The sequence below is a fragment of the Hyla sarda genome, chromosome 6 (genome assembly GCF_029499605.1).
Source record: "Hyla sarda isolate aHylSar1 chromosome 6, aHylSar1.hap1, whole genome shotgun sequence".
Taxonomy (NCBI): Eukaryota; Metazoa; Chordata; class Amphibia; order Anura; family Hylidae; genus Hyla; species Hyla sarda.
In genome coordinates, this window is record NC_079194.1 from 273,676,129 (window position 1) to 273,748,217 (window position 72,089).

Here is a 72,089-nt window from a genome sequence, read left to right on the forward strand (position 1 = left end):
TGAACCAGGGACGCCAGCACCGAACGGAGAGACTCCATTCGTGATGGGAAGCAGAAGATGCAGGCTGAGATACTAAAGAACCAAAAAAAAAAAAAACGCCCTTCTTGGGGACCACAAAGAGGTTGGAATAAACCTCAAAAACGTTCCCCTGAAGGAACCGGGACAATGAATGTGCATGGTCCAGGCATCCCAGAAGAGTAAGAGGCGACCAACCACTCGAGAAAGGTCGGCGGGTGGGGGCGACCCATCAGATAGAGGAAGCCCTACAGGGGCCTAATGGGGCCGCAAAACAGCCTGAACGGATAGCCGGCCTCAGGGAGGGACAGGTCCAGAAGGAGGGAGCCCTCTTCCCGTGAAGGCGCCTGGCTGGACCCTTTGTTGGTACCCTTTGGTGGCACCAAAGGTCCGCAGAACCCGAAGGAGGACTTACGACGGAAAGCGGTTCTGTGAGCCTTATCCAGAGGTAATAAAGAACTCTTTTCCGCCCGACGCCTCACTTCCTGAAGGCAGCGTCCACATTCCAGGCTTTAAGCCACATGGAGGGACTGTGGCTACCAGGTTGCTTGTGGCAAAGGCAGCACAGTGGCTGCGCATGGAAGCAGAACACAGAAAATCTCCAGCTGCGGAGCATCGGGAGCTATATTAAATAAATCCTCCAGAGGGATCTTGGAGACTACCCTGGCGGAGATGGGAGACAATACTGAAAGGTCCCTTGACCCCCAGGCCGAAGCAAAAGCAGGAAGATCCTGCTGTCTCAAAGGCAAAGTTTGCCAAAGTCTCCACCATCATGTCGGCTGGATCCTGAAAGGCAGCCGCATCAGCCAACGGCCAGGTAGGCGCCTTAGAGAGGCGGGAGACCGGCACATCCACAGTTGGAGAGGAGGTCCACCGAGCAATGAGGTCCTTAGCGAAGGGATACCGCGCTTGAACCTTCTATGTTTACTGAAACTTCTTGTCAGGGTGCCTCCAGGCGGATACCAGCAGGGCGTAATATTCAGCGTGAGAGCTGGGTGCCGGGTGCCGGTCGGGCATGAAAAAAAAGGAGACTTCTGAAACGACATCCGAAGTTCCTGGGTCCTTTAGATGGAAGGTGCCTCTTATGGCCGAAACCAATGAGTGCACCATGTCCGACATATCCGTGTGGTCCTCTGAATCAGTGGCCGAATCGGAAACTTCATCCAGGTGAATGGGAACGTGTGAGGTGGCCCTGGAAGAGGGGGGGGGGGGGGAAATGACCAGGTACGCGGGTCTGGAGAGCCAGAGCGGCGACCATGGGAGCTTCCTCTAGGGGAGCGACGCTTACTACAGGGCGGAGTAACGGGTCGATGCCTGTGTGGGGAGCGCCCGAGCCTGCCAGAAGACTCGGAGGATGAGTCAGATGAAAAAATACCCCAACGACGCTGCGAGAGCATCAGTAAAGAGGGAGAGTGTGACCCTCCGGAGGGCCTCTCCAATGCAGTCACCACATGAGGGGAGACCTGAGCCAAGTCGGATATAGACTGGGGGAGGGAGAGAACCCAGACTGGAGGGGCGGCCGAACCCATCGGGTCTGGTAGACAACTGGGGTAGAATAGCAGGGGGGTCTGGGGGAGCAGTGGAGCAGGCAGAACAAGTGGTTCAGCAGAACCAGTAATGAGTGGCTAACACTCCAGTTAACGGTTTAGAGGGAGCAAATGGGTTCAGCAGAACCAGGCATTTTGGAATTACAGCTTTTACAGACAAAATGATGAACTAATGCTCCAGTTGTCTGTGCAGCCCAAATCTGTGACCCCAGGGCAGCTGCTGTGAGGAGAATTCCGTTCTAGTGTAGATAGAGAAGGGAGAAATGCCGGCCAATAGCAAAAGAGGGGCGGGCCAGAAGCAGGGGCACTGCTGATTGTGGCCCCTGCCTCTCATAAATGCGCGCACAGCTCTGATTGGAGGCTAATTCGCGCCTCTTAGAAGCCCCGACAGAGGGGGCGGAGCTATAGTGCCCTCAGCTTCTGACAAGAAGGTCAGTAATGGTGCCCATGCCCGCTCCTCTCCCCGAGCGCACATGTAATTCGCATATGCGCTTGCGGGGAAGTGAGCGAGCGAGACGCCGGCTGCTGCCGAAAGTGAAAGTAAGCCGGCGCTTCATGCGCCCGCATAGTAAAAACGCAGCGGCTGTCATCCGCTTAAAGAAACACACACACCACACACACATCGTTCAGGAAAGTGAAAAGTATGAATAAAGCTGTGCCCCATCCAAAAAAGTGGGCAAAAAGTGAGGGTCTCCAGAGGTTGCAAGGCTGTACCTAAGGGAGAAAGGGAATATACTCACCTCAGTCAGAAGAACTTACCTAATGAAGTCTTCTATGAGGTCTTCAGTCAGCTTTCTGTCACCTGCATCACGCCGAGCTGTGCGAGCGAGGCGAGCAGGGAAATAGGGGGACCCATGAGGTACAACCCCAGGCGCTGACAGTTGGCGAGAGGGGGTTGACAGCCCATATATGCAATGTCTGTGCCCCCTCAATCGCAATGGGGAGACAGTGAGCCGCAGTTCCTGAATCCCCACCTGAAAACATGAAAGAAAAAGGAATAAAAAACTAACACATCCCTAACTAGGAAAATAATAAAACATAAGAGAACTCCAGACCATGTCCACCTCCTTCAGACACTAAGCTAAAACTGACTACCTCAGGTGCCTGTGGGCGGGAATACCTTGCCGGGAGGAGCAGACTTCTCTTGTTGCCATAGTGTCGAGCCTCCTAGTGACAGCAGCATACACCCATGGTCTGTGTCCCCCAATGGAGCCGATAGAGAAATTACATTTACACTAAAATGCTGGTGTAACACCCATTTGTGTGTGTAGTGCTGTGCATGTGCACTACAGGGCTCAGAAGGGAAGGAGAGACATTGGACTTTGGCTGCAATGGAGAATAGAGGACAAAACCTAAACAAATCACCCAACTGTACAAAGATTCTGGCAATATGAACAATGGGGGACATGTATCAAAGATTTTACCCCTGTTTTGTGTGTATTTTTTTGCGCAAAATTTTGCGCAAGCCTTTTTTTTGCGCAATTTTTTTGCGCACGTTTTGGTAGAGCATGTCCTCCAGATGTGGCTGAATCAGGGTACCTTGGAGTGACATCTATAATACACATGGATTTATTAACTGCGTACTTTTTTTTTACACCAAAAATTTTGCCGCAAGAGCTGTTTTTTTGCGCAAATATAAGCCATCTTGGACTTAACGTAGCAAGATGCTCTAAATCATTGATTCTATTTTCCAAAGAGTGGATTTAGGAGATGACTATATTTACCCGCAATTTATGAAGCTCATTGCACTTGATTGATAAATTTAACGCTTCTGCACATAATTTAGAATTCCGGAAAAGGGGTAAAATGCTTCTACCATACACAAATAATGATACATGTCCCCCATTGTCCACATTTTTAATTGCCTTGAGGGGCAGTTTTATCCCACAATTTCTACCTCTTCTAAATTACACTATAATTTAGAGGTTTCTTGCTACCACAATTCATCAGTACATAATACGGCACATGGCAATTTTGTCTTATGGCAATATGAATTTGGTCTGCTAACAGGCTAAAGTCAACTGAAAGAGTACAACAATCTTCTGTATTTCATTTGTTTTTTTAACCCCTTAAAGTGTAGCTCCCACCATCCATTTTTTCTTTCTTTCTGTCCCTGCCTATTGCCCATCTCTCCCTAACCCCCTCCCTCCCTTTACATTTTTTTTTTTACTATATTAAAATCCCTTTTTGTCTGCCTGGTAGTGTGCTCACTACCAGACAGCCTTCCCCAGCAGGCACCACGTCACTGATGCCTGCTGGAGCCGGCACTTCCGCCCTTAGCTCACTATACAGGGTGCCTCCAGCTGTTTCACCACTACAACTCCCAGCTTGCCCTAACATCTACTGGCTGTCAGGGCATTCTGGGAGTTGTAGTGGTGAAAAAGCTGGAGGCACCCTGTGGTGAAAACAATAAGCAGTGCTACTTCGGGAGCAGCAGCAGCGGCGGCGGCGGCGCTCTCCCGAACCCCGCTCCCCACCCCCATACCTCTAGTGCTGAGAGGCGGCACTCCCCCGAACCCCGCTTCCCCCACCCCATTCCTCCAGTGAGGAAGACTTACCAGAGGATCAATGAGCTGCCTCCGGACAGGGTAACGGCCTCCGGACAGGGTAACGGGGGCGGGCGGGCGGGGCCGCGCGCGAGGCCAGTGGAGCTGGCCAATGCGCGCAGCCCCAGCTATCAGCGTGCTCGCTCTCGCCTGTCTGATTGACAGGCGCGAGCGAGCACCGCAGTGACTGGATTTCGACTCATTTGCCAGGCTGAAATGAGTCGAAATCCAGTAGTGACGTCACTGCAGAATGCATTCGGCCACTAGGAGGGCGACCCCTAGTGGCCGAATTTAAAAGTGATTTTAAACTTGTTTAAAATCACTTTTTTTAATTAAAGTATATTAGAGATATGTTGTAGTACTTAAGTACTACAACATATCAATTTTTAGATTTCATGACAGTGCCCATTTAAGGACGAAGCGTTTTTCAGTTTTTTGCACTTGTTTTTTCCTTCTTACCTTTTAAAAATCATAACGCTTTCAATTTTGCAGCAAAAAAATCCATGAGGGCTTATTTTTAGCGCCACCAATTCTACTTTGTAATGACATCAGTCATTTTACCCACAAATCTATGGCAAAAAGAAAAAAATCACTGTGCGACAAAATTTAAGAAAACACACCATTTTGTTAATTTAGGGGGCTTCCGTTTCTACACCGTAAATTTTTCGGTAAAAATTACACTCTTTATTCTGTAGGTCCATACAATTAAAATGATACCCTACTTGTATAGGTTTGATTTTGTCGTACTTCTGGAAAAAATCATAACTACATGCACGAAAATTTATACATTTAAAATTGTCCTCTTCTGACCCCTTTAACTTTATTTTTCTGTGTACGGGGTGGTATGAGGGCTCATTTTTTGCGCCGTGATCTGAAGTTTTAATCAATACCATTTTTGTTTTGATCGGACTTTTTGATCACTTTTTATGGTATAAAAAAGTGACCAAAAATACGCTATTTTGACTTTGGAATTTTTTGGCGCGTAAGCCATTGACCGTGCGGTTTAATTTACAATATATTTTTATAGTTCGGACATTTACACACGTGGCGATATCATATATGTTTCTTTTTATTATGTATATATATTTTTTTATATGTAATTTGGGAAAAGGGTGGTGATTTAAACTTTTAAACTCTTGGGGTATTGTTCACACTGAGGAATTGGAGAGGAATTTCCACAAGTAATCTGCTCGCTTTTTCCTCTCCAAATCATTCAGCAGTGAAATCCCCATAGAGTTGTACAGAATTTCTGCCCCTCAGTTCACACTGAGGAATTTCCTCAAGCGGAATTTTGACGAGGAAGTCTGTTCCGCTTGAAGAAAGAACATGTTCTTTATTTCAGGTGGAATCAGCGTCGTTCTCCCATAGAGATCAATGTTATATATTTTTTTCAGTCAGAAGCATTTCCACGCGGAATTGGCGCGAAATTGGCGCAGAATTTCCGCATGAAAAAAAATAAAAAAGGTTATGAATAGAAATACTTTATACTCCTCCTCCGCATGAAACCTGCAATTCCGCACGATTTCCGTGCAAAATCTCTGAGTATTTGTGGAAAAGTAACAATATTTTGAGGCAGAAAATTTCTGCTTGATTTCCGCTCCCAATTCCTCAGTGTGAACATACCCTTAAGGACTCAGGGCGTACCTGTACGGCCTGAGCCCGGTCCCGGTGTTTAAAACGGGGTCACGCTGTGACCTCGCATCACACCGGGTCGGTCCTGGCTGCTATTCATTGCCGGGACCCTGGGCTAACAGCGCGCGGCACCGATCGTTGTGCCACGTGCAATTAACCCTTCAGACGCAGCGGTCAAAGTTGACCGCCACGTTTGAAAGTGAAAGTAAACGCTTCCCGGCAGCTCAGTTGGGCTGATCGGGACATCGCGATAAAATCGCGATGTTCTGATCAGTTGGGACGCAAGCGGAGGTCCCCTTACCTGTCTCTGCTGCGTCCGATCAGGGTTTGATTGCTCCAAGCCTGAGCAATCGAGCCCCTATCTCACTGATCCGTGCAAAGCTATGGCTTTGCAGGGATCAGCATAATAGATCAGTGTGTGCAGTGTTATAGTTCCCTATGGGAGCTATAGCACTGCAAAAAAAAAAGTGAAAAAAAAAAAAGTTAACAAAAAGGTCATTTAACCCCTTCCCTAAAAAAAAGTTTGAATCACCCCCCTTTTCCCATAAAAAATAAAATAAAAAATAAAAAACCTGTGTAAATAAAAATAAACATATGTGGTATCGCCGCATACGGAAAGGTCCAAAATAAAAAAATATATCGTTAATTAATTCGCACGGTCAATGGCGTACGCGCAAAAAAAATTCCAAAGTCCAAAATAGCGTATTTCTGGTCACTTTTTATATCATGAAAAAATTTATAAAAAGCGATCAAAAAGTAAGATCAATACAAAAAGGGTACCGATAAAAACTTCAGAACACGACGCAAAAAATGAGTCCTGATACCGGCCCGTATGCGGAAAAATAAAAAAAGTTATAGGGGTTAGAAGATGAGAATTTTTAACATATAAATTTTCCTGCATGTAGTTATGATTTTTTCCCGAAGTACGACAATATCCAACCTATATAAGTAAGTAAGGTATCATTTTAACCATATGGACCTACAGAATAAAGATTAGGTGTTATTTTTACCGAAAAATGCACTGTGTAGAAATGGAGGCCCCAAAAAAAAGTTACAAAATGAAATTTTATCTTCAATTTTGTCGCACAATAAATTTTTTTTCCGTTTCGCCGTGGATTTTTGAGTAAAATGACTAATGTCACTGCAAAGTCGAATTGGTGGCGCAAAAAATAAGCCATCCTTAAAGGAGTAGTCCAATGGTGAAAAATTCTATACAGTTAGCAACAGTTTATAAAGTTATATAACTTTGTAATATACTCACATAACCCATCTGGAACGGAAAGTACCTTTTTCAGTGATTTCTCTCTAGACAGGAAGCGCTGCATAATCCAGCATCTCGGCCTACCCTTCTTCTACAGCCTGTGGTCAGCTAGTCATTCCTTTCCTCATAGTTTTCAATATGTGAGTGTTCACCAATCACAGCACTCACACACTGAACCAATCACAGCACTCACACACTGAACCAATCACAGCACTCACACACTGAACCAATCACAGCACTCACACACTGAACCAATCACAGCACTCCTGCTTGAGCCTGGTCACGTGGGTGCCGTGCTGTAAGCCAGGAGAAGTGTGAGGGGGAGAATGACACAGCTGACACAGCTCCTCCCCCCCAACTCTGTCTACACAGGACCTCACTTATGATGGGGAGGTTTCAAGTTTGCATGGGGGGGAGGGGAGGGAGGACGTGTGTGAAGGAGACATAACGGGCTGGGAATGGATAGACTGCAGGGGAATAAATATACTGGGGATGATTTTTATATGTGAGGGGGGGGGGGGGGGGACTCCTGAATGACACATGCTGGGAGTTGTAGTCCCTGTTGTGTGTGTTTATGCTAGTGTTTCCAAACCAGTCTGCCTCCAGCTGTTGCAAAACTACAACTCCCAGCATGCCCTGACAGACTTTGGGCATGCTGGGAGTTGTAGATTTGCAACAGCTGGAGGCACACTGGTTGGGAAACACTGTTCTAGCCCATTCAGCATACACATCATGTTACCCCAGTGTTTCCCAACCAGGGTGCCTCCAGATGTTGCAAAACTACTACTACCAGCATTCCTTGGTTGGGAAACACTGGCATACACACACATAACAGGGACTACAACTCCCAGCATGTCATTCAGAAGTCCCCCCTTACACATAGAAATCACCCCAGTATGATATTTATTCCCTGTAGTCTATACACCACCAGCCCGTGCAGTGTAATATGTCTCCTCACATATAGAAATCATCCCCAGCCCCTGCAGTGTAATATGTCTCCTCACATATAGAAATCATCCCCAGCCCGTGCAGTGTAATATGTCTCCTCACATATAGAAATCATCCCCAGCCCGTGCAGTGTAATATGTCTCCTCACATATAGAAATCATCCCCAGCCCGTGCAGTGTAATATGTCTCCTCACATATAGAAATCATCACCAGCCCGTGCAGGGTAATATGTCTCCTCACATATAGAAATCATCCCCAGCCCGTGCAGTGTAATATGTCTCCTCACATATAGAAATCATCCCCAGCCCGTGCAGTGTAATATGTCTCCTCACATATAGAAATCATCCCCAGTCCCTGCAGTGTAATATGTCTCCTCACATATAGATATCATCCCCAGCCCGTGCAGTGTAATATGTCTCCTCACATATAGAAATCATCCCCAGCCCGTGCAGTGTAATATGTCTCCTCACATATAGAAATCATCCCCAGCCCGTGCAGTGTAATATGTCTCCTCACATATAGAAATCACCCCCAGCCCGTGCAGTGCAGTGTCTCCTCACATATAGAAATCATCCCCAGCCCCTGCAGTGTAATATGTCTCCTCACATATAGAAATCATCCCCAGCCCGTTCAGTGTAATATGTCTCCTCACATATAGAAATCATCCCCAGCCCCTGCAGTGCAGTATATCTCCTCACATATAGAAATCATCCCCAGCCCGTGCAGTGTAATATGTCTCCTCACATATAGAAATCATCCCCAGCCCCTGCAGTGTAATATGTCTCCTCACATATAGAAATCATCCCCAGCCCCTGCAGTGCAGTGTAATATGTCTCCTCACATATAGAAATCATCCCCAGCCCCTGCAGTGTAATATGTCTCCTCACATATAGAAATCATCCCCAGCCCTTGCAGTGCAGTATGTCTCCTCACATATAGAAATCATCCCCAGCCCGTGCAGTGCAGTGTCTCCTCACATATAGAAATCATCCCCAGCCCATGCAGTGTAATATGTCTCCTCACATATAGAAATCATCCCCAGCCCCTGCAGTGTAGTATGTCTCCTCACATATAGAAATCATCCCCAGCCCCTGCAGTGCAGTGTAATATGTCTCCTCACATATAGAAATCATCCCCAGCCCCTGCAGTGTAATATGTCTCCTCACATATAGAAATCATCCCCAGCCCCGTGCAGTGTAATATGTCTCCTCACATATAGAAATCATCCCCAGCCCGTGCAGTGTAATATGTCTCCTCACATATAGATATCATCCCCAGCCCCTGCAGTGTAATATGTCTCCTCACATATAGAAATCATCCCCAGCCCGTGCAGTGTAATATGTCTCCTCACATATAGATATCATCCCCAGCCCCTGCAGTGCAGTATATCTCCTCACATATAGAAATCATCCCCAGCCCCTGCAGTGTAATATGTCTCCTCACATATAGAAATCATCCCCAGCCCCTGCAGTGCAGTATGTCTCCTCACATATAGATATCATCCCCAGCCCCTGCAGTGTAATATGTCTCCTCACATATAGAAATCATCCCCAGCCCGTGCAGTGTAATATGTCTCCTCACATATAGAAATCATCCCCAGCCCGTGCAGTGTAATATGTCTCCTCACATATAGAAATCATCCCCAGCCCGTGCAGTGTAATATGTCTCCTCACATATAGAAATCATCCCCAGCCCCTGCAGTGCAGTATATCTCCTCACATATAGAAATCATCCCCAGCCCGTGCAGTGTAATATGTCTCCTCACATATAGAAATCATCCCCAGCCCGTGTAGTGTAATATGTCTCCTCACATATAGAAATCATCCCCAGCCCGTGCAGTGTAATATGTCTCCTCACATATAGAAATCATCCCCAGCCCCTGCAGTGTAATATGTCTCCTCACATATAGAAATCATCCCCAGCCCGTGCAGTGTAATATGTCTCCTCACATATAGAAATCATCCCCAGCCCCTGCAGTGTAATATGTCTCCTCACATATAGAAATCATCCCCAGCCCCTGCAGTGTAATAGGTCTCCTCACGTATAGAAATCATCCCCAGCCCGTGCAGTGTAATATGTCTCCTCACATAGAAATCATCCCCAGCCCTTGCAGTGCAGTATGTCTCCTCACATATAGAAATCATCCCCAGCCCGTGCAGTGCAGTGTCTCCTCACATATAGAAATCATCCCCAGCCCCTGCAGTGTAATATGTCTCCTCACATATAGAAATCATCCCCAGCCCCTGCAGTGTAGTATGTCTCCTCACATATAGAAATCATCCCCAGCCCCTGCAGTGTAATATGTCTCCTCACATATAGAAATCATCACCAGCCCGTGCAGTGCAGTGTAATATGTCTCCTCACATATAGAAATCATCCCCAGCCCCTGCAGTGTAATGTCTCCTCACATATAGAAATCATCCCCAGCCCGTGCAGTGCAGTGTCTCCTCACATATAGAAATCATCCCCAGCCCCTGCAGTGTAATATGTCTCCTCACATATAGAAATCATCCCCAGCCCGTGCAGTGTAATATGTCTCCTCACATAAAGAAATCATCCCCAGCCCCTGCAGTGCAGTATGTCTCCTCACATATAGAAATCATCCCCAGCCCCTGCAGTGTAATGTCTCCTCACATATAGAAATCATCCCCAGCCCCTGCAGTGCAGTATGTCTCCTCACATATAGAAATCATCCCCAGCCCTTGCAGTGCAGTGTCTCCTCACATATAGAAATCATCCCCAGCCCGTGCAGTGCAGTGTCTCCTCACATATAGAAATCATCCCCAGCCCCTGCAGTGTAATATGTCTCCTCACATATAGAAATCATCCCCAGCCCCTGCAGTGTAGCATGTCTCCTCACATATAGAAATCATCCCCAGCCCCTGCAGTGCAGTTTAATATGTCTCCTCACATATAGAAATCATCCCCAGCCCGTGCAGTGTAATATGTCTCCTCACATATAGAAATCATCCCCAGCCCGTGCAGTGTAATATGTCTCCTCACATATAGAAATCATCCCCAGCCCGTGTAGTGCAGTGTCTCCTCACATATAGAAATCATCCCCAGCCCGTGCAGTGTAATATGTCTCCTCACATATAGAAATCATCCCCAGCCCCTGCAGTGTAGTATGTCTCCTCACATATAGAAATCATCCCCAGCCCCTGCAGTGCAGTGTAATATGTCTCCTCACATATAGAAATCATCCCCAGCCCCTGCAGTGTAATATGTCTCCTCACATATAGAAATCATCCCCAGCCCGTGCAGTGTAATATGTCTCCTCACATATAGAAATCATCCCCAGCCCCTGCAGTGTAATATGTCTCCTCACATATAGAAATCATCCCTAGCCCCTGCAATGTAATATGTCTCCTCACATATAGAAATCATCCCCCCCCCGCTCAGTGCTTTCCCCATACAAACTTGAAACCTCCCCATGATAAATTAGGTCCTGTGTAAACAGAGCGGGAGGGGAGGAGTGCTGTGATTGGTTCAATATGTGAGTGCTGTGATTGGTGAGCAATAAGAAGGGCAGAGATTTAGCACAGTAGGGGTGGTATGGGCAGACATTGGGGGTGTACATTATGTTAGACTTGAGAGGAAGTAATTTTTTTCAGAGTGAAGAGGATGATGGGAGCTCAGGCTCCATAACCAAGAAGTGCTGCTGTTTTCACAGTGGCATAGCATACAAACGGGATGGGACAGACATATAATGAAAAGTGCGGTGGCATCATGGAGTCAAGGTCTAACCTGTGGCAGGTACTTATTTTCAGATTTTTCACTATTGGATATCTCCTTTAAGGGGTTAATAAGGAAGGGGTTAATGGGAGTTTTAAAATTTTATTTTTTTTAACACTTTTAGTCCCCTTAGGGGACTTTTGCGAGGACTCATTTGATTCCTCATACAGATGATTGGGTTACATAGAATTAGGGATCGACCGATTATCGGTTTGGCCGATAATCACGATTTTGGGCATTATCGGTATCGGCAATTACCTCGCCGATAATCCGATAATGTTCTTGGTTTTAAAGCTTCTTTATGAACAGTAAGTTGGAAATGCTACACATGTAAAAAAAAAAAAAAAAAAAAAAACATATTGTGTATTGATTTAGCCATAAACCTTCTCTACAGACACACATACATATCTGCTAATATTCATGCAAGGCCAAGTAGATATTGCACTTGCTAAGTTGAACTCACAAATTCTTCATGACAACAATGGAGCCAGGCGGAATCTGAAGTCGATCATGGCATGAATCTGTCAAGAATGCCGCCCAAGCCATTCTACGCTGAGATCTAATAATTTGAAGAAATCAAAAACAGTTTTTACATCCCTAATGTACATTAGAAAAAATCTTTCAGTGTTCTAGTCGATATCCTCTTTTAAATGTACCTCCAGTTGTATCGTCAATAACTATGCAATAGGAGACATAGCTTCCCATTCCTTCTCCAGGCTGAGACACAGTGCTATGCAGAGTCTCGCGCTGGTGATAGGTGCTGTGGAGGAGTACCAGGAATGAACAAGTCACCAACCCAACCTCCTTGTGCCCCCCAAATATCCTCCCCCATGTGCTGTGCATTTGGTCCCCTGCTACTTTTGAGACAAACTCATCTCAGAAGGTACTGCTTTCTTAACCAATCACTGGCTGGTGCAGCAGTGTCCCCCCTCAGTCAGTGATTGGCAGTCTATGCTAAAACATGTGCATTTCAGAAGTAGTAAGGAAGAGGCTAGTGATGGCTCTGGGTGACATCACTACAGGAGCAGGGGAACATAGGTGAGAATGCCTGGTTTTTATTTTTATAATGGCCCCAGCATAATAAACATTTTTTTTTTTTATGTGCCTGGCATACTCCTTTAAGTGCGTTTTTAATAAATGTTCTTGTTTCCGTTGATTATCTCCCACGTCTTTTAATCAGTTGAACAAAAAATGCACAGGGTGAACACAGCCTAAAGAGGTTTTTGGGGTGATATCTCTCCAAAGCCTATTTACAGGCTATGTATCCCCTTATCATATTGGTGGGGAGCCCACACCTGACACTCCAGCCGGTCTGCAGTGCTGCCCGCAATACAAATGACCAATAGAATAGGAATCAGACAGCTCTGTAAATCATGTAGAGACCATGCTAGTGTTACTGCAGCTCGTGGGAGCCAAGCTGTAGCCCAAGCACAGCCACTACATAACCTAGCCTGGTCCTGGTTACTGTGTATTGTGGAGCTGTGGAACTAGCAAGCAATGCCTAACAAATACCCCTGCACGGAAATTGAGTTTTGATATATTACTACAGTCACGCATGGACATTGTTATCGTAGATTTGCTCGGATCACTATCTGGGCCAGGGGACTGCTGGAGTTGGTAAATGTACATCCCCGATAGTCTAAACAGACTGTTTTGTGTGAGTCAGTTGTCCTTCTCTTGCATAGGTTGTGAAGAATCAACACGTGTGAACAACATCCATCACGTCACATGTACCGCACAGCTTAAATAATAACAAAAGCATGTTTCCTCCAACTCCTTTTTTAATAAACTTAAGAACACATTTATCCTCCCCCCACCCCCATCCCATCCAGGACATCTAGGCCCAATTTAAAAACCAAAATAAAAGAACAAAACCAAATAAGTAATAAATGAAAACGGAACTTGAATTGGTTTGTCCAGAGGCTACGAGTCATAATCTTCCTCCTCATTACAGCCAGCAGGCAGCGATGGAGCTGGCAAAGAGGGCAGAGCAGCAGGTGCCAAGGGCATGACTGGTACAGATTGAAAATGTAGGAAGGATGGAGCTGGAGGAGTACTGCAAAAGAAACCGAAATCATAAAAAAGGTAAGAACGAACAAAATGTGTCATTTATACAGGAACTGACAAAAAGATCTTTGGGCATCTAACCAATGATTACTATTACACTGGCGTTTTGAATATTTAAAGTCTGAAAAAGGGTAATAAATTATAGTTTAGAAATATCTATCTACGGGCACACACACACACACCAAAAAGAAACATCTTGGTATATAGGATTGTGGACATTGACAACACATGTAGATACTTTGGCATATGCAACATTTTAATAAAGCAATCCCACTTTATTCCTTAATATGAAACATATGTAGACCGTTTTCAAACCTTTGATAGTTCTACATCTTATTCCTGTTTGTTATTAAAAAGAAAAAACCATAATGAGAAACATTTTGAGCTTTAAGTGGATCTTTCATCAGAAAAACAGGGGTTTTAGTTTTAATAAGCCCATAGCTAGATGGGGCTTCTCGTCAAGATTTTGGGCATACCTCTGTTAGAAAATAATATTTTAATATCTATGTTCCCTGTATTTTTATATATCTATATAATGTCTAACTAAAGATGGCGTTGGCTGGTTTTTATAGTTTCATTTAAGATTTATCTCAGTTCCGGCCAGCGCCCAGTAATGCTTAAAACTATACAACTGGCCTTGCGTAGAAGAGTAATGAGCTTTCGCTATATTTGGAAATACCTGTAAAAGGGGCACTGTGATTGGCAATAAAGCTACTTATGCACCACGAGCCATCAGTGTTTCCATATAAGAAGCCCCAACCTGACCTTGTGTATGACTTTTTTTTTTATTTTATTTTATTTAGTTTTTTCATTTTCATTTCCAGCAAAAGTACATTTCAAAACATAAATTATAACAAACATAATCTTAACCCTCCAAACTTCACACAACTTAACTGCTCTAAAACTGGTGCTGCCCTCAGCTAAACTAATAGAATCTCCATTATATTCAAACATTTCTGCGTACTCCCTCAAGAGGGCAACCCCTTCCTAATTCCACCCTTTCCACCCCCTAATCCATTCCGCCCCCCCTACCTTCTCTCTCCTCTCCCCTCACTTACCCTAAGCCGGGGTTCTCATGAATGATGCATAATCTCCCCCTTCTTGAAATAGTTCCTCAAAATTCGTAGCTTCCTTCCGATAAAAATCGGGTCTCAGCATTTTACTTAAAAAGGACCTAAGTTGTACGTTTCTCCAATATCCCAGTAATACTGGGCCTTGTATCTCCTGTTCTCCTAGCCACTCCTCCTGTACGCTACTCCTCCTAAGAAGACCAACTCTAAATTTACCCCCTTCAATCCACTGTTTAAATAAGGAGTCTCCCAAGCTTTGAGGGAACTTCGGGTTACCAACAATGGGGGGGGGTCATCATTGAATTATTCGGTAGCAGCTCTCTTCGTACTATTGCCTCATTGCAAACTGCCAGTGTGGCTCCTACCATAGGATGTTGTCTTACTTCATTCTGATCTATGTCTCGGCACCGGGTAAACATTGCAAAGGGATTAATGTTAAATCTTGTTCTATGGCGACCCATAGTTTAGTTTGCGTATGTTTGCACCAATCTACAATACGGGCCAAATGTACTGCAATATAATACCCTTTAAGATCTGGCAGTCCTACCCCTCCTCTTTCTTTGGGGCAGCATAATAATATCTTTCTTTTTAATCTCGGCTTTACCCTGCCCCAGATAAATTTCTGCTGGATACTCGCCAATGTTCAAAAAATAAAAAATAAATATATAAAAAAAAAAAAAAAAAACACAAAAAAAAAACACTGTGGTAACTTCAATGGTACACACACAGCATACGCTGCTACTTTGTGTTTCGTACCCCTGACCTAAATGCCCTCCATGTCTTTATTTGTTCTGATTGTGCATAAAAACGATTCCATGACTAGTGTAAAGATAAGGGGAGACAGGGGACATCCCTGCCTAGTCCCATTTCGGATCTCTAGATCTCCTGGAGAGAATTCCATTCACTCTAACCTTCGCTGATGGCATCTGATATAATCTGAGGATTCAGCTCAAAGTTATTTTTTTAGCCCCACATAGCTTAATGTCTCCTCCATATACGTCCAGTTAACCTGGTCAAATGCCTTTTCAGCATCAGTCGCCAACAGCATTAAATGGAATATTCTTTGACCGGGCTAAATGGACCAGATTAAGGGTTCTTATAGTGTTCTCTCGCTTCTCTTTTCTCAATAAACCCCACTTGATCATAGTGTATAATTCTGCCTAAACATCTTGAAAGCCTACAAGCCAATATCTTTGAAAATAGTTTTATGTCAATGCTTAGCAAAGAGATTGGTCTATAACTAGAACACTGTGCTGCGTCTTTACCTCCCTTCAATATCAAAGCTATTGTTCTAGTTGTGTCCTTTGGTAATGCCATCCCTGAAGCCACAGAGTTGAATGTTTTAACCCCTTAAGGACCATGGGTTTTCACTTTCGTTTTTTCCTCATCACCTTTTAAAAATCATAACCCTTTCAATTTTGCACCTAAAAATCCATATGATGGCTTACTTTTTGCGCCACCAATTCTACTTTGCAGTGACAGTCATTTTACCCAAAAATCTACAGCGAGACGGAAAAAAAAAAAAATCATTGTGCGACGAAATTGAAGAAAAAACGCCATTTTGTAACTTTTGGGGGCTTCTGTTTCTACATAGTAAATTTTTCGGTAAAAATAACACCTTATCTTTATTCTGTAGGTCCATACGGTTAAAATTATACCCTACTTATATAGGTTTGATTTTGTCGTACTTCTGGAAAAAAAATCATAACTACATGCAGAAAACTTTATGCGTTTAAAATTGTCCTCTTCTGACCCCTATAACTTATTTTTCCATATATGGGGCGGTATGAGGGCTCGTTTTTTGCGCCGTGATCTGAAGTTTTGAGCGGTTCCATTTTTGTATTGATCGGACTTTTTGATCGCTTTTTATACATTTTTTTTATGATATAAAAAGCGACCAAAAATACGTTATTTTGGACTTTGGAATTTTTTTGCGCGTACGCCATTGACCGTGCGGTTTAATTAATGATATATTTTTATAGTTCGGACATTTACGCACGCAGCGATACCACATATGTTTATATTTATTTTTATTTACATGGTGTTTTTTTTTATGGGAAAAGGGGGTTAATTTGAACTTTTATTAAGGAAAGGGTTAAATCACATTTATTAACTTTTTTTTTTTTTTACACTTTTTTTTGCAGTGTTATAGGTCCCATAGGGACCTATAACACTGCACACACTGGGGGACATGTATCAAAGATTTTACCCCTGTTTTGTGTGTATTTTTTTGTGCAAAATTTTGCGCAAGCCCTTTTTTTTGCACAATTTTTTTGCACACGTTTTGGTAGAGCATGTCCTCCAGATGTGGCTGAATCAGGGTACCTTGGAGTGACATCTATAGTACACATGGATTTATTAACTGCGTACTTTTTTTTTTTTTTACACCAAAAATTTTGCCGCAAGAGCTGTTTTTTTTGCGCAAATATAAGCCATCTTGGACTTAACGTAGCAAGATGCTCTAAATCATTGATTCTATTTTCCAAAGAGTGGATTTAGGAGATTACTATATTTACCCGCAATTTATGAAGCTTATTGCTCTTGATTGATAAATTTAGCGCTTCTGCACATAATTTAGAATTCGGGAAAAGGGGTAAAATGCTTCTACCATACACAAATAATGATACATGTCCCCCACTGATCTTATACCCAGTTCACTGCAAAGCCATAGCTTTGCAGTGATCAGGGTTATCGGCGGTTGATTGCTCAAGCCTGAATCTGAGGCTGGGAGCAATCAATCGCCGAGGGGACACGCCGGAGGCAGGTAAGATGACCTCCGCTCGTGTCCCAGCTGATCGGGACACCGCATTTTCACTGCGGTGGTCCCGATCAGCCCCGCTGAGCAGCCGGGAAGGTTTTACTTTCGGTTTAGACGCGGCGTTCAACTTTGAACGCCGCGTCTAAAGGGTTAATAGCGCGCGGCACCGCGATTGCTGCCGCGCTCTATTAGCCCTGGGTCCCGGCATCAGATACATGCCGGGACCGACCAGATATGACGCGGGGTCACCGCGTGACCCCGCGTTATATCGCGGGAGCCGGCCAAGGACATAAATATACGTCCTTGGTCGTTAAGGGGTTAATAAAAAAAGGGATTCAATATCTCCTTCAAGCATTTATAATAGCCTAAGGGTAGCCCATCAGGACCTGGTGATTTCCCTTCCTGCATTGAATTTATAGCCCGTTTTAATTCCTCTTCTATAATAGGCTTCTCTAGCTCCTCAATTTCCTCTTTATCCAATTTCGGTAGACCTGAGCTTGCTATATAGGACCTCACTCTTGCCTGAAATTCCGCCCCTCTAGTCATGGAGTTGTATGCATCTATGTTATACAACGCCTCTTAATAGCTTCTAAAAGTCTCAGCTATCTCCATTGGCCGATGTGTTATATTATGCGTTTTAGTCTGTATTTTTTCACGCTCTTGATTTTTGTGTCTTTGCCGCTATAGCAAACGCCTTGCCTATTTTATTACTATGCTGGTATATTTGACTCTTGCAATTTGTTAGATTCTTTTTTGCTTCATCTAAGGCCTCTTTCACACTATGAAATAGTTCCGTTTAGGAACTTCCGTCACTATATCGGCGAAACCCGGCCGTTACAAAACCCCTGACTGCATGCAGTAATTTTTCCGCCACGATGTCCCGTCACTGTATAACGCCCGTAATGAATTACGGGCATATACGGGCGCAAACGGGCAGTTACAAAACCCCATAGGCTGCAATGCAATTTAGTCACAGCCGTCAGGGGTTTTGTAACGGCCGGGTTTCGCCGATATAGTGACTGAACTGGTGACGGAAGTTCCTAAACGGAACTATTTCATAATGTGAAAGAGGCCTAAGAGTACATGTTTAATTTCTTCTCTTTACCTTAATTTTCAGCAACACATCTAATCTACATTTATACTCTGTCTCCAGTACTCTTAGGCTGCTTTCACACTATAAAATTCATCAATTTTAAAGATCCGTTTGATGTTCCTTTATGAAAACCCTGAAAATCGACCATTAAACGTCCGTTAGAAAATCCCATTATAGCCTATGGGATTTTTACATTATCCGTTTTAATCCGTTATTAATGACTGATGTCATTTTGTGACGGGAGAATGAACGGAAGAAATAGTGCATGCAGTATTTCTCCTGTTTCTATCTTCCGTCACAAAATAACATCAATTATTAATAACGGACTATAACGGATTAAAACGGATAATGTAAAAATCCCATAGGCTATAATGGGATTTTCTAACGGACGTTTAATGGTCGATTTTCAGGGTTTTCATAAAGGAACATCAAACGGATCTTTAAAACGGATGAATTTTACAGTGTGAAAGCAGCCTTCGTTCTTGCAATAACCTATTCAGTTTTTGAGTTTTTCTCTTTTTTTAATCGGGCCCCATGTTTAACTAATATCCCTCTTACAACAGACTTATGTGCTTTCCACATTACTCCTGGGGTTACCTCTACTGTATCATTTTTAAAGTACTCTTTGACCTGCTCCTTTAGCTCTGCTAATGTTATTTCATCTTGCAATAATAGAGGGTTTAATTTCCAATTCCACTGTCTTATAGGGATATCAGGCATCTTTATTACTATCTTTATTACTGCATGATCGGAGAAAAATATACTGTCAATTGATGCCGCCTGTAGCAACTCCACATCTCTGTTTTATTAAAAAATAATCAATTCTAGAGAATGAATCATGCGCGGATGAATAGCAAGAATAGTCTCTTTCTTTCGGATGTAGGATGCGCCAGGCATCCACCAATCGGCAGTCGTGTATCATCTTTTTACATTTCCGAATTGCCGCTGTACTCCTATGTGAAATCCCTCGTGAAGTATCCACCTGTGGTTTAAGTGCAAAATTGAAGTCCCCTCCCAAGATTAAAATCCCTTCAGCAAATTCCTCTAGCTTATCAAGTATTTAACGCAGTGCTATCCCCCGTTTGATATTCGGCAGAAATATTGAAGCTAGAGTTCTCTTTTGTGAAGCAATAGTGCCTTTTACAAATATATGTCTTCCCTCATCTCTACTACTATCTCCATATACCCACTGGATGTTTTGTGATATTAAAATTCTCGTACCTTTTCCTTTAGGATTATCTGTATAGCTAAGTGAATGACTTCTGTTGACCTGTATTGCTGCATGTAAGAGGCATCCGCCTGTATCGATACACGTGTATTAAATCTGTCTACTAATCAACACGGGGAGAAAAAGATCATAACCTCTTATTTTAATATTATTCTCCATCAGCAAGATAGAAGCCTTTCAGTTAATATACAACTGAGGCACAAGTGCCAGGGGGCGTTACTCGACACAGCAATAGCCAAGGCAAGTCCAGCCTATGTCATCGTTTTAACCTCCACACAAGCAGCTTGCATTCGCTTACCCTGTTTGACTGACATCTAATCGATAAAGAGCATTTGATTTGGACTTGCCCCGCGCTTTCCATGGGCACTTAAGCCTCATTTGCCTATTATAAAAAAAAAGCATCTCTCTCAATGATAGAGAGGACTATTGGCATAAAAAGATATGTCTGGAATCATACTGACTAGCTCTTTCCAGCCATGGACTCATTTACATTCCTGTTTTCTTGCCGACAGGTCCACTTTAAAAAGGGACTATAATACCAGCAGGACATCTGGCTGCAGAATCTCGGACAATGCTTGGAATATAATGTCACTGAAAAAAAACTGCTGCATCAAAGAAAATATAGGACAATAATGGTATTGGGTTAGGTGGTGGTGGTAAGTGATATAAATGGGTGACAACTAGCTGGATATTACCTCTCCAGATAACACCCATTCCAGTGTGTCACAGCAGCCAAACATCGGGAGCATTTCCATAAGGGCTTTTAATGCATGCCACATGAATTACAGTTTTTTTCGCCGTATAAGACGCACTTTTTCTTCCCCAAAACTGGGGGGGAAAAGTTGGTGCGTCTTATATGGCGAATACACACCTATCGTGGCGGTCCCTGTGGCCATCAACGGCCGGGACCCGCAGCTAATACAGGACGTCACCGATCGCGGTGATGCCCTGTATTAACCCTTCCGATGCGGCGATCAAAGCTGACCGCCGCGTCTGAAGGGAAAGTGACACTAACCCGGCTGCTCAGTCGGGCTGTTCGGGACCGCCGCAGTGAAATCGCCGCGTCCCAAACAGTTTACAGGACACCGGGAGGGACCTTACCTGCCTCCTCGGTGTCTGCTCCGTGCTAGGGATCCCCTACATGGCCGGCGCTCTCCTTTGACGTCATCACGTCGTCGCGCACGCCGTCCCGTCAACCAACAGGAGCGGCGTGTGTAGCGACATGATGACGGCGACGGAGAGCGTGGATCCCGGGGAAGAAGACGTCCGGAGCGTCGGGGACAGCGATGGAGCGACATCCAGGGCAGCGGTGATGGGTGAGTATTACCTCCTATACCAGTGGTCTTCAACCTGCGGATCTCCAGATGTTGCAAAACTACAACTCTCAGCATGCCCGTACAGCCAACGGCTGTCCGGGCATGCTGGGAGTTGTAGTTTTGCAACATCTGGAGGTCCGCAGGTTGAAGATCACTGTTGGGTTCAGAATCTTTTTTCTAGATTTTGCACCTTTAAAATTGGGTGCGTCATATGCCGGTGCCTCCTATAGGGCGAAAAATACGGTACCTTTGAAATGAGGCTTGTGACTGAATATTTGCAGCTGGGGCAGGACACATTTCTTCTTCGCCTTCTGTCTCCGTGCCTTCAGAATCCTCCTGTTAGGTCACATCAAAACAAATATATTAACTTTGAGATATTCTTGCAGCGTTTTAACACTTCAGGCCTTTTTATTAGTGTTTTCCATTTTCCTTTTCATTATAATTTAGACATTGCAGACAGTTGTCACTGCAAGATTCATTTCAAGGGAACTAAAAGACTATCTGCTCAACAGCATATGATTAAAGCTCCTGGGCAATTTCCGAGATGAAACAGAGGACGAATTTCTTAAAAACCAATAGACTTTGCAATGGACTTCCATAAAAACACCCCCTGATCATGCAAGTCTTATCCTGCCTCCGTAACAATGTGTCAGGTATCAATGAAAAGGTCTACAAACATGAACCCAGTTGCTGAGTTGCCCATCGCAACCAGATTGCTTCTTTCAATTTTGAAAAGGCCTCTGACAAATGAAAGAAGCGATCTGATTGGTTACTATGGGCAACTCAGCAACTCTTCCTCTGGACAGGATTTGATAAATCTCCGCCCATAGGATTCTTAATGCTGTTAAAAAACAGCTCAAGCAAGATGGCAGTCCCCATAGTAATAATAAACAAAAAAATAAAAATAAATACACATACAATTAGAAAATAAAAACTGATCTAATCTAAAAACAAAAATGTTGTATGGCACAATTTGCAATAAAACTAAATCACAACACACAAAAAAACTAAAACTGACAGATTTGTTATATAGAGCATGCTTTGATAGATATAAAATACATCTATACAAAAGTGTTACAAATAAACCCCCAACTAAATGCCATTAATAATTATTTGAAATACACATGATTTTTCACAAGTGATTTTAAAAGCCACAACTAGAGATGAGTGAACTTACAGTAAATTCGATTCGTCACAAACTTCTCGGCTCGGCAGTTGATGACTTATCCTGCGTAAATTAGTTCAGCCTTCAGGTGCTCCGGTGGGCTGGAAAAGGTGGATACATTCCTAGGAAAGAGTCTCCTAGGACTGTATCCACCTTTTCCAGCCCACTGGAGCACCTGAAAGCTGAACTAATTTATGCAGGAAAATTCATCAACTGCCGAGCCGAGAAGTTCGTGACGAGTCGAATTTACTGTACGTTCGCTCTTCTCTAGCCACAACAAAAATAAAAATTCTCTGAAGAAGCTCAAATGCAAAACCTTTAAAAAAAGTCAAATTTGTTACCTCTTGCTCAGAATCTGTTTCGGATTGCTTTTTGTCCTTTCCTTTCATTGCAGTGCCTCCATTTTTTCGACTGTTGCCCGGTTTTCGACCCCTTCGAGAATTTTAAAAGAGTACATAAAATCAAGTTTAGTTACAAGATAATACAATTGCAAAACACAGATTATGCTGTAGCTAAGGAATCCTGCAAAGTCATTATTGGTCGGGGTCATCATTAGAATGAGCAGGAGTAACATGCGTGGAGGTGCGCCTCACTCCCCAGTCCAGTCTTTATTTTAAGGCTATAAGGCTGAGAGCTGAGTGAAGCACACAACCACATGCTTCTTCTACTCGTTCTAATGATCAGTGGGGGTCATGGCCTGAGACCATGACCAATCAAAACTTTTAACAGGTCACAAGTTTTCAATAGATGACAGGTACACATAATGATAAGAAAGCCCATGTGCCTGGGGTAGAATAAGAAATAAAAAGACCCAAATACATACAGTCATGAAACATTGAAATGACCTACCAAAAAGAATGATAATGAAGGCCGCAGTGGTCTTCAACCTGCGGACCTCCAGAGGTTTCAAAACTACAACACCCATGCTGGGAGTTGTAGTTTTGAAACATCTGGAGGTCCGTAGGCTGAAGACCACTGATGAAGGTATTGACAGGCGGTGATGATGAGGGGATGATGACGGGGGTCTGGATGATTACATGGGGGGGGGGGGATGATGCATTTCCCACCCAGAGGCTTATAGTCAAGTCAATAACTTTTGCTGGGTTTTTGGGGTGAAATTAGGGGCCTCGGTTTATATTCGGGTCGGCTTATACTCGAGTATATACGGTATTTCTGAACGGTTAGGGTCCCTCATATCACTATTAGGAGGTGACCGATGAGATGGCTCCCATGAGGATCACACCAGAAGATTGGGCAGGGTTTCACTTCACAGCAAAAGATGCTTACCACAAGGCCACCATCCCGAACTTGCCTATTGATAACCAAACAGAACATGGAACAGTAGCTAAACACTATACGGTTCCAGTCTGTAGCAGTCCAAGTTTCTTGTTCACAACACCACTGCAAACGAAAGTGACTGTGGCTGGTTGTCAACAGCAGGGGACATAATGGACAGCAAGACACCAAATTTCCTTCTGATCAGCCCATGGAAATGGTTTGGGCAAAGAAAGGGGTGCGTAACGGATGTGCCACCTGTGTCTGGATGGTGGTCAAAGGAACTGAAGGAGCTGCTCTTGCTTGTTGAGAGATCAGACAATATTCTCTACTTGTGTTGAAACAATCCTGCTTTTCTCAGTCCAATGATTGTAAGCGCTCAAAATCTTGTTTTTACAATTAGGGTACATTCATATGGGAGGATTTTCAGTTACTTTTCTGCAATGGATTTTCTGCAGCAGATTTGTTGACTTCAATAGGGTCTGCTGCAGAAAACCGGCTATTGCTAACCTCCCCCCCCCCCCCCCACCCCACCCCGTAGCTGAAAACTCACAGTGAATGTACCCTAAAGCTATGTTCACACAGTGCAATGTCTGCACGGACACATTCCACTTACAGCGGAGCGCAGAACATGCTGGCGCTTAGAAATGCGCAAGGACAGCAATGCCTTTCATTGCGAAATCTGCAGAGAGAATATGTTTATTCTTTTTGCAGATGCCGGAATCGGAATGTCCGCAGCAGAGACATCTGGTGTGGAAATTCTGTTGTGTGAACAGTGCAGCAGAATCCCATTGAAATTAACAGGACTCTGCTGCAGCAGAATGTCTGTGCGGAATTATTCTGTGGAATTCTGCTTTGTGATCATCGCCTTACAAATCAATTTACATGTCCTTGTCTTTGCTGAAGCAGATTTTGCTAGCTATTGACTGTCAATGGGCAGCAAATCTGCAGCAAAAAAAGAAGGATATGTAAACTGACTCTTAGTATCTAATCTAGTCTTATTTTTGCCTTTATTTGTACAGGGATGCAGAATATGTTGCCACTATATAACTAATTATTATTATATGGCACAATGGGAGGAATTTATCATTGTCTGCTTAGGTGCAGACTAAATAGTCACAATATTTTCATGCAAGCCTCCGTTTTGTGACATTTTGAACTTTACACCTCGCTCACCAAGTGGTCAGGCCTATGCAATATCGAATTTTTCCAAATTTACACTAGGTAGTGAAAAATGAAAGCCAAAATCTACGCAAGCTCAGCGATAGTGTAGATTTCAGAAATGCTGTGCATGTCCGGCGTCACTGCCTGATTTATTAAGAGGGGAGATGAAAAAAGTGCGCTTTGACATCAAGACCGGCATAGGGCAGAAGCATAAGCCCCTTTACGCCCTCTTGTGGCAAGACCCAGTGTCCACACATGTAAATATTTACATATCTGTACTGTATGCAGTTTTGCAGCAATGTGACCTTTCCATCTGGATTTTTTTTTTGCGTTCTGAAAAACAAATCATTGACAAAAATAAGGATTTTTTTTTACCTCCGAGACACCCGCTCCCCCTCTGTGTGATTGTCTTCATTTTCTCCCTGCATATCTGGGACAGTGGCAACAAGGTCCTTTAAGAAGTCGAATTGCTGCTCAAGTTCTATACATTGTTTCCTGTGAAGGGTGAATAGGGTTACGGTTATTCAATCACAATCAGCCATAGGGACTTAACTTTTGAACAAACCCTTTACAAACAGATTAGCTTTCTTTCTTTCAATGACATACCCTTCAAATGGCATAGGGAATTCTAAGTACAGTTAAAGGGGTATTCCAGGAAAAAAATACATTTTTTTAATCTATCAACTGGCTCCAAAAAGTTACACAGATTTGTAAATTACTTCTATAAAAAAAATCTTTACCCTTTCAATAATGATCAGCTGCTGAAGTTGAGTTGTTGTTTTCTGTCTGGCAACAGTGCTCTCTGCTGACATCTCTGCTTGTCTCGGGAACTGCACAGAGTAGAAGAGGTTTGCTATGGGGATTTGTTTCTAAACTGGGCGGTTCCAAAGACAGGTGTCCTCAGAGAGCACTGGAGTCAGTTGATATATTTAAAAAAAAAGGGTTTTCCTGGATAACCCCTTTAACAATTTATCCATAAAAGTTTTACAGTAACTTACTAGTTCTTAAAGGGGTATTACAGTAACAACATTTTTTTTTTACATATAAACTGTCAAGAAAGTTAAACAGATTTGTAAATTGTAAAAAAATCTTTATCCTTCCAGTACTTATCAGCTGCTGAAGTTAAGTTGTTCTTTTCTGTCTGACCACAGTGCTCTCTGCTGACACCTGTCTGTCTGTCTGTCTCAAACTCTCCAGAGCAGGAGAGGTTTGCTATGGGGATTTGCTCCTACTCTGGACAGTTGCTGAGACAGACAGAGGTGTCAGCAGAGATCACTGTGGTCAGACAGACAATAACAACTCAATTTCAGCAGCTGATAAATACTGGAAGGATTAAGATTTTTTTAATAGAAGTAATTTACAAATCTGTAACTTTCTGAAGCCAGCTCATACGGAAAAAAAAAAAAATTGATGTTTTCACTGGAATACCCCTTTAAAGGGAACCTCAGATTGAATTACCCTCCTGTACATCATCCATGTTGTAAAGTGATGCCAATGGACCAATCATAGATAATAATAATAATAATAATAATAATAATAATAAATATATAAAAGTTAGGAGTAGCCGTATTAGTCCAGTGATGCAAAAAGCTTATGACTTGATAAAGTCAGGAATCCCGAAAGCTTGTCTCTACATAATCTTGTTAGTCCGATAAAAAAAGGTATTACAAGATACTGCAACTACAGATAATTTTGCGCATATAATATAAAATCCACTTTTACATGTGCGCACAACGCATTACTAATATGCTTAGCTCTTTCCAGGCATGGAGGAGTAGATGTGGCCAGCGTGACTGGAAGTGACCACTTCTAAACCTATATGACTAAAAAGAGCTTCTGCCCCCTTCTAGAATTAACACTGGTACAGTAACAAAAGGGAAAGATATTCCATTGATTTTATGGTGGCCAGTGGTTTCCTGCAGGAACCATGAAGAGGATAGAAGCAGACTACAAGAGCCATACCAAAACTATAGGAAGAGAACTCACAGGTGTGAAGTAGTCATGGTCTTTGCACTTCGAGATTGGGTCACCTGACAAGCTTTCTTCAGCAGAGACTCAAGGAACAGCTCAAGTGCACGAGCTGTCAGAATGTCAAGGAATTTAACCATTTAGTAACAGGGTAAGGGGGTTATTGATAGCTATGATCTTTATGTAAGAAATGTTTTTAATTTGTTTTGTTTCTGTTCTACAGCCCTGTCCAATGTCCTATTAGTAAAAGCTGGTAGAGAAGCTATTCTCTGACAGATTGGTTATAAAAGAAATAGCCGATAAGATGATTATTTTAACACATGAAAGTTAATATTCATCTTACAAGTTGGCTGAGAGAGGAAATGTTGATAAAAAAACATCACAAATCACACAACAGCTTCACGGACAGACCATACTGAAAACAGGACAATAGAGTGTAGAACAGAACATAAAATAGGTTTAGTTTTTTCTTTGTAACATATTGAGCAAAAGGCAAGAATAGTAAAACACATTAAAACGTGTTCATAGACTAACTTTTTTTTAGGATATACATATCAAATAGCTGTGGGATAAAAAGCAAAACACAAATTCAAGGTGGTATACCCATGTGGAATAAACCTATAAGGGGAGATATATCAAAACTTGTGCAGAGGAAAAGTGGTGCAGCTGCCCATAGCAACCAATCAGATCGCTTGTTTCATTTTTCAAGAGGCCTGTTGAATAGTTAAGTAGCAATCTTTGCAGATGATACTAAACTCTGTAAAGTGGTAAACACAATAGAGGACAGTGCACTGTTACAAATGGATCTGGATAGGTTGGAGGTTTGGGCTGAGAAGTGGCAGATGAGGTTCAACACTGATAAATGTAAAGTTATGCACATGGGGAGGAAAAATCCGGGCTGAGATTATGTATTAAATGGGAGCACACTTGGGACGACTTAGTTAACAGTACATTTAGCTGTAGTGACCAGTGTCGGGCAGCTGCTGCCAAGGCAAATAAAATCATGGGGTACATCAATAGGGGCATAGATGCCCACGATAAGGAAATAATTCTACCACTGTACAAATCACTAGTCAGACCACACATAGAATACTGTGTACAGTACTGGCCACCAGTGTACAAGATAGGTATAGTGGAGCTGGAGAGGGTTCAAAGGGCAACCAGAGTAATACGGGGGATGGGAGGACTACAGTACCCAGAAAGATTATCAGAATTAGGGTTATTTAGTTTAGAAAAAAGAAGGCTTAGGGGCGACCTAATAGCTATGTATAAATATATCAGGGGGCAGTACAGAGATCTCTCCCATGATCTATTTATACCCAGGACTGTATCTATAACAAGGGGGCATCCTCTACGTCTAGAGGAAAGAAGGTTTCTACACCAGCACAGACGGAGGTTCTTTACTGTAAGAGCAGTGAGACTGTGGAATTCTCTGCCTGAGGAGGTGGTCATGGTGAACTCTGTAAAAGAATTTAGAAGGGGTCTGGATGCATTTTTTGAGAGTAATAACATTGCTGGTTATGTATACTAGATTTATTTGGACAGAATGTTGATCCAGGGATTTATTCTGATGCCATATTTGGAGTCAGGAAGGAATTTTTACCTCTTTTTTTTTACCTTTTTGCCTTCCTCTGGATCAACTCAGTAGGGACTCATTAGGGTTATAGGTTGAAATTGATGGACTCTGGTCTTTTTTCAACCTTATGAACTATGTTCTGATTGCTATGGGCAACTGCACCACTCTTCCTCTATGCTGGTTTTGATAAATCTCCCCATAGTGTACATATGGTGAAATCTATGGCCCTTTTGTGGAAACCACCAACATTCAACCCTAAATGGCATTTTTCCTATGGTATGTGGGGTTTAAAATCTACTTATGTTGTGGAATATCTACATAAAAAAAAAAAAAAAAAAAAAAAAAAAATTTAAACTCATAGGGTTAAGAGGACAAATAAACTGGTACAAACCAGTGTGTGGGAACAAAATTAAAATGGTATTCCTGGCAAAAACATTTTATCCCCTATCCAAAGAATAGGGGACAAGATGTCTGATCGCAGGGGGCCCGCCGCTGGGACCCCCCGCATTCTATGCAGGAGCTGCGTCTCCAGTTTTGGAAACCTCCAGGTTTCCAGGACTGGGGACGTGACATCACACCACACCCCCTCCATTCATGTCTATGGGAGGGGGCATGATGGCCGTCACGCCCCCTTCCATAGACATGAATGGAGAGGGCGTGGCATGGAATCACGTCCCCAGTCCCGGAGGTTTCCGAAACTGGAGACGCAGCAGGGAGATTTTGGGGGTCCCAATGGCGGGCCCCCCGCAATCAGACATCTTATTGCCTATCCAAAGGATAAATAAAATGTTTTTGCCTGGAATACTCCTTTAACCTGGGAAAACATGTATTCACCAGATCCACAGAATTAGAAAAACCGAGCTGATTTCTTCGAAAAACAGCACCATGCTTGTCCTCAGGTTGTTTGCAGTATTGCAGCCCAAATTCATAGCGCACACAACCAAAGGTTAGGTTCACACTGCGGAATATCCGGGCAAAAAATTTCTGCCCAAAGATTCCGAGTGCAGCCAGCGCCGACTGAATCTGTTGGCACTAGGACCATGCGGACATTGCAGTCTCCAATAGACTGCAATATGTTCCACGTATATTTCCACCTTAACCCCTTAAGGACTCAGCCCATTTTGGCCTTAAGGACTCAGACAATTTAATTTTTACGTTTTCATTTTTTCCTCCTCGCCTTCTAAAAATCATAACTCTTTTATATTTTCATCCACAGACTAGTATGAGGGCTTGTTTTTTGCGCGACCAGTTGTCCTTTGTAATGACATAACTCATTATATCATAAAATGTATGGCGCAACCAAAAAACACTATTTTTGTGGGGAAATTAAAACGAAAAACGCAATTTTGCTAATTTTGGAAGGTTTTGTTTTCACGCCGTACAATTTATGGTAAAAGTGACATGTGTTCTTTATTCTGAGGGTCAATACGATTAAAATGATACCCATTATTATATACTTTTATATTATTGTTGCGCTTAAAAAAAATCACAAACTTTTTAACCAAATTAGTACGTTTATAATCCCTTTATTTTGATGACCTCTAACTTTTTTATTTTTCCGTATAAGTGGCGGTATGAGGGCTTATTTTTTGCGCCATGATCTGTACTTTTTTTTTTTATACCACATTTGCATATAAAAAACTTTTAATACATTTTTTATAAAAAAAAATTTTAATAAAATGTATTAAAAAAGTAGGAATTTTGGACTTTTTTTTATTTTTTTTCGTTCACGCCGTTCACCGTACGGGATCATTAACATTTTATTTTAATAGTTCGGACATTTACGCACGCGGCGATACCAAATATGTCTATAAAAAATGTTTTGTACGCTTTTTGGGGGTAAAATAGGAAAAACGGACGTTTTACTTTTTTATTGGGGGAGGGGATTTTTCACTTTTTTTTTACTTTTACTTTTACATTTTTTTACATTTTTTTTTACACTTGAATAGTCCCCATAGGGGACTATTCATAGCAATACCATGATTGCTAATACTGATCTGTTCTATGTATAGGACATAGAACAGATCAGTATTATCGGTCATCTCCTGCTCTGGTCTGCTCGATCACAGACCAGAGCAGGAGACGCCGGGAGCCGCACGGAGGAAGGTGAGGGGACCTCCGTGCGGCGTTATGAATGATCGGATCCCCGCAGCAGCGCTGCGGGCGATCCGATCGTTCATTTAAATCGCGAACCGCCGCAGATGCCGGGATCTGTATTGATCCCGGCACCTGAGGGGTTAATGGCGGACGCCCGCGAGATCGCGGGCGTCGGCCATTGCCGGCGGGTCCCTGGCTGCGATCAGCAGCCGGGATCAGCCGCGCATGACACGGGCATCGCTCCGATGCCCGCGGTTATTCTTAGGACGTAAATGTACGTCCTGGTGCGTTAAGTACCAGGGGTTAAAGGGGTACTCCGGTGAAATTTATTATTTTTTTTTATCAACTGGTGCCAGAAAGTTAAACAGATTTGTAAATGACTTCTATTAAAAAATCTTAATCCTTCCTGTACTTATTAGCTGTTGAATACTCTGTGTTGCCACTGTCTTGCCTCTTGAAAACGAAGTGGAGACGGCGAAACATGTAGAGGCGGCAATATAGTGTTTTTAAAGTTGTGTTTGAGAGGGAATTTTAGGTTGCTGCAGAACTTTTTATTGTGGAGGTCTTTAGATCCTACTTGTACTGAAATTATCCCTCTCAGCACATTAATTTTAAATTATGTTTTTTCTGGGATTACTTTTTACTCATTGAATACAATAAAAGTTATATTTTATAAAGGGGAATAATAAGAGGTGTTTTGCACCCTGGGCTACGGCCCTAGGGTTTGGATAATAGTAGAATACTACAGCGGAAATTCTTTTCTTTTTGAAACACAGAGCTCTCTGCTGACATCTCTGTCCATAACAGCATATGTTTGCTCTGGGGATTTCCTTTTACGCTGGCAGTTCCTAAAATGGACAGAGATGTCAGCAGAGAGCACTGTGCTCATGATGTCAGCAGAGAGCTCTGTGTTTCAAACGGAAAATAATTTCCACTGTAGTATTCAGCAGCTAATAAGTACAGGAAGGATTAAGATTTTTTAATAGAAGTAATTTACAAATCTGTTTAACTTTCTGGCACCAGTTGATTTAAAAAAAATAAAATAAAATAGGTTTTCACCGGAGTACCCCTTTAAGGGTACGTTCACAAGCGCGGATTGTCGCAGCGTATTTAGCTGCGCATCCGCTGGTGAAGGCCCTGCTGTATGCTGGCTTTATATGTGCCTGCTAGTAGCGGCAATACGCCGCTACGAGCAGACACAGTGCAGCGATGTGCGCGGCATACTCTCACATCGCGGCCGCTCTCCCTGCTCTGAGCTAGGCAGAGAGCTCTCGCGATGTGCGAGTATACTGCGACTCACAAATCGCAGTGTGCCTGCTGGTAGCGGCGGATTGCCACCACGAGCAGACACTAGTAAAGCCAGCATAGAGCGGGCCTTCACCAGCGGATTTGCAGCGTAAAATACACTGTAAATCCGCGCGTGTGAACGTACCCAAAAAATGAGCCAGGCCATTCTACAGGCAGAAATTTTCAAGCAGTTTTTCCGTTCACAAATTCCGACGTGTGAATTTGTGAACGGAAACCCATGCACCTGCAATTTCAAAGCGGAATTGCAGGCGGAAATTCCGTAGTGTGGACCTAGCCTAAAGGACAGGTGTGGTGCTGTTTTTACAAGAAATTAGCTGTTTTCTTCTATTCCTGGATAACACTTTTTACCTTAACGAAATAAACATGCAGAGTACACGTTTATTAAGCAGCATAGAGACAGAGGGGTCTGTGAACTACTCATGACATTGAAGGTTGGCTATTAAAAATAATAAATAATCTGTTAGCCAGTAAAAGGTTAACACACAGATACTTCAGTAGAGACTTATTAAAACATGTGCAGAGGAAGAGTGGTGCAGTTACCATTAGCAACCAATTAGAATGCTTCTTTAATTTTTAACTAGGTCTCTGAAAATTAAAATAAAACAATCTGAATAGTTACTATGGGCAACTAATCCGCTCTTCCCCTTAAAGTTTATGCGCGTGTCAATTGAACTATTATTTTACTTAACAAAATCCCTTTTGTACTTTTCGAAAGCCATTACACATGTAAGAATAAATCCAAGTACACGGCTCAAAAGAAATAAAGGGAACACAAACAACACAATGTAACTCCAAGTCAATGACACTTCTGTGAAATCCCACTGTCCACTCAGGAAGCAACACTGATTGACAATCAATTTCACATGCTGTTGTGCAAATGGAACAGACAACAGGTGGAAATTATAGGCAATTAGCAAGACACCCCCAATAAAGGAGTGGTTCTACAGGTGGTGATGTTTTGGTCACTTTTGAATGCTGGCGGTGCTTTCACTCTAGTGGTAGCATGAGACGGAGTCTACAACCCACACAAGTGGCTCAGATAGTGCAGCTCATCCAGGATGGCGCATCAATGCGAGCTGTGGCAAGAAGGTTTGCTGTGTCTGTCAGCGTAGTGTCAAGAGTATGGAGGCGCTACCAGGAGACAGGCCAGTACATCAGGAGATGTGGAGGAGGCCATAGGAGGGCAGCAACCCAGCAGCAGGATTGCTACCTCTGCCTTTGTGCAAGGAGGAGCAGGTGGAGCACTGCCAGAGCCCTGCAAAATGACCACAAGCCGGCCATAAATGTGCATTTATCCACTCAAACAGTCAGAAACAGACACCATGAGGGACCGCGTCTACAGGTGGGGGTTTTGCTTACAGCCCAACAACCTTTGGCATTTGCCAGAGAACACCAAGATTGGCAAATTCGCCACTGGCACCCTGTGCTCTTCACAGATGAAAGCAGGTTCACACTGAGCACATGTGACAGACGTGATAGAGTCTGAAGAAGCCGTGAAAACGTTCTTCTGCCTGCAACATCCTCTAGCAGGACCGGTTTGGCGGTGGGTTAGTAATGGTGTGGGGTGGAATTTCTTTTGGGGGGCCGTACAGCCCTCCATGTGCTTGTCAGTGGTAGCCTGACTGCCATTAGGTACAGAGATGAGATCCTCAGACCCCTTGTTAGACCATATGCTGGTGCGGTTGGCCCTGAGTTCCTCCTAATACAAGACAATGCTAGACCTCATGTGGCTGGAGTGTGTCAGCAGTTCCTGCAAGAGAAAGGCATTGATGCTATGGACTGGCCCGCCCGTTCCCCAGACCTGAATCCGATTGACCACATCTGGGACATCATGTCTCGCTCCATCCACCACTGACTGTGCAGGAGTTGGCAGATGCTTTAGTCCTGGTCTTAGAGGAGCATGCCCAGGCATTGTAGGGAGGTCATACGGGCACATGGAGGCCACACACACTACTGAGCCTCATTTTCACTTGTTTTAAGGACATTACATCAAAGTTGGATCAGCCTGTAGTATGGTTTTCCACTTTGATTTTGAGTGTGACTCCATATCCAGACCGCCAAGGGTTGGTAATTTTGATTTCCAATGATAATTTTGTGTGATTTTGTTGTCAGCACATTCAACTATGTAAAGACGAAAGTATTTCATACGATTAGTTCATTCATTCAGATCTAGTATGTGCTATCTTAGAGTTCCCTTTATTTTTTTGAGCAGTGTATGAATACTCATATATACACACACACTCAAAGGATACAGATTATGACAGGAACAGCTGCAGCAACTTTGCCTATTTCTTCATCGGTCTGCATAATCTTCTTGATCCTTGCCTGTATTTAAAAATAAATGAAAATTAGTTCAGATCTTAATATAAGTCATCTCATGTAGCTTTACAAGATAAGCTGAGTGTATACATGACTACTTCTGGCCATTATAAAACTTTAATTTGGCATTAATCATCATTTTTTTCCACTTTGAAGGTTCTGTCTCAAACGGTCAGTTTTCCTCGAGTTATGGTAGGGTCACACGTAACGGATCCGCAGCGTAATTTATGCTGCGCATCCGCCAGTGACCCGACCCATAGTGTGCCTCCAGCTGTTGTCACCCCCCCCCCCCCCTGCCCTGCCCTCAGGCCTGCTAGCAATCCGCCACTCCGAGCAGCCACACAGGGGTCTGAGTCGCTGCGAGCATGTGCAGTGTACGCAGACATCGCATATGCTCCGCAATGTCTACATACACTGCAGTACACTTGGTGGCTCCTTGGAGCGGCAGATTGCTGCTGCGAGTAGACCAGAGGGCAGGGCGGGGGGGGGTCGCAACAGCTGGAGGCACACTATGGGTCTGGTCACCGGCAGATCGGGCGATCGTGTTACGTGTGACCCTAACCTTAGGTTGCATTCACACCACGTTTGCTACGGTTTTCAGTCCAGCCACAAAACCGGATACGGGTCAAAAAATAAGATGACCAGAGTCACTATCTGACTCCAGTCGACGCATTTAAATTAATGAGATTCAGCGCCAGTCTGGCTGGGATACAGAAGCGCCTTGTTTTGAAATTTTCCAGCCAGGTCTCGCAAACGTGGTGTGAATGCACCCTTAGTGGGTAGAGACTGGCTACTATGATGTGTCCCATATACTGCACAAAGAAAAGACGAGATCCTGCTCTCCCATTTACATGAACACAGTAGCAGCAACCACAATATTACCCAGAGATGTGAATATAGGCCAGATTAGATAGGATTTCAATTAATTTAAACGCCCAAAAAACTGGCAAAACATTTTATGACAATCTCAAAAGTAAATGGGATTTTTGCTCAAGAAATCTTCTGTATGGATTTCAATCCATAGTAAACATGACAACGTAAACGCTTCATACACAGGCGGTGCTATCTGCAGCCAACACCTGCAGCGAATGAACATCAGCCATTACATTGATGCCCTCATGCAAGTTGGGCATTTAGATTTTGTGTGTGCCTGGGTGTAGTACAAAACTATTAAAAAGTAAGACTGATCTACCCCAAGCCCCCGCAGCTGCTGGACCAATGCTTGTGATCATCGCTACTTCCTGGTGATACTTTTTCCCAGGTGGAAAAGCCTTCCCAGCCAACCACTGACTGCGATGGTACACGGATGTGGCCAGTGATTGACAGCAGTTCCTGTGAGAACCATGGATCACCAGGAACAAGGAAGTATAGGGGAGGGGGGACAAGGAGCGTCAGGTGCTAAGGATAAGCCTAGTTCACATTACCGTTGTGCTCCATCCCCATGGCTTTTTTTTCTTTTGCCCTGAACGGACCCAAAACAGGTCAGAGCACAACTGACACCATTAGGTCCCAATGGATCCCATTGACTTAAATGGATTCCATTGGGGAACCAATATTAAACCAGAGAAAAGAAGAAGAAAAAAAATGGGACTAGCTGTCATTTATTGAGAGAGTACCTGTCATGATCTTGTTAAATTTTATAATCCTCCCAGTTCACTGCCCCATCATGAATGATAAACCACCTCCTGCATTTTAAGTGTTCTACCTTGATATTGCTCTGTATTTTCTGCTCATTTTCAGTCAGATTCACAGACTGGGAAGGGGTGTTCTCCAGCAGATATGACAACCATCTGAAGCCATAGAGGGGTGAAATTCCTCCCTCACTCTGCTACACAGCCCAGAGCAGTTCAGTGTGTGAGATGAGTTATGATTGGCTAAGGCTGCACCCCCCCCCCCCACCCCACACTGCATTTCCTGATTTTGGACTTTTGCCAGCAGGAGTCCAAAGTATGTGCAAGAGATGGCGGGAAATGTGCTCTGGACAAGTAGAGAAACCTAGTGGCAGCTTTTTTCCCCTTTTTTTTACAAAAAGATAAAAGAAAGTTTTTTTTTTTGACCATAAGTAGTGCAATAGCAAAAAATTTTTGAAATGACAGTGAAACACAACGTTAGTGTTAAAGAGCCCTAAGAGAGTATAGCTTATTTTTACACCCCCCCCCCCCCCCTGCCAAACAAATGTTTTTGTTTTTATCAAACCCCCCCCCCCCAAAATTCAGTACAGGATGTAGGAAGAAATATAGTTACATAAAAGATACAGAACTGTCACTGCGTCTGTTCGTTCTTTAAATTCTCTTCGAATAAAGGGGGCGGTAGGCCAAATAAGTGTGGGAAACTCTGGTTTAGCCTACCAATATTGGATTGGCTACAGTCCGTCCCCCAGAAACCCACCGTTCAGCTAACTGGAGGGGCCGCATTTCTTTTCTATATTTTTTAAGTGCTGTAGAAATATTAGCAGCGGCGATGCAGGGAAGTGCCCTGTTCAGACAATGCTGCAGTATAGTGCACTGCTGCCATGGCAATGCATGTACGATTGCTGACTAACATTAAAGAGGCCGCAGTCCCTTCAAACAGCTGATCAGCAGAGGTGCCAGGAGTCTGAATGATGAAGGAAACAATGCCTCCTTGCCTTAGGGCCCATGCACACTACAGAATTTCCAAGCAGAAATCCACTTGGAAATTCCAATGAAGCGGTGTCCTATTGATGTCAATGCAGTTCCGCTGCACAGTGCACACTATGGAATTTCAGTGGCAGAGCTTCCTGCCTGTGGAATTCTGCCGCCGAAAGAATAAAATAGTTCAATCTTTCGGTGGAATACTGAGCAGATTGCATTGCCTGCTATTGGGACCAGGAATGCCTGTGTGGTCCTGGTCACCTTCGGGACCTCCGCCTCATCTACAGAGCCATACGTGGAACAATGGTACTTTGTAATAATGTCTTTCATTTTACCATAAAATATTACGCAGTTCATTTTATGGTAAAACTAACATGTAACCTTTATTCTGTGTATCGGTACGATTACAACAATACCCAAGTTAATTGCTTTGATTGTTTGTTTGTTTTTTACCCAACCAACTAATTTTCAGGGCCGTGAGTTGTAGTTTTTATTAGTATTTAAAGGACAACTGTAGTGGTCAAAAATCCCTGCCCAAATGTTCCCCAAACAAAAGTTATACAATTCAGTCAATTAGTCCTATTTACCTATATGCAGCCGTTTCTGAGATATTAGAGTTGCCAGCATAGCCCAGTAGTCCTGCGTCCGTCCCCTATTCATTACATTGCAGCCGCCATCTTGGGGACGGAGATCTCTTCCTCCCAGCAGTGTTTGTGCTCCCCCTAGCCTCTGTCAGCTCCTCCCTGCTTATGCATATGCATGAGCGGGTGCTTTCTGAGGCAGCCATAGGCTCATCCTCAGAAACGCCCCTATCTGTAAGATTGAAGCAGGGGGAGAATGAGGACGTCCACAGCTCCTCCCCCCTCCCCTGCTCTGTCTACATAGGACCTCACTTATCACCGGGAGGATTCAAGTTTTCATGGGGGAAAACACAGAGCAAACCACAGAGCAGGGAGGGGAGGACGTGTGTGTGAAGGAGACATATTACACTGCACGGGCTGGTGGTGTATACAGGGAATAAATATCATACTGGAGATGATTCTGTGTGTGAGGGGGGGGGGGAGGGGGACTACTGAATGACATGCTGGGAGTTGTAGTCCCTGTTATGTGTGTGTGTATGCCAGTGTTTCCCAACCAGGGAATGCTGGGAGTAGTAGTTTTGCAACATCTGAAGGCACCCTGGTTGGGAAACACTGGTGTATGAACTACAACTCCCAGGAGATTACAGAGATACAATAGAGGTGTTGGTGAACTACAACCCCCAGGAAACTATAGAGATACAATAGAGGTGTTGGTGAACTACAACTCCCAGCCAGGAGACTACAGAGATACAATATAGGTGTTGGTGAACTACAACTCCCAGGAGACTACAGAGATACAATAGAGGTGTTGGTGAACTACAACCCCCAGGAGACTACAGAGATACAATAGAGGTGTTGGTGAACTACAACACCCAGGAGACTACAGAGGTACAATATAGGTGTTGGTGAACTACAACTCCCAGGAGACTACAGAGATACAATATAGATGTTGGTGAACTACAACACCCAGGAGACTACAGAGGTACAATATAGGTGTTGGTGAACTACAACTCCCAGGAAACTACAGAGATACAATAGAGGTGTTGGTGAACTACAACTCCCAGGAGACTACAGAGATACAATAGAGGTGTTGGTGAACTACAACTCCCAGGAGTCTCCTGATACAGTAGAGGTGTTGGTGAACTACAACTCCTTTATACACTCAAACAGCAGAAAGCTGACAGGGCATGCTGGGATTTGTAGTCTTGCAACAGCTGGAGGCACCACTGGAATTCCCAGCATGCCCGAACAGCATATAAAATAACTGGGCATGCTTGGAGTTGTAGTTGTGAAAAAGATGGAGGGACCCCTATCAGGACAGTTTTATAGACAAACAATTATGTTTTTTTACCATTTTTCCTTTCACTCTCCACTCTCCAGTGTCCACACTACAGTGAGCACGGAGGCAGCTGCTTCATCACTGGACAGGAGCAGCATGGGGAGGGGGAGATGAGCAGAAGGGGAGGGAGATGGGGGCGTTACAATATAATAATTTGCTCGGGGGATAGAACAAGGGGAGGGCAGCAGCTTACAGGAAGTAAGCACAAGGCATGATGGGAGATGTAGTTTTATTTTCACTTCTCCTCCGTAATTCGTGTGCTGATAACGGGAGAAAGACTGGGCCAATTTTGATGGGGGAGACATCGTTGGAAAGGTCTTTCAAAGACCTATTAAATGAGGTAAAAAAAAGTTTTTTTGCCCAGCACTGCAGATGTCCTTTAACCCCTTAAGGACACATGACGTACTGGAACGTCATGTGTCCACTCCCGATCTATAACGCGGGGCCACGGCGTGGCCCCGCGTCATAGCGGTTCGGGCCCGGCCTCTAACAACGGCCGGGACCCGTGGCTAATAGCGCGCGGCATTGATCGCTGTGCCGCGCGCTATTAACCCTTTAGACGCGGCGTTCAAAGTTGAACGCCGCGTCTAAAGTGAAACCGAAAGCATGCCGGCTAGCTCAGTGGGCTGTTCGGGATAGCCGCGGTGAAATCGCGGCATCCCGAACAGCTGACAGGACAGCGGGAGGGCCCCTACCTGCCTCCTCGCTGTCCGATCGCCGAATGACTGCTCAGTGCCTGAGATCCAGGCATGAGCAGTCATGCGGCAGAATCATCGATCACTGGTTTCTTATGAGAAACCAGTGATCAATGTAAAAGATCAGTGTGTGCAGTGTTATAGGTCCCTATGGGACCTATAACACTGCAAAAAAAAAGTGCAAAAAAAAAGTGAATAAACATCATTTAACCCCTTCCCTATTAAAAGTTTGAATCACCCCCCTTTTCCCATAAAAGAAAAAACACAGTGTAAATAAAAATAAAAATAAACATAAATGGTATCGCCGCGTGCGGAAATGTCCGAATTATAAAAATATATCGTTAATTAAACCGCACGGTCAATGGCGTGCGCGCAAAAAAATTCCAAAGTCCAAAATAGTGCATTTTTGGTCACTTTCTATATCATGAAAAAATGAATAAAAAGCGATCAATAAGTCCTATCAATGCAAAAATGATACCGTTAAAAACTTCAGATCACGGCGCAAAAAATGAGCCCTCATACCGCCCCATACACGGAAAAATAAAAAAGTTATAGGGGTCAGAAGATGACAATTTTAAACGTATAAATTTTTCTGCATGAAGTTATGATTTTTTCCAGAAGTGCGACAAATTCAAACCTCTATAAGTAGGGTATCATTTTAATCATATGGACCTACAGAATAAAGGTAAGGTGTCATTTTTACCGAAAAATGTACTACGTAGAAACGGAAGCCCCCAAAAGTTACAAAATGGCGGGTTTTTTTTCAATTTTGTCTCACAATGATTTTTTTTCCCGTTTCACCGTAGATTTTTGGGCACAATGACTGACGTCATTACAAAGTAGAATTGGTGGTGCAAAAAATAAGCCATTATATGGATTTTTAGGTGCAAAATTGAAAGAGTTATGATTTTTTAAAGGCAAGGAGCAAAAAACGAAAATGCAAAAACGGAAAAACCCCCGGTCCTTAAGGGGTTAATATTGGTTGGAGCAGGACTTCTCATTTTGGAAGCAGACAGAAGAGAGGAGCAGTGGGGGACCACAAAGAGGAACAATAGGTGCTGTGTGGGAGGGGTGTTAAGGGGGTACTCCGGTGGAAATTCTATTTTTTTTTTTTTTTAAATCAACTGGTGCCAGAAAGTTAAAACGGATTTGCAAATTCCTTCTATAACAAAATCTTTACCCTTCCAGTACATTTTAACAGAGGAAATTCTTTTCTTTTTGAATTAATTTTTTTGTCTTGTCCACAGCTCTCTGCTGACACCTGATGCCCATATCAGGAACTGTCCAGACCAGGAGAAAATCCCCATAGCAGACCTATGCTGCTCTGGACAGTTCCTGACACGGACAGAGGTGTCAGCAGAGAGCACTGTGGACAAGTAAAAAAAAAAAAAAAAAATCAAAAAGAAAATAATTTCCTCTGTAGCCTAAAGCTGCTTTAAAAGTAATGGAAGGATTAAGATTTTTTAATAGAAGTAATTTAGAAATCTGTTTAACTTTCTGGCACCAGTTGTTGAAAAAAAAAATTAAAAAAAGTTTTCCACCAGAGTACCCCTTTAAAGGGTAGCTCCCACCATCCTTTTCTTTTTTTTTTTTCTTTCTGTCCCTGCCTATTGCCCATCTAATTTAAATTTTTTTTTTTTTTTTTTTTTTTTTTTTACTATATTAAAAATGCTTTTTTTGTCTGCCTGGTAGTGTGATCACTACCAGGCAAACTTCCCTAGCAGACGTGACGTCACTGATGCCTGCTGGGGGGTACGACTTCCGCCCTTAGTTCAACTATACAGGGTGCCTCCAGCTGTTTCACCACTACAACTCCCAGCTTGCCCTGACATCTATTGGCTGTCAAGGCATGCTGGGAGTTGTAGTGGGGAAACAACTGGAGGCACCCTGTGGTGAAAAGTCTCAGCCGCAGCTGCCACACATCCCGCTCCCCCAGACCCCGCCGCGCAACACCCCCCACCCTCCTCCCTCTGCCCGAAAAAGACATTCCCCTCCCCGAAACTCCATCACCCCCAGACCCGGCTGCGCAACATCCCCCACCCCCTCCCTCCGCCCGAAAAAGACATTCCGCTCCCCCAAACTCCGCAACTCCATCACCCCCAGACCCCGCCGCACAACACCCCCTGCCCGAAAAAGACTAGTGCAGGGCAGTCCGCATAAAGTTCACCTTACTCCGGGAGCCGGCGCGCGAGTCCAGGGAGCCTGCACGCATCCTCTTTGTTCAATTCGCTCGCTCCCTGCTGTCTGATTGACAGGCAGGGAGCGAACGCAGCCTGACTGAATTCGGACGGATGCCCGACCGGCATCGGTCCGAATTCATCTGTGACGTCACAGCAGGCTGCATCCCGACACTAGGAGGGAGACCCCTAGTGGCCGGATTTCAAAATAAAAATAAAGTGTCTTAATAGAAAAAAAAAAAAAAAAAGAATTAAAGTATATTAGAAATATGTTGTAGTACATCATTAAAAAAAAGTTAATGACAGTGCCCATTTAAGCAGCTCTGCGGTCACTTTCCACTGGTATAGCTAATTTAAAGGGGTACTCTGCTGCAAGCCACCCGAAGCCTAGCACAACCGGTGTTCTGAACAAAAATGTTCATAACGCTGGGGTGCCTGGCCAGAGTGCAAAGTGGGAGGGGAGGGGGGGGGGTCTAAATGGTCACCCCCCTTCGATAGGGGATAAGATGTCTAGGGGTGGAGAACCCCTTTAACAGGGCTTAAAATCACTGGGTTCAGCACTGCTGTGCACCACAGTATGTGTCGGCAAACTGATTTTTGAATGGTGTAGACTGAAACCTGTGACAGAAAACATGAACAGTGTGAACCTGGCCTCGCTAAGGGTTTGTTCACACTATTTTTTTCTTTCATTTTAACATATACATTTTATACACCTATATGTTAACAGAAGCTAAAATCAGATGATGCTGTATCCCTTACAACAGATCCCGCTTCCCATTGTCTTACATAAGGCCGGGTTCACACTGTGCTTTTGTTTCCGTTTCACTGTTTTTGTTACAGTGCATTTAATTTTGCTGTACACACAAATGTAGTCAGCTGAGCTATTGTGTATGCCCCCCCCCCCCCCACTAGAGATGAGCGAAGTTACAGGGATTCAATTCGTCACAAACTTCTCGGCTCGGCGGTTGCTGACTTTATCCTGCTAAAATGAGTTCAGCTTTCAGGTGCTCCGATGGCTGGAAAAGGTGGATACAGTCCTAGGAGAGTCTACAGCCACTGGAGCACCTGAAAGCTGAACTCATTTATGCAGGATAAAGTCAGCAACTGCCGAGTCGAAAGGTTCGTGACGAATGTATACACATTACTGTGTTTTTATTTTATTTTATTTTTTTTTACTATCAAAGTGGAAATAGATTTTGTTGTACAGTATTAGTTTTTAGCATACCTCAATGTATACTTTTTTTCCCTATAAAACGGGTCTCACTCAAAAAGCGGCTGGAGGAAGAGCCACAACATGTATTCCACAAATACTAACTACAACGCCCAGCATGCCCTGATACACACTATGGCTCTGGAGTGGACCCAAACCTATAACTCATGTTGTACCATAACCAATATTTTACATCAAACATTTGCGAAAGGTTTGGCATCCCTTTACTCACAAGTGGCAGTCTGAGGGTATGTTCACACTATGTAATTCCCCAGGAATTCCGTGAGCGGAATGCCGCGATCGGAATTCAGCGCTGTGAACATTACCATCAATGTTAATGGGTCTTCCGCAAGACCCATTCATACTGCGGAATTTCAGCGGCGGACAATTCCGCCGCTGAAATTGTTCAGCGCAAAGAAAGAACATGTTCATTCTTTGTGCAGAAGTCCGAACACTGCATAGCCGTAAATGGTGACGGCGCAGTGCCGCGCGGGCCTACCGCCGCCGGCGGCTGCCAGAATGGAATCTCTGCTCGCGGAATTCTGCGAGCGGAGATTCCATTCACACTCCGAAGAGTGAACATACCCTGAGATGGTGCAGAGAGCAAACTCTGACACGTCTGGTAACAGCACGCATATTTGTTACCAGATGCCCTTGCCCTGTTAAACGCCCAAGAGTAACTTATGGCCCGGGGTGTTCTGGGGTTATCAGTGTCGGTGTCCCCGACCTTTAAGTCCGTCCCTGGCGCGGGCCGCATTGACACTAAACTTTACTGGTCAAGCAAAATATAATCTCATGAACCTAAATTGTCCCGCATGCCGCGAGTTTAAAGGGGTACTCCGCTGGAATTTTTATTTTTTTTATTTATTTATTTATTTTTTTAAATCAACAGGTGCCAGAAAGTTGAACAGATTTGCAATCTATTTCTATAAAAAAAATCCTTCCAGTACTTAGCTGCTGTATAATACACAGGAAGTTATTTTGTTTTTGAATGTCCTTTCTGTCTGACCACAGTGCTCTCTGCTGACACCTCTGTTCATGTTAGGAATAGAGATGAGCAAACACAGTAAATTCGATTCGTCACAAACTTCTCAGCTCGGCGGTTGCTGACATTTCCTGCATAAATTAGTTCAGCTTTCCGGTGCTCCGGTGGGCTGGAAAAGGTGGATACAGTCCTAAGAAAGAGTCACCTAGCACTCTATCCACCTTTTCCAGCCCACGGGAGCACCTGAAAGCTGAACTAATTAATGCAGGAAAAGTCAGCAACCGCCGAGCCGAGAAGTTTGTGACGAATCGAATTTACTGTAAGTTCGCTCATCTCTAGTTAGGAACTGTCCAGAGCAGGAGAGGTGGGATTAGCTCCTACTCTGGACAGTTCCTGACATGGACAAAGGTGTCAGCAGAGAGCACTGTGGTCAGACAGAAAGGACATTCAAAAAGAAAATAACTTCCTGTGTATTATACAGCAGCTGATAAGTACTGGAAGGATTGGGATTTTTTATATAGAAGTAATTTATAAATCTGTTTTACTTTCTGGCACCAGTGGATTTAAAAGAAAATGTTTCCAGTGGAGACCCCATTAAGACCCTTGCTAAAAAGATATATGTTAACTCACCCTTAGGGCCCATTCACACAGCAGAATTTCCAGTGTAGCAGCCTCCCATTGTTTTCAATAGAATTCTGTGGCACCATGCCCACTGCGAAATTTCCACGGTGGAAAATTTAAATTTCAAAATAAACTCATTCTTTTGGTAGAAGCCGGTGGGTATTGCATTTCCGTCAATGGAGCATGTCTGTGCGGTCCTGGCATGTGTGGAATGTCTGCCCCCAATTTTTCCATGTGGATATTCTGCTGTATGAATGGGCCCTTAGGCTACTCTATGTTCACACAGCGTAAAATGTGCGGAATGTTTCCCGGAAAACACAGGCAGACATTACGTACATTTGCATGTTTCGTCATCTCCATAGAATGTATTGCATTTCCAAGCGGAATCTGCAGAAACATTGAACAAGTTCATTGTTTCTATGGATGCTGGAATACCTATTTTAGCAGAAATTCTGCAGTGTGCGCAGTGCAAGAGAATCCCATTGAAATCAATAGGACTCTGCTGCAGCAGAATATTTCAGCTGAATTCCGCTATGTGAACATAGCCCTAAAGTATGTTCACAAGTGCCGTTTTTCCTTCAAATTATTTTTCGCTTCTCAAGGGTAAGCCTGGGTCCACACTGCAGAATTTCTGCCGAAGATCGAGCCTGCGGCGCTAGGACCGAGCAGACTGCATTGCTGCCTCCATAGACTGCAATGCATTTCTGGGTGGATCTTTTAGAAGATCTGCTCAGAAATGCATTGCCATCTATGGGGATGGCAATGTAGTCCGTGCGGTCCTAGTGCTCGATTTCCAGCAGAAATTCTGCCCAGAAATTCCACACAGTGTGAACCTAGCCTAAGAGGTATAGGGCAGCAAATGCATACCTTTAGGTCAGTGTTTCCCAGTCAGGGTGCCTCCAGCTGTTGCAAAACTACAACTCCCATTCACAGCTTTAGGCAATCCTGCATGTTTGCATTCAAAATAACCTACGCCATTCTCTACCTTTTATATATAAAAAAATAAATAAAAAAAGCCCAATACATGAAGCAGTGTTTCCCAACCAGGGTGCCTCCAGCTGTTGCAAAACTACAACTCCCATTCACAGCGTTAGGGAATCCTGCATGTTTGCATTCAAAATAACCTACGCCATTCTCTACCTTTTTATATAGTGTCCATAATACGAAGCAGTGTTTCTCAACCAGGGTGCCTCCAGCTGTTGCAAAACTACAACTCCCAGCATGCCCGGACAGCCTCCGGCTGTCCGGGCATGCTGAGAGTTGTAGTTTTGCAACAGCTGGAGGCACCCTGGTTGAGAAACACTGCTTCGTATTATGGACACTATATAAAAAGGTAGAGAATGGCGTAGGTTATTTTGAATGCAAACATGCAGGATTGCCTAAAGCTGTGAATAGGAGTTGTAGTTTTGCAACAGCTGGAGGCACCCTGATTACTGCTTCATATTATGGGCACTATATATATATATATATATATATATATATATATATAAATAAATAAATAAAAGGTAGAGACCGGCGTAGGTTATTTTGAATACAAACATGCAGGATTGCCTAAAGCTGTGAATATTTATCATTTGAGTTACCGGTAGAAATCCGCACGTGTGAACATGACCTTAAAAAATTAAAAAATCATTAAAATTTAAAAACAAAATAGCTTTTTTTGCCCTGTACACAATAGCGTAGTCGACTACGCTTTTGCACACAGCTAGATTTTACAATAAAATGGGAAACGGTGAAACGTAAAACACGAAACACAATGTGAACATGGCCCAAGCAATGCTAGGAAGGGGTGAATACCCAGAAGTGGAGGCATTAAGCAGAGAAGAAAAAGGCCACAACAGAACATATAGAAGGAATGGGGAGGAAAAAAACCGCACGTATAACGCAACACAGCAACAGGACGCATAGAGGCAACAGCAAAAGGAATGGCCAATCCAGTGCGGCAATGGTGGCGCCTGGAAGAGGAACTAACGCGTGTGAACAGGAGCCACCGGCGACCACAACACAGACACACGAGCGGCTCGGCCACATAGATAACAACAATGGACCCGTGAAGGACGAAAGCAGATATCCGGGCAAGCGGTATCGGGAAAACGCAGCAAGAACCAGAAGGCAAACCCACCGGCGGGAAGCGAGCGTTGTACTTCTTCTTCTTGCTCGGCATCGTCGAATAGACGGACTACAACCCCGCTAGGAAAGCGAAAGAGGAGAACAATTCACAGATCACAACCGCGGAGAATACTGTCAAGCTCTGTCCGCCAACAGCTGGTTAATAAAGTTCATTCTGTTGAAGAAAAAAAAAAAAAGAAAGAAAAAAAAAACAATACTTCCTGGTGCGCGTAGTGGGTTGTTTGTAAACTAGACGTTTACCAATAAAGTTGCGTGAAGGAGAAAAAAAAAAGCCTCGCTTGCGTTACGTGATCTCTAGACCCGCTCTTTTTTCTTCTTCTTTTTTTTTCGTGTGTTACTGATTGTCAATAAAGTTTTCTAATGAACACAAGCCCCGCCCCGAGTAGTCAGCTGTTCCAATATGGCTGACGGCGTCTAGGCAAACAAGGCCTAGAAGCGATATAGCGGAGCCTTGTCACTAGTAAGATTTCTGATAATGTGTATCCTTCCGCGTACCTACGCGTTTCTGATGTTATTAATAGGGACGGGGGAGGAATTTAGAGGGGTACATGGAGTGAAGGGACGGGGTAGCCAATGTATACCTTTATGTCACTGTTTCCCAACCAGGGTGCCTCCAGCTGTTGCAAAACTACAACTCCCAGCATGCTGGGAGTTGTAGTTTTGCAACAGCTGGAGGCACCCTGGTTGGGAAACACTGCTTCATGTATTGGGCTTCTTATATAAAGGGAGAGAATTTCGTATGTTAATTAAATTGCAAACATACAGGGTTGCCTAAAGTAGTTATTTGTATAACAGCAGCACTCTCAGCTGTGACTAAACGCTATTAACAGTGGTCATGTGACTAAAACCACATACTGCAGTCATGCGACATCGCATTGAACACCACTTTATATTGGGGACATGTGCGCCTGACACATTATCAACTTTGGGTCAGTGAAAAAGTATATATTTGTGTGTGTATAAAATATATATATATATATATATATATATATATATATATATATATATATACACACACATCCCCTTAAAGGGGTAGTCCAGTGGTGAAACACTTTTCCCCTATCCTAAGGATAGGGGATAAGTTTGAGATCGCGGGGGGTCCGACCGCTGGGGCCCCCTGCGATCTCTCTGTACTGGGCCCCGACTCTCCGCCGAGATAGCGGGTGTCGACCCCCGCACGAGGCGGCGGCCGACACGCCCCCTCAATACATCTCTATGGCAGAGCCGGAGATTGCCGAAGGCAGCGCTTCGGCTCTGCCATAGAGTTGTATTGAGGGGGCGTGTCGGCCGCCGCCTCGTGCGGAGGTCGACACGCCCCCTTCCAGCGGGCTGTCGGGGCTCCGTACAGGAGATCGCGGGGGGCCCCAGGGGTCGGACCCCCCGCGATCTGCAACTTATCCCCTATCCTTAGGATAGGGGATAAGTTGCTCACCACTGAATCACCACTGGACTACTCCTTTAAGGACTCGGGGTTTTTCAGTTTTTGCACTTTCGTTTTTTCCTCCTTACCTTTTAAAAATCATAACCCTTTCAATTTTCCACCTAAAAATCCATATTATGGCTTATTTTTTGCGTCGCCAATTCTAATTTGCAGTGACATTAGTCATTTTACCCAAAAATGCACGGCAAAACGGAAAAAAAATCATTGTGCGAAAAAATCGAAGAAAAAACGCCATTTTGTAACTTTAGGGGGCTTCCGTTTCTACGCAGTGCATATTTCGGTAAAAATTACACCTTATCATTATTCTGTAGGTCCATACGGTTAAAATGATCCCCTACTTATATAGGTTTGATTTTGTCGCACTTCTGGAAAAAATCATAACTACATGCAGGAAAATGTATACGTTTAAAAATGTCCTCTTCTGACCCCTATAACTTTTTTATTTTTCCACGTACGGGGCGGTATGAGGGCTCATTTTTTGAGCCGTGATCTGAAGTTTTTATCGGTACCATTTGTTTTGATCAGACTTTTTGATCACTTTTTATTCATTTTTTAATGGTATAAAAAGTGACCAAAAATAAGCTTTTTTGGACTTTGGAATTTTTTTACGTGTACGCCATTGACTGTGCGGTTTAATTAGCAATATATTTTTATAGTTCGGACATTTACGCACGCGGCGATACCACATATGTTTATTTTTATTTACACTGTTTTATTTTTATTTTTTTATGGGAAGAGGGGGGTGATTTAAACATTTATTAGGGAAGGGGTTAAATGACCTTTTTTTTAAACTTTTTTTTGCAATGTTATAGCTCCCATAGGGACCTATAACACTGCACACACTGATCTCTCATGCTGATCACTGGCATGTATTAACACGCCTGTGATCAGTGTTATCGGCGCTTGACTGCTCCTGCCTGGATCTCAGGGACGGAGCAGTCATTCGCCGATCGTTAAAGGACAACTGCAGCGCAATATACACTTATCCCCTATCTACAAGATAGGGGATAAGTGTTTGATCGCGGGGGGTCCGACCGCTGGGGCCCCCCTTGATATCCCTAACGGGGCGCCGTCATTAGCGCTCATGGTGACGTAGCGTCGACCTAGAGGTTGACGGTGACGCCCCATCTCCTCCCTGTCCCCATACAGTTCTATGGGTGAGGCGGGGAGGCATGAATGCTGCCTCTCCCATTGAGATGTATGGAGGAGGCGTGCGGCTGCAACGTCATGCTGCGGCTGGCACGCCGCGGCCCCTTACAGGAGATCACAGGGGGTCCCAGCGGTCGGACCCCCCGCGATCAAACACTTATCCCCTATCCTTATCCCCTAAACTACAACTCCAAGCATGCCCAGGCATGCTGGAAGTTGTAGTTCGGCAACATGTGGCCCTTCAGATGTTGCCGAACTACAACTCCATGCAAGTCTGGGCATGCTTGGAGTTATAGTTTTGAAACATCTGTAGGGCTACAGCAGTTTGGACACCACAACACAGTGGTCTCCAAACTGTTCTCCTCCAGTTGTTGCATAACTACAACTCCCAACATGCCCTACGGCTGTCTGGGCATGCTGGGAGTTGTGGTTTTGCAACAACTGGAGGCACACTGGTTGGGAAACATTGTCTGTTTCCTAACTCAGTGTTTCCCAACCCGTATGCCTCCAGCTGTTGCAAAACTATAAGTCCCAGCATGCCCAGACAGCCGAAGGGCATGCATGCTGAGAGTTGTAGTTTTGCAACAGCTGGAGGCACACAGGTTGGGAAACACTGAGTTAAGTAATAAACTCTGTGTTTTGCAACCAGTGTGCCTTAAGCTGTTGCATAACTACAACCCCCAGCATGCACGGACAGTCAAAGGGCATGCTGGAAGTTGTAGTAGTATGCCTGCAGCTCTTGCCTAACTACAAGTCCCAGCATGCCCTTCTGCTGTCCGTGCATGCTGGAGGTTGTAGTTTTTGCAACAGCTGGAGGCACACTGGTTACGAAACAGTTTGTTACCTAACTCAGTGTTTTGCAACCAGTGTGCCTCCAGCTGTTGCATAACTGCATACCCAGCATGCATGGACAGCCAAAGGGCATGCTGGGAGTTATTTAGCAACAGCTGGAGGTTTGCACGTGTGAATGTACCCTAAAAACACTACACTACACCTACACAAAATAAAGGGTAAAACACTACACATTTACCCCCCCAATAAAAATGAGAAACGTCTGGTACGGCACGGTTTCTAAAACAGAGCCTCCAGCTGTTGCAAAACAACTCCTCCCAGTGTTGCCGGACAGGCATTGACTGTCCAGGCATGCTGGGAGTTTTGCAACAGCTGGAGGCAGCCTGTTTGGGAAACACTGCCGTGAGTAATTTTAGTATCGGAAGAAAGTCTAATTATTGCATCCAGGTCCGTCCTTATGCAAATCCCTAATTTAGGCCTCAAATGCGCATGGCGCTCTCTCACTTTGGAGCCCTGTCGTATTTCAAGGCATCAGTTTAGGGCCACATATGGGGTATTTTCGTACTCGGGAGAAATTGCCTAACAAATTTTGGGGGGCTTTTTCTCCTTTTGCCCCTTATGAAAAGGTAAAGTTGGGGTCTACACCAGCCTGTTATTGTAAAAATGTTAAATTGTTTACACTAACATGCTGGTGTTGCCCCATACTTTTCATTTTCACAAGAAAAAAAGAGAAAAAGACCCCTAAAATTTGTAATGCAATTTCTCCTGAGTATGGAAATACCCCATATGTGGGCGTAAAATGCTCTGCGAACGCACAAGGCTCAGGAGTGAGGGCGCACTGGCACGTGGCTGATCGTTACAGTGGTTCTAACATAAATGCAAAAGAAAAAAAAACATGTATGACCCCATTTTGGAAACTACACCCCTCACGGAACATAACAAGGGGTATAGTGAGCCTTAATACCCCTTAGGTGTTTGAAGAATTTTCGTTAAAGTTAAACGTGAAAATGAAAAATGTACATTTTTTTCACTAAAATCCAGGTATTATCCCAAATTTTTCATTTTCACAAGGGGTAATAGGAAAAATGACCCCCAAAATTTGTAACCCCATTTCTTCTGAGTATGGACATACCCCATGTGTGGTGTAAAGTGCTCTGCAGGCGAACTACAATGCTCCGAAGAGAAGGAGCGCCATTGGGCTTTTGGAGAGAGAATGTGTCTGGAATTGAAGGCTGTGTGTGTTTACAAAGCCCCCGTGGTACCAGAACAGTGGACCCACACATGTGACCCCATTTTGGAAACAACACTCATCAAGAAATTTAATAAGGGGTGCAGTGAGCATTTACAGGTGTCTGACAGAGTTTTGTAACAATGGTCCGTGAAAATGAAAAATTTAATTTTTCATTTGCACAGCCCACTGTTCCAAAGATCTGTCAAACGCCAGTGGGGTGTAAATGCTCACTGCACCCCTTATTAAATTCTGTGAGGGGTGTAGTTTCGAAAATGGAGTCACATGTGGGGGGTTTCTGCTGTTCTGGCATCATGGGAGGTTTGTAAATGTACATGGCCCCGACTTCAATTCCAGCAAAAATTAATCTCCAAAAGTCCAATGGCACTCCTTCTGTTCTGAGACCTGTAGTGTGCCAGCAGAGGACTTAACGTCCACATATGGGGCGTTTTCTTAATAAGGAGAAATTGGGCTTCAAATTTGCGGTCCATTTTCTCCTATTACCCCTTGTGAGAAAGAAAAATTTGGGGTAACACCATCATTTTAGTGTTAAGAATCTAATTTTCCATTCTCACGTCCAACTTCGACGCAAAGTCGTCAAACACCTGTGAGGTGTTAAGGTTCACTATACCCCTTGTTACGTTCCTTGAGAGATGTAGTTTCCAAAATAGTATGCCATATCGGGGTTATTTTGTTGTTCTGGCACCATGGGGGCTTCCTAAATGCAACATGGCCCCCAAGAACCATGACAGCAAAATTTGTTTAAAAAAATCCCACAGTTGCTCTTTCCCTCTTGAGCCATATTGTGAGCCCACAGAGCACTTTATGTCAACATATGAGGTATTTCCATACTTGAGAGAAATTGGGCTACAAATTTTGGGGGGCTTTTTCACCTAATACCACTTTTAAAAATTAAAAACCTAAAGGGTTAACAAACTTCCTGAATGTCATTTTAAATACTTTGAGGGGTGCAGTTTCTATAATGGGGTCATCTATGGGGTATTTGTCACAGAAAGGCCCCTCAAATCCACTTCAAACTTAACTGGTCCCTGAAAAATTCTGAATTTTTAATTTTCGTGAAAATTGCTGCTATATTTGAAGCCCTCTAATGTCTTCAAAAAGTAAAAACATGTCAACTTTCTGATGCCAACATAAAGTAGACAAATTGTATTTGTGAATCAATATAACATTTATTTGGAATATCCATTTTCCTTACCAGCAGAGAGTTTCAAAGTTAGAAAGATGCTAAATTTTTATGAAATTTGGGGATTTTTTACCAAGAAACGAGGCAAGTAACGACGAAAATTTACCACTATGTTAAAGTAGAATATGTCACGAAAAAAAATGAGTCAGAATAATTGGTAAAAGCATCCCAGAGTTATTAATGCATAAATTGACAGTGGTCAGAATTGCAAAAAAGGGCTCAGTCCTTAACCCCTTAAGGACCAACCCAAATAAACCTGTACGCCCCTGAAAGACCAGGCCTGTTTTTTCAAATCGGGGATGTCTGTCTTTATTAGAGAATAACTCTGGTAACGTTGTTTTTTTGTCACAAGTCGTCCTTCATGTAAATAGTAAAAGTAAGCCGATATCATTTGTAGTTTTTTTTTACAATGCAAAAAATCATGAAATGTTTTTAAAAATTATGATTTTTTGCTATTTTAACACTTATAGGTTGCATATATTTATACATACTGACCAAATAGTTTATGAAACTTATACTTTTAGATGTCTACTTTATTTTGACAGCATTTTTTTTGTTTTTAATTAACATTTTAAATTAATTAGAAGCCTAATAATTTAACTTGAAATTTTGAAAATTTTAAAAGTACATCTTTTTTTGCGTACTATGCAAGGTTTGCAGAAATTTTAAGGTAGTAGAACATAGGAACACCCCCCAAATTACCCAATTTTAAAAACTAGACCCCTCAAGGTATTCGCTAGGGGGCACAGTGAGTATTTTAACACCATAGTTTTTTGGGCAGGAATTATTACAAAGTCAGTATTAAAAATTCGAAATTTGCCTTTTTTCACAAATGCATCATTTGTGGGGCATATTTTTTGTACATCACTTCTGATATTGCAAGAAATGCACCCTATATTTTATTAAGCTGCTCGGCCCGTATTTGGAAATACTCCCGCTTAGGCCATATTTGGTTCCTTGGCTGCGTGGTAGGACCCAGAAGGAGAGGAGCCCCCTTTGGCTTTCAGGGCATCATTATATGAATAGTCCCCATTCATACTGCGTTTCTGCAGTATCGGTGTCTGTTGTCATGTCAAAAAAGGGATGCCAATGTATATTGTAGCAGTCTCATTCAGAAATGGATGGAGCTGCTACAGTATACGTCAGCATCACTATTTTTGACGTGATGCTGAAGGATACCTTTATAATACTGCGGAAACGCAGTATGAATGGGACGCAGTGTAGGGTCACATAGAGCGCATCCGCAGCATATTTCACACCGCGGATGCCCCCGGCAGTCACAAGGGCAAGATCACTGCTGCGGCTGGGTAGCTCAGTGTGTCCGCTCATGACTGCCGGCGGGAAATCCGCTGCTATTAGTGGACACACAAAGCTACCCAGCCGCAGCAGGGAGCTCATTATTGTGACTGTTGGCGGGCATCCGCAGCACATAGTATGCTGCGGATGTGCGCCGTGTGATCCTACACATTATACATTTTTATTTTTTACTATATTTTTGTAATAAATGTGTTTTTTTAATTTTTACACTTTTTTCACACTTTTTTTAATTTATTTTTTCACACTTTTTTTATACACTTTTATTTATTTTATTTTATTTTTCACTTTTTTTTAATGCTTTGGAATACTGAGTATTCCAAAGCATTGCAGATATATGCTGCCTGCTAGTTTTACACTAGCAGGCAGCATATCAGGAAGTGCCTCTGGCACGTCCTTGCAGGCAATTACCGGGGCAGACCTGGGGGTCCTTGTAAAGACCCCCGGCTACCCAGGCAAGCAGCAGCACCCCGCGATAGTTGCGGGGTGCTACAGGAGAGAGACAGAGGGAGCCTCCTCCCTCTGTCAAAACTCCTTACAGCTCGCGGTCGCTTCCGACCGCGGCTGTAAGGGTTAAACCGCCGGGACCGAAGTTGTCTTCGGTCTCGGCAGTGCGGCAGGTCCCCACCCGCCGGGGATTACACACAGCACCCTGCGATCACGCTGCAGGGTGCTGCAGGGGGGACAGAGGGAGCTCCCTCCCTCTGTCATTACACTTACAGCCCGCAGTCACTTCCGACCGCGGCTGTAAGGGTTAAAACTGCCGGGACCGAAGTTTACTTCGGTCCCGGCAGTGCAGCAGGGTCCCGGCTGTGTGATACAGCCAAGTCCCTGCCGCGATCTCGTGGGTGCACTGGGCAGCACCCACGAGAATAATGGACGAGTATAGACGTCCAGGTGCCGGAACGCCCGCCAACCTGGACGTCTATACTCGTCCGTGGTCGTTAAGAAGTTACCCAGAAATAGAAAAACAGAGCTAATTTCTTTTCTTTTTTTAAAGCACCACACCTGTGTTTAGGATCTGTGTGGTATTACAACTTGGCTCCATTCACTTCAATGGAACTGAGCTACAATACCACAAACAACCTGAGGACAGGTGTGGTGCTGTTTTAAAAGAAAGAAGCTCTGTTTTTCTAATCTGGGATAACACTTTAACAGGTGCCATAATTTGGTTCCTATGCCAGCCCAAGATCTTATGAAGGCCTCTATATCTGCCTTATAGACTCTACGCTGCCAAGCAGGCAAGCTGCACAATTAGGCTGGATTTGTACTATAGAATTTCCGGCCGGACTGAATCAGTCAGTGCTAGGACAGTGTTGGCAGTGCTGTCCCCCTAGAGTGCAATGTCTGCAGTGCAGATTCCTCCTAAAGAATAAGCAAGCACGGAACCTGTGTAATATTCGTCGATGTCATTCTGTAGTTTGCAATGTGCGGCAGAATCCCATTGCTAGCAAGAGGATTCTACTGCATCAGTCCTTGTGAAATTCCGCTTTAAATTCCAGTCGGAAATTCTGTTGTGTGAACTTAGCCTTAAAAAGACCATCTGACAAATCAATCCGATACATATATACAGTGGTCCCTCAACATACGATGGTAATCCGTTCCAAACAGACCATCGTTAGTTGAAACCATCGCATGTTATGGGATCCGTGCAATGTAAAGTATAGGACAGTGGTCTACAACCTGCGGACCTCCAGATGTTGCAAAACTGCAACCTTTGTCGTTGGCTGTCCGGGCATGCTGGGTGTTGTAGTTTTGCAACATCTGGAGGTCTGCAGGTTGTAGACCACTGTTAGATGAAGTTGTACTCGCCTGTCTTCGCCACTCCGGACCGTCGCCGCGTCCCCGAGGTGTCCCCGACGCTCTAGCAAGGCCTCTGCTTCCCCGGCATCCTCGCTCTCCGTCGCCGCCATCACGTCGCTACGCACGCTGCTCCTATTGGATGACGGAACGGCGTGCGCAGTGACGTGATGATGTCGATGGAGAGCGCCGGCGATAAAGAGGATCCCGAAGAGGACGCGCCGGAGCCCCGAGGACAGGTGAGTGACTATCACCGGAGCTCACGGGGCACCGTAAACGGCTATCCGGTGGCAGCTGAAGCAGTCAGCGCTGCCGGATAGCCGTTTATGCGATGGCCCCGACATAAAAAAAGCATCGTATGTTGATGCTGCCTCTGAGAGTCCATCGTATGTTGAAATTATCGTATGTCGGGGCCATCGTAGGTCGAGGGGTCACTGTATTGCATTGATGAGTGTAAGCAATCTAAGGACTGCCCCTATGGAGACAAAAAAAAATAAAAATAAATTCCTGGCATAATGAAAATTCTAATAACCTCCCATATACCAGATCCTAAAGAAAGTTATTATTTATAAAGGGTAACTTTGTTATGATGACAGTATACACTTTTTCTATCTTTACAGCTGTGTAAACATGTTGGACTGTGAGGAGGGTGAGCGTGGATCCAAAGCAGCAGAAGACCATGCTGCTGAATCCATGGCTGCCGATATGGATCCCTGGGTAATCTTTGATGCTCGGAAGACTCCACATGCAGAGTTTCATGACTGGTTAGAAACGTACCGACCTTCCAGGGTCCCTCGTTTTGGAGACCCTGAAGAAGGATCTGGACCAGTAGGGTGGATAGCAGTGTATGGCCCAGGCTACTGCCCACAGATTGAAGGTGGCAAGGACCTTCAGGATGCTTGGGAAAAGCTTCAAAATACAGGACGCAAAGTCAATTATGAACTTGTTCGTGAGTTAGCACTTAATTGTGGAGTGACATCTGGGAAATGGCTTATGCATCTAGACACTGGATTCAAAGTTGACCATGCCTGGCGTGGAATAGCTACTGCAGTCATGGAAGGTCGGCTTACTGTAGCCAAAGTGAGCCCTCTCCATCCTGAAAGTAAGCATGTTATATGTGTGTATACTGAAGACTTCACAGATGAAGAAAGTATCATGCAGACAGATGCTGTCATCCGGAGCTCAGGTGTAAAATGTTTACTGTCCTATAAGCCAGATGTGTACACCTATTTAGGCATTTACAGAAACAATCAATGGCAGATGTGCCCCACTATCTATGAAAGCCGATATGATTTGGAATGCATTCCCCGCCGGTCCAGAGTTACTAACAAGGTTACCAACATTGAAGTGACATAAAGAAGTCTTATGTTGTGCGTCTGTGTAAAAAGGCTTTCCCAAATAATTCTCACCATATGCTACAGCTGAATATAATTTATATTACTGTAGGACTTTTGGCCAGTTCATTTATTGATTTTGTTAGACTATCTAGCAGGATTGTGCTTGTAATCTTAAGTGAATATTCTCACTTTCCCTTTGTGTTCGCTATAAATGTGTGTGAACATTATTGGTATGTATAAGCTGTTTTGTAACTCTTGTGCTTGGAACACAATTTTTATTTCAGAGATAAAGTCTAGTAAGTATATAAAAAACAAACAAACAGTTGGATGCAAGTTGGCTCTTTACTTATAAACTCTATCTGTGATATAGTTTTTTTAGGGCCGATACCGATAATCAGTGGAAGTTAGGGCCGATAGCCGATATATTCCGGTATAAGTTATCGGCTATTTATCCCCCCTCGACACCGCTGCAGAACATTGATTTAAAGCGGGCGCTTTAAATCAATGCACTGCAGTGGCTTTTGCGGGGCCATAGGCCGCCGCCGCCACCCGCTTCTCTCCCCCTACCTGTCAGGGTGGTCCGGGCCATCCATCCTTCCTTCCTGTAGTGTCCGGCGGCATTCTGGGTGGAGGGTGAACCGGTCCGGGCTCTCCTTCTCCGGGGGTCATCTTCTCCACTCCGGGCAGGCTCCGACCTAGTACGCTGCATAGACGCCGCTGCGCAGTGACGCCCTGCGTAGCGGCGTCTATGCAGCGTACTAGGCCGGAGCCTGCCCGGAGTGGAGAAGATGACCCCCGGAGAAGGACAGCCCGGACCGGTTCACCCTCCACCCGGAATGCCGCTGGACACTGCAGGAAGGAACGATGGATGGCCCGGACCACCCCCATTACGGGTAAGTTTAATTTTTTTTATTGACTCGGAGGGTGGGGGAGGGGCCCGACCGGTATAGCGGTATGGGCAAAAATCCATACCGGTATACCGCCCAGCACTATGGTGGGGGGTGCAACGCGGTGCGGTGGGTCGGGGGTGTGGTGCGGTGGGTCGGGGGGGGGGGGGGGTGCTCGCGGTGGGGGCGGTGCAGGGGGTTGGGCATTATCGGCTTATCGGCAAGGTAATTGCCGATACCGATAATGCCCAAAATCGTGATTATCGGCCGATAATATCGGCCATACCGATAATCGGTCGATCCCTAATATCCACCAACATTCCTAGGTGCATAGTTGGTTACTAGGGGCATAAAGAATGAGTTTACATGCTCCCACACACTATAGTAGAATACAGTTCTACAGAATATGCTGAAAGTGTACATACAAATACTTTGTTTTAAAGCGGTACTCCGCTGCTCAGCGTTTGCAACAAACTGTTCTGAATGCTGGAGCCGGCGCCGGGAGCTCGTGAAGTCATAACCACGCCCCCTCATGTCACGCCCTGACGCCTCAATGCAGGTCTATGGGAGGGGGCGTGACGGCCCTCACATAAGACTTTCATTGAGGAAGCATGATGTCACGAGCTCCCGGCGCTGGCTCCAGTGTTCGGAACAGTTTGTTCCAAATGCTGAGCAGCGGAGTACCCCTTTAAGTGTATTAAATTGCTAAAGTTAAAGGAGTACACCCGAGAAATAAAAAGAGAAGTGCTCTCTGCTGGCACCTCTGTTTTTGTTAGGAACTGTCCATAGGATCTGTTCTTGCTCTGGACAGTTCCTAACGCAGACAGGGGTGGCAGCAGAGAGCACTGTTGTCAGATTAGAAAGAACTATTGTTGTTGAATATTGTTTTGGCTGGCCCAGTTTTTTTGTTTTTTTTGCACTATTATTTTTGGCTGCCTGAAGGTCTACTGGCATCTTATTTATCAGTGTCTCACTGCTTTGTTAAATGGTGTTTTCCCATCGCCATGACAGCACCACCTGAGGGAGAGACTCTGCCCCTAGGGACAGGAAACCCTGGAGAATAAAAGGAAGTCCATTCCTCTCCATCCTCAGTGGTTTCCTGTCCCTATGGGAAGCCGGGATGAGCCCCGGTCTCGGGGGGGCATTAGGAATGGCTGAGGGATTTCTTTATGCTGGGCCCCTCGGTGTAGGTGGTGAAGAATCCCATATGATCCCTGGTTGGGGATCCTAGCTGCGCTCACCGTCTATCCTCAAGTTTTAAATCTCCCTCCTTACAAATGTATTGTGTCCGCCGTCACTGGTTTGCGGGCGGGTTGCGGTGGGCTGCTGGCGGAGGATCCCGGCGTCTGAGCGTGGTTGCTTGGACGACTGTGGATAGCTGCGGCAAGCATAGGGGGCGGGGATTAGCACCATCACTGTCGGCAAGTGACGATGCAAGAGGAAATTGGAGTCAAAAGGGGGCGGATGTGATGTCACACACCGAGCCTCCGGCACTCAGGAGGTGGCAGACTTGAAAGGAGACTTTTTTTCTGCTATTCTTCCTCCTGTGGTGAGCTGGCCAGCCATTCATACCTGTCCAGCATTGGAGTGGGGGATTTTTTTCCTGTGTTCCAGCATGAGTACCAGCGGTGACAACCCTGGCGTACTCCATCTGACTCATCTGAGTGAGTGTATTCTTTCTATGTTTCCAAGTTTTTTTTCTAAGTTGTGGTCTTTTTGGTTATTTTCAGCACGGTGATGATGCACCTAGGAAATCTTCCAAAAGGACAAAAAATCGTGAACATAAAATGTGTAGAGAAATATTACCTCCTGAATATGGAAAAGTTTCATGTCAGTCATGTATTAATAAGCTGATCACTTCAGAAGTTCCAGCCTTAGTTCCGTCTCTTCTGGCACAAATGCAGGATCTTATTAGAAAGGAGATCCAGTCATCCATTCAGAGTTTAACAACAGCTGCTGCTAATCCTGTGGTTACTGATTCTGCACCTCTTCCCACTGCTTCTACTGTTATTACTACTCCAGGGGTCTTAAATCAATCTGATTCTGAAGAAGAGGGTGTTATTGTGCCAGATGGGTAGGACTCAGGAGAGGAGTCAGAGGAAGACTCCTCAGGAAAGCATATTTTTCCTCTGAGGACACTGACCAATTGGTGAAGGCTGTTCGTTCCGCTCTAAATATGGAAGAGCCCAGGGAACCACGGTCGATTCAAGACATTGTTTGAGGGTCATGATTCTAAAAAATATAGGGTATTCCCTAATACATAAAATTATTTCAAAAGTTATCCTTAAAGAATGGGAGAACCCTGTCAAAAATACTTTTTTGCCTAAGGTTTTAAAAAGAAAATATCCATTTGCTGACACTGAAACTAAAACCTGGGATCACCCACCAAAAATTGATGTCTATTTCTAAAATCTCTAGGAAGGGATCTCTTCCCTTTGAAGACCTTGGGACCCTTATTTTTTTATTTGACCATGCTACAGGGGCTTTAAAGTTAGTGTAGTTCATAATATAGCGTCTGGAACTGTGTGCGACGGTTTTCTCACAATTCTTCTGTTATTTTCACTCCAATATTTATTTTTACCAGCATACAAAATGACTGTTGTCTCTGATTTTTCCCAGCTTGCAATGCAGCCGAGACCTGACTCACTAGTCAGCTGATGACAGGGAGCCTGTCTGCTTCAATGGGTGGAGAGATCGCTTTGTGGGAGAGATCAATCTGCAACAGCTGTAGGCACCCTGATTGAAAACCACTGATTTGAATGAATGCAGCTCATTTATGTTTCAATGGGTGGGGGTGGCTGATGTGTGGTAGGGAGGAAAATGGAATTGTGGGATTTGTAGTAAAAAAAAAGAAAAGTCAAACAGGAAATACTAGTTCACAAAAAGCTAGCCACAGTGTTATGGTAATCTCACAACATAGCCATTTAGCCCCAAGACAAGCGCAGATCCTTCCTAAGCATGTCCATTACTGCCTGCCAGGTATGTACTAAAATCACCTTATGGTGGATAACCCCTTTAAGGATCCAATGAATAAGAGAATGGACATGTTTCTTAAAAGAACATGGGAAGCATCAGGGGCGGCCTTGAAACCTAATGTAGCGGGGACCTCTGTGGCCAGATCTGTCTTAGTTTGGTTAGATCAGTTAGCCTCTAACATACAAAATAAGGTACCAAGGGAACAGCTCTTAGCCTCCATCCCTACTATCCGTAAGAGGGTAGCCTCAGATGCTCCACCTCAGATGCTCTAAGATTATCCGCCCATGCTGGGGCAGTGTGAAATTCGGCTAGAAGGGCACTATGGTTAAAAAATTGGCCAGGTGAAGTGTCGTCAAAAAGGTCAGAGTAGAGGAAAAATTGTGGTCTGATGTTCAACCAGCCTCAAAAAAAACAGGTTCTCAATGACTGGGTCCTGCGAGTGGGTGGCAGACTGCAAGGTTACTTTCCAGCGTGGCAAAAAATAGGCAGTTCTCAGGTTCTGGACATCATTCAGAACGGAACGGTCTGCGCTGGGAATTTTGCAGCCTCCCACCCACTCGCTTTATCATAACCAAAAATCCTGTAAGGTCTATAGGTCAAATCTCATTACAACAAAAAGTTCTTCTGTTGATGGAAAAAGGGGTTCTAGTACAGGTACCGTCAGGTCAGGAGTGTCAGGGATTTTATTCCACACTGTTCCTGGTGAAAAAACCCAACAACACCTTTTGGGTAATTCTAAATTTAAAACCTCTAAACAGATTTATAAAATATCAAAGATTCAAAATGGAAACACTAAGATCAACTGTAAACCTGTTTACAAAAATTTGTTTTATGGCCTCACTGGACTTAAAGGACTCCTATTTCCATGTACCCATACATCCGGACTTTCAAAAATACCTACGAATTGCTGTGCACCTAGGCCCCAACCTAATGCATCTTCAGTTTTGTGCCCTTCCCTTTGGGATCTCAGTAGCTCCAAGGATCTTCACGAAAGTGGTATCAGAGATGGCAGCACACATAAGGGAGGAGAAAGGAATATTCATCCCATATCTGGACTATTTTCTCCTGGTGGCAGATTCAGCTTCAAAGGTACAGTCTCTTGTTTCTTGCACCTTACAAATGATAAGAAAACTAGGCTGGATAGTGAATTGGGAGAAGTCATCTCCTTCCCCAACCCAGCAAAAAGTATTTTTGGGCATTATTTTGGATTTTATACAGGAAAAATCCTTCCTTCCCCAGAATAAAATTGATAAAATTGTAAATTTTGTGGAAGAAGTTATGGGTTCCCCTCAAATTACCATTAGGAATGTCTTTATTAGGTTTATTTACAGCCTCATTTCCTGCAGTGCCCCCTGGGCTCAGTTTCATTCCCGCTGGCTTCAGGCTGAGCTTCTAAATGTTTGGAATGGGTCATGGGAATGGGTCATAGTTTTATTCTGTCTCCCGAGAATCTGATGTCTCTCCTTTGGTGGCAGGATAGAAAAAAACTTATCAAGGCAGTTAGATTGGAAAATTATGCACCCCACTTTTACAACTGATGCTAGTCCTTGGGTTTGGGGAGCTCATGTTGGTGACCAAGATTTTCAGGGGCCCTTGGAATCTTCTTTACAGTGTGAGTCCTCTAATTACAAAGAATTATTGTCAGTCCTTCCTGTCCTGCAGACAATTGGGCACACTATCTTTCAAAAAGATGTTAAAATTCTTACAGATAATTCAACTGCTGTGGCCCTTATAAACAGACAAGGTACGACCAAGAGCCCTCCTCTAATGTCTCTCTCTTTCCAGGTCCTCTCTTATGCAGAAAAACAGCTAGCATCAATATCAGCAGTTCATCTAAAGGGCTCCCTAAACACCAGGGCAGACTATCTGAGCAGACATTGTCTCCATCAGGGAGAATGGTGCCTAAACAAGGACATATTCAGAAAAATCTGTGTACTGTGGAGCTATCCTCAGATCGGTTTGCCACAAGAGAGAATTGCCAAGTACAGCAGTTTCTCTCCCTGTCCCCCTCAGAGAACCCTACAGCAGTGGATGCACTGTCCCAGTATTGGAAGTGGAGTCTGAGCTATGCCTTCCCTCCACTAGCATTAATACCGCGACTTCTAAAAAAAGATTCGGGAGGACAGGGTAAGGATCCTCCTCATAGCTCCGTTCTGGCCCCGCAGGGCATGGTTTTCCTGCCTCTGGGAGATGTCATTAACAGACCCTTGTGTCTTACCAGAACAACCAGATCTTTTGTTTCATGGCCCTATATTCCATCCAGATACTCACAGTCTGCACCTAACTGCATGGAATTTGAAAGGTTAGTTCTGAGGAACAAAGGTCTTTCTGATTCCGTAATCTCTACATTACAATCAAGTAGGAAGCCGGTGACCTCAGCAATATACTTCTGGATCTGGAAGGCTTACTTTAATTTTATAGACGCGTTCTTGGACTTTAACAAACCCAATATTGCATCAATCCTGGACTTTCTTCAGAAGGGTTTAGAAAAGGGTCTTAAGTTGGCCACTCTAAAAGTGCAAGTATCAGCCCTAGGATCCTTGTTCTCTCAATCTATAGCCAGTCATCCATGGATTGTAAGATTTTTTAAGGAAACCAGAAGGCTCCAAATTCCAAAACTCCCTAAAACTCCTTCTTGGGAGTGGTATCTAATTTTCATTTGTCTCAGGAGATAGTCTTACCCTCATTTTGTAGTCATCCAGCAAATGATAGGGAAAAGTCTTTTCATATGCTGGATGTAAGGAGGTGTTCTTTCTTATTTGGAAAGAACTAAAGATTTTAGGAAATCAAAGAGCCTATTTGTGCAATTCTGTGGCCAGAATAAGGGTAATAGTGTTAGAAGTGACACCATAGCTAGATACGAATATCTCAAAAAGAGGCAAAAACGGTCTTATGAGGCACTGCTTGGGAGATCACAAAACGGAGAGACTCAAGCCATCACAGGACAAGTGATTTTTATTTGCAAAAAAGACAATGCGTTTCGGCACATACAAAGGATAGGAAGGGCATAGGATAGGTGAGGGAGGGGTGAGAATGGGTCATGCAGGCGTGTGTATCTCGAAAAAGGTTGTGTACATATGACGATTAAAGTTCAATGCACTCATTTAGACCATCTGGATGTAAACAACGCGTTTTGAAGATCCAGTGTTCTTCTGTAACATGCCGCGATACGCTCCTGTTTCAAAAGTCCTCTTGTGAAATTGTATCGGTGTCCATTGAGGCGTTTCCGCAGGGTCTGGGTAGTTCTTCCGATATATGGAAGACTAGGCCAGCGCCGCAAAACACAGGAATCCTTACCAGGTATGCTCCACGCCACCTCTTCTTATCATGCCCTCTACCGCCAACTTGAGTTATGCCTGCATTATATCACACATTATCTCCCTTCCTATTTACAGCATCTCTTGCACCCATCAGCATTGGAAGAGTGGTAAGTCTCTGACTTTTCTAGATACTGAACTTGATGACCACAACTAGCATCACCAACTAAATGATCATAGCCGAATAAACAATATTTAGTATTGTAGTAATTTTTTTTTTATATACGGTAAGTATTTAGCCTTTTCACTTTCAAAATTGTCCATGCATTACTACAGTATATATCATTAACTGTATTCTACCTCAATGTTTTACCCGTTATACCCACCGTCATCTCCCCATAAGATCTTAGCATGATATGTTTCTCTTGATATATATGGTTTTTAGCAATATTAAGAATGTATTTTAGACAATAATTCCATGCGTCTGTGACCCAGTTTCACCCATGTAGATTTTACATCACACCACGTGTGTCGCCTTTTTATTCAGTTACAATACCAACCACACATTCTTGGACATTTAATCTTACAATACATGTGTACTATATACTGTTTTCTGACATCATACTATCCCCTCCCCTGTACTATTATTGTTTTTTAGCTATTGTACGTTTGGACCTGAGGAAGGCACTTTGTATGTGCTGAAACACGTTGTCCTTTTTGCAAATAATCACTTGTCCTGTTCTGGCTTGAGTCTCTCCGTTTTGTGATCTCCCAAGCAGCGCCTCATAAGACCGCTTTTGCCTTTTTTTAGTGATATTCGTGTCGTAAACACTGGCTCTTCCTGCTAAGAGTCCAGTCCCGGTCTGAGTGCGGCAGCTTCTTAATACCGCTACAAACCAATCCTCCACAGAGATTTGCACAAATGGGTGAGTAATATCACCTAGGTGTGGTGGAGGGTTCTTACAGAACTTTTACCTGTTACAAAGGGAGCGCCCCCTGTCTCTCGTTTTTTGTCTTTTTATTTCTGAGCTTTGCAGCCACCTACCTTACGGTTGGTGGGTAATACACTCCTTTCAGGAGTAAGAGGGCGGCAGCACCCATCCCCATTTGCTCCACGCATGATGGAGTATGTAACGTCCAGATATACCAAAAGAGATGAAATGGTACAATTGTACACCAGCAATTTTACCTACACTCCACCTCACAGCAAATATTTACCAACGATTCAAGAGACCAAACAGATGTTCAAACTATTCTACACCCTGGAGAATACCATGAGATCCGAAGCAATCCACCACCTGGATACCATATTCCTTAGAATCTATAAGAACGAGAAGATTACTCCTAGAGGCCTCAGACTACCCTTTACATCAGCTTTCCCAGAAGATTCAACATTCACAGCAGAATGGAAAAATTTGATGATACACTGTTCCCTTCTGATGATGGAATCGCTCATCCATAAACGTCTGAGAGTATGTGAAGTGCTTAGCAGCAAGATCAGCACTACCCTCACATCACTGGAACAGTTCACCCAGACTTTCAAACTACACACAACAGGATCCAGGCCAAAATGAAAAACCTTGAGAAAGAATGGATTGAAACCAAATCCACAAAACTCAAACAAGACCGCCTTGACTATTCCACAAATTGTCTACATCCCGCCGACAGAAAGAAAGGAGGAAAAAGAGACCCAGTCCAAAATCAACCCCTGTCAGTATCCAAACCAGAACCCTCAAACCAACCCCGGAACTTCCACTCACACCAGACCTCAAGCCTTCCACCAACCTCATATACCTCCAAAACCACCTCACCAACACAAACACCAAACTCATGGGAGAACCTTTCGCAACTCCAACCTGCAGAACAAAAAGAAGCCAGTGTCTTCTCCCAGACCACTGAGAAGCCATACCCGACCCACAAAAGAGAGGAGTCCCCCAGCAGGTACTGGAAACACCTCCTGGATCATCTCCACAAACCCCACATCTCCAAAAACCACCCCACCAAACTCTCCAACAGTACTGGTGGACTCGATCGTCTCAGTATGCCCACACACTCCGCCTCCCTTTCTTCCTCCATCCCCTCTACATGATCATATAGATTCACATTCGACCAGTATGACAGCGATGACATCACGATCATTCCCAATTTACAACACAGTGTGGAATGGCATCTACCAATCACCAACACCTCAGCAGAACTAATCTCCCCACTCAGCATTTCATCCCATATTTCTTTTTTCGGATTTCCCCCACCCAGACCACCTCCACCCCTGACACCAGAAACAGAATTCCCACAATGCAACAAGCTTACCAAGTACTTCCAACTCACACTTACAGGCACACCCATAATGAAACAGCCATCCAAAACGAAAGCAAGACCAGAGGAGGAAAAAAGAGACACCACGCCAAACCTCAAACACAGACACCGAAGAAAAACAAATTGAAGTAATAAAGATCTTCAACCTCTCTTCACATGAACTTTCTAAAGCTACGGTAAAGCAATCGGTAAATTATTTCGACATCTTTGTGGACCTCCAATACTTTTATCCGGAAATTAACATTAAAAAGACATTTCGAACTGGAAAAATCCCACAACAAACCACCTCTTCTCAATATGGATTCCTCTTTAGACCCCTATACCCACCAGGACGTCAAGGGGAAATCAAACTTTTACCCACATCACCACAAAGGACATCATCTCCACACATATATTTTATAGCATCGTCCTGGATGAAATAACCAAACTCCCCATAGAGGCACCACACAAGCTGAAAAACAACAACCTATCAAAAGAAGAAAGTCGAGCACTCAAATCCCCTAAAAGAATACTTTAATCTGTTAATATGCAGTGCCGATAACGGAGGAGGAGTAGTGGTCCAGAATAGCACAGACTACCTCAAAGAAGCCAAACGAATCCTATCAGACGAGTCTTACTATACAAAACTTACAAAGGATCCATCTTCAGACTACCACCAGGAATATACACAATTCATCTCTGCAGCCCACATGGAAGGCATCCTCAACAAGAACGAAAAATTATTCCTCACAGTACCCAATCCACAACTAGCATTCTTTTACCATCTACCCAAAATCCACAAAAACCTCACCAACCCACCCGGAAGACCGATCATCTCAGGAATTGGATCTCTCACCAGATCAACTCTCACATTTTTTAGACCTGTATTTACAAACCATCGTTACCACCCTTCCTTCATACCTCAAAGACTCAGCAAGCCTCATTCGAGAGTGTAACGGACCGTTTCTGCACACAAGGGGTTAAAAACAGTTTAGGCGATCATCCCCTTTTCAGAAACACAGGCACAGCTACTGCAGAACACCAAACTCCCGAACTGGATACAAAATAGCACTCCAAACTGGAACCTCACGAATAGCTGCTAACAGACGAACAGGAAAAGCTCCTAAGCGGCTTACACTCCTGGCAATCAGTCTCTAACAGCATACAGTGAATCCCCCCCAAGAACGAGACAAGGCTCTGTGTTGAGGGTCAAGCAGTGGTCTGAATTTAATGGGGCTACCTGCCCGGTATTTATGCAGGTCTCCACCAGGTGGACACTCCCCTAGGGGACCTGATTAGTGTTGAGCGGCATAGGCCATATTCGAATTCGCGAATATTCGCGAATATATGGACGAATATTCGTCATATTCGCGAATATTCGCATATTCGTAATGTTCTCGTTTTATTTTCGCATATACGAATATTCACATATGCGAATATTCGCATGCGCGAAAATGTACATATACAAAATTAACACAAGCGAAAATTCTTATATGCGAAAATTCTTATATGCACATTTTCGCATATGTGAAAATTCTTATATGCATATTTTCGCATATGCGAAAATTCGCCCACCAGTCTCACACAGTAGTATTAGAGCCTTCTTACACCACATAAGCTGGAAGCAGAGAGGGATGATCACTGTGATGTGTACTGTGGAAAAAAAACAAAAAAAAAAAAAAAAACGAATATTCGTAATTACGAATATATAGCGCTATATTCGCGAATATTCGCGAATTCGCGAATATGCGATATTCGCGAATAAAATTCGAATTGCGAATATTCGCGAGCAACACTAGACCTGATGGAAGACTGTAAAACATAGTGGACAGTAGCCAATCGCAGTGGCTTCAACATAAGCCCTTCCCACTTTACCCATACCTCCCTCCTCTCTATCCCCCATACAACTGGGAAGCGATCCAATTATCTCCCAGGATGAAGAAATCCAATTATCCAGGGATAGAGGCAGACTCCATTGAGCACATGGTTGCAAAAAGACATAAAACTACACAATGCCACAATTACTACATAAAACATATACATGCAACATATCCCCAGGTAGCTTAGGTCTGAGCGCACATTATCAAATGGTGCGCAGACCACACACATACAGTTCAATTGCCATGGAGCTAAAGTCTTTCCCATAGTCTTTCATTATATGAATGGGCTCCATGGCATAGCTATCTGGGGTATCACCGCTCACACAGGACAAGTACCGAATGACCCCACTGTATTTACAGGGCCAGAATGAGTGACATACACTCTGGTATGGCTGAATACTGTTTTTAAAGGGCCCAATCTCCCAGGGCCATAGTCCAAAGGCAACAGGCGGGCAACCAGGCTTCTCCAATGCAATGTGGCGAGATTGGTCTCGTCACAGAGACCTCAAAGACATCAATTGGGAACAATACTACATGTTTATCACTCGACGTAGCATCGTTATATTCAAACATCCGCCATGAACTGGGATTAAAAACTACAGCCTACTTTTTACAAAAAAAACTGGCACATTAGAAGACAAGCAAATCAAGTTTCTCCTTGAAGGCTTAGAGTTTACCTTAACTCATAACATCTTCAGCCACAATGACTCTCTCTTCCATCAAAACCGTATGAGTGGTAGCGGGGAAAAAGGAATCCGATCCTGGCGCTCACCCGTGCGGCAGCTGAGGAAATGATGTCAGGAGCCGTGATGAGGTAAAAGATGCACTTTATTTTGAATAAAGCAGGGACTACAGGATAAAGTAGTCCCTGCTTTATTCAAAATAAAGTGCATCTTTTACCTCATCACGGCTCCTGACATCATTTCCTCAGCTGCCGCACGGGTGAGCGCCAGGATCGGATTCCTTTTTCCCCGCTACCACTCATACACTCAGTCCGGCCGGACGGGTGGATCCGGGCAGCACACCGTGGATTTCCACTTACCCACACCAGTTGGGCCCCTTCAAGCTGCAACAGGTGTTATGCTCTCAGCATAACACCACCAGGTGAGAGCATTCCTTACGCTTCCTCACCTGTCACTTGTAATAAGGATAACGGCACATAGATAGGCGCATTGTCCCTTTTTGTCTTTCATACTTCTCTGTTTTCCATCAAAACCGTGGCACAGCTATGGGGACCCATGTGCCCCCCCCCCCCCCCCCCAGCTATGTCAATCTCTTTATGGGGGGTTCCAACTAGATCACATCCAAGGTTCCACAGAACATCGAGCTAACATAGAATACTATAAACGATCTGTTTATAAATTGGAAAGGGGGTCCTGCACGTGCAGAACTTTTCATCAAGCACTTGAACAGAAACCAATGGGGCCTAGAATTTAGCCCAATCTCCAGTCACGAGTCCATCGTGTTTTTGGACCTCCAAGTATGCCACCAGGGAACCAGAATAATCACCACCACTCATTCTAAAGAAGTTGACACAAACAGTTTTTTAGATTTTAAAGTGCCCACCTTAAAAACTGGCTTAGGAACATACTCTTCAGCCAATACCGAAGGATAAGAAGAAACTGCACACGGGTGGAAGACTACAAAACATAATCAAAAATATTACAAGAAAGGTTTAAACAGAAGAGATATCCCAGTACCATTCTCAAAGATGCCTACAATCGCAATTTATCCAGCAGCCAAAATTCATTAATACCGGCGCTACCTGACGCCAACAGCAACCAAAAAGCGAAAACCGAAACCAACAAAACTACCAATTTTGCCCCCAAGTTCATAACTACATATAACCGATCCCATGGCAAAATCCGTGAAATTTTCAAAAAAAAGTTTTCATATCCTTCTGCAGGACTCAATCTTGAAAAAAATCATTACCCCAACCCCCGGTTTCACATTCCAGAGAGCAAAAACGCTAATGAATCTTCTAGCGCCTAGCTGCCCGAAAAAAAAAAAAACCCTTGCATCCTTCTCACCAGGCTCATATAAATGCAGACAAAAAGGATGCTTATGCTCCAACAACATAACTCGACACCTCAACCTTCACCTCCAGGACCACGCCTGCTACTTTCCCCATCAAAGCCCACCTGACCTGCAGCTCCAGTTGCACGATTTACCTTATCAAATGCATCTGTGGCATGCAATATATAGGAAGAACTACCCAGACCCTGCAGAAATGCCTCAATGGACACATACAATTGCACAAGAGGACTTTTGAAACAGAGTGTATCGCGGCATGTTACAGAAGAACACAATAAAGATTTCTCTTCTATCAAGATCACCCCGATAGAACAAATCCCACATGATGCAGTAAACTGACCCTGAACAGGAGAGAAGCCTTTTGGATGGTCTAAATGAGTGCATTGAACGTTAATCGTTATGTGTACACCACCTTTTTCGAGATACACATGCCTGCATGACCCATTCCCACCCCTCCCTCACCTATCCTATGCCCTTTGCTTAGCAACCCAGCGCTAGCCGGAAGTGACGTGCCGGCTCCCATACAGAATTTAAAGTGCGCATTAACAGCACATGCCGCCAGACCACGCCAGCGCCACAACACACAGGAATCCTTACCAGGTATGCTCCACACCACCTCTTCTTATCATGCCCTCTACCCTATACCACCAACTTGAGTTATGCCTGCATAATATCACACATTATCTCCCTTCCTATTTACAGCATCTCTTGCACCCATTAGCATTGGGAGAGTGGTAGCCCCCCCCCCCCCTCTCTGACTTTTCTAGATACTGAACTAGGTAACCATAACTAGCAGCACCAACTAGATGATCATAGCCGAATAAACAATATTTTAGTACTGTAGTAATTTTTTCTGTAGACTTTTCTGTCGAACTGGTGGTTCACAAAAGTCCTGCTTGTATGTTTTTCTGTGACTTTTTAGTGACTAGAGATTTATTCCCCCTACTTTATTTCTAGTAAAAAGTAACATTTTAGAGACTTTTTAACCACTTTGGGACCCAGGGCGTCCTGACCAACACCCGCCTCTCTCCCCCCATGTCGGCGATCACTGGTGATTTGCGGCTATTCCGGTCATACGGGACCCGATGACCTGGAATTAGATGATGATTGGCGGTGTAGTATACACCGCCAATCACCTCCTGTAGCTAGGGGGAGGTGGCGATCGTCCGACCAATAGCAGCCAGCAGAGTAGGCTAATGTCGCCTTCTCTCAGCTCTGCTCGCCTACCGAGTTCAGTCAGCGGGCAGAGCTGAGAGACAGAGCCAGGGACCCCCCTCTGTGAAGACCTGTGCCCCTCAGGGCTGAAGAAGTGTCTGTAGTGCAGGGTGAATTTGTATGCAGGGACAGGTAGGAGGTTAAAAAAAAAATTTTAATTTCCCATGACCGCCTAATAGATCCTCAAGGGTCCGCCGCAGTTTGTTTTTTTAGTGCGACCTGGGTTCAAGGCGCCACTTTTGCCCCCATGGAAGATCCTACTTTTCTGTGTTCTTCCTTGTCCTCATCATCATCTAGCACTGATGATGAGTCCCCCAGAAGGTGGCGGAGACGCACCCCCACCATGAAAGTGACCCAGTTGCCGACACTAGTACGAGCATCCATGGCATAATAGGAGTCTGATCTTCTCCCCCCCCCCCCCCCCAGACAAGTGCACCGTAGCCCCCCTTCTGGTGAACCCCAAAGGGTTATCAGCCATGGATTCCTGAGTTTGTTGGAGACTCAGGAATCCAGATTGACATGGCCAGATACATTCAAATAGACTATTATTTCAGTGACGACTTTGTCAAACTAATGGTGGAGCAAACTAACTTGTACGCCCAACAGTTCATTGCCCACCACCCGGATTCGTTTTTGGCTAGGTCCAATGAATGGTACGCCATTGATGCAGCCGAAATGAGGACATTTTGGGGCCTCGTGCTGCATATGGGCCTGGTCAAAAAACCCAGTGTCAGACAGTACTAGAGCGGGGACATCCTCTACCAGACCCCGCTTTACACCTCCCGAGGTGATCCCGCCTATTACCGGCTTTAAAAAGTGAGGCCGGTCATAGATCACTTTGG

The 72,089-nt window shown here is 44.1% G+C and overlaps 2 protein-coding genes across 3 annotated transcripts; one reads left to right on the forward strand and one right to left on the reverse strand.

Moving 5' to 3' along the window:
• Positions 1-13,459: 13,459 nt before the first annotated feature.
• Positions 13,460-46,591, reverse strand: DRAP1 (DR1 associated protein 1). The gene is made up of 7 exons (XM_056527357.1): positions 46,431-46,591; positions 34,022-34,094; positions 26,807-26,900; positions 25,196-25,315; positions 22,723-22,813; positions 21,464-21,552; positions 13,460-13,740 (listed from the first exon to the last, which is right to left on the reverse strand). The coding sequence occupies exons 1-7, from the start codon at positions 46,470-46,472 to the stop codon at positions 13,608-13,610; spliced, it is 642 nt and encodes a 213-aa protein (XP_056383332.1). The 5' UTR covers positions 46,473-46,591; the 3' UTR covers positions 13,460-13,607.
• A 116-nt stretch (positions 46,592-46,707) lies between these two features.
• C6H11orf68 (chromosome 6 C11orf68 homolog) lies at positions 46,708-57,025 on the forward strand. 2 transcript variants are annotated; one of them, XM_056527355.1, is made up of 2 exons: positions 46,708-46,898; positions 55,987-57,025. In XM_056527355.1, exon 2 carries the CDS (start codon positions 55,997-55,999, stop codon positions 56,720-56,722), a length of 726 nt encoding a protein of 241 aa, XP_056383330.1. In that variant the 5' UTR covers positions 46,708-46,898; positions 55,987-55,996; the 3' UTR covers positions 56,723-57,025. The 2 variants fall into 2 exon arrangements, with proteins under 2 accessions (XP_056383330.1, XP_056383331.1); XM_056527356.1 differs by having other exon boundaries at positions 46,844-46,982.
• Positions 57,026-72,089: the final 15,064 nt, after the last annotated feature.

Coding starts and splice junctions, on each gene's coding strand:
- DRAP1 (XM_056527357.1), bottom strand. CDS start 46,472: ATGCCGAGCAAGAAGAAGAAGTACAACGCTCGCTTCCCGCCG. Junction 26,901..34,021: donor AGCTGTTCCTGTCATAATCT/GTATCCTTTGAG, acceptor ACATTCTGACAG/CTCGTGCACTTGAGCTGTTC. Junction 13,741..21,463: donor TCACAAGCCTCATTTCAAAG/GTACCGTATTTT, acceptor TTTCTTTTGCAG/TACTCCTCCAGCTCCATCCT.
- C6H11orf68 (XM_056527355.1), top strand. CDS start 55,997: ATGTTGGACTGTGAGGAGGGTGAGCGTGGATCCAAAGCAGCAGAAGAC.